Here is a 72,089-nt window from a genome sequence, read left to right on the forward strand (position 1 = left end):
AACTTATACCACTAGGAAGATTGGCAGTTTAACTAACTGCATCTAGATACGCCTTTTTGAGTCATTGTTTGAAAAAGGTCAATTTGTGGATGCTAGAATGATAGCACAGTTGATGTTCCTCATTATCAAAGTTTGATTTGTAAAGGGTGAATGCTGTGCAAAATATCTAGGTGCGATTTTTCACAGCTGAAACTTTTCTACAAGTGTTAGGAAGATCCATTAACAAACTCAAATGCATCTAGATACACCTTTTTGAATGTTTGTTTCAAGAAGGTCACTTAATAGATGCAAAAGAAACAAGGCAAAGTTGATATTACTCCTCAGTAGAGTGGAACATGAGATGTGTACTCTATGCTTTGGTACAATATAGATTTTGTGGACCCTTTACTATAATAGTATAATGAGTTGTTGCTGTGTCTTTAGAACTCGACTCCAGTAAGTACTCCGAGCATAGAAAACCTGTTGAGAACAGACAAATCCAACCTTTGAATGTATCTAAATCAGACATCCATGCTCCACTCCACATAACATAGAATTAAATTTTCTTAAAAGCATTTCACCATGTGAAAATGAAATGTTAGGTTTCTCCTCTGTTTTAGCAGAAGTTTCAGCCTTAAGCTTAGTTGAATTCAGTGAATTTTTGTTGGAAAAAATTTATTCCAAACACATTACGTGTTTCTCCTTCCTGTTTGTGCATCCTACATCCATCTATTAATTCTTTAATGTTTCTCAATTTGCAGCGGTCCAAGGGCTGTTTCTGTTATAAATTCTTGTTCAGAAAAATTGGGAGGAGCTAGTGTTGTTTCAACAGCTGTGGTCCCAGATGATGTAAGCAAAATCAAGAATGTTCTGGGTAGATGGAGCGATGTCGAGAAAATGGATCTCATCCTCACCCTTGGTAATTTCTTGCTTTTCAGCTTGCCTGTTTCTTTTGGGGATAGAACCTCTTCAATACAGTTTTCCTGAATTCCTTAATTTTATTTTCTCAAATTTAGGTGGCACTGGCTTCACCCCACGAGATGTAACCCCGGAAGCCACCAAAGAGTTGATTGAGAGAGAAACACCTGGTCTTCTTTATGTCATGATGCAAGAGAGTTTAAAGGTACTTAATGTTTATAACAATCTATACTCTTCTGCCTTACTTTCCTATGACTTCTACGTCTTTGATTGTTGCAGGGTTTAACAGTCTAATTACATTTAAATATATTCAATGATGAACGAATATATTATTTCAAGTTGGTTCAATTATTCCATGTGTCTTTCTGAATAGCATGAATGTGCTTTTTGGTACTTTATAAGTGAGACTTATAAGGGGAAGTCGGTGCCTTTAGACCCAAAGGCTGTTGGTTTCTGTAATTCTAATGACAGAAAGACACATGGTTAGTGAACTTTATGATTACATAATCACCTCTGTTGATGACATTGTGTCGAGGTTTGGTTTAGTTTAAACTCTACATTTCCCTTCTCTAAAACAGGTGACACCATTTGCTATGCTATCACGTGCAGCAGCAGGAATAAGAGGGTCAACATTGGTAAGGCCACAATGTGATTTTGCAATTCTTAATCTTCCATATTGGTAGGTGTGGAATTGTGATTGCTGATCTCTTATCATGATTTTAATTAAATAAGAATGTGTTTTGTTGATGAATAATAAACATTGGATGGATAAATGACCAACTTTAAGCATAACAATGATTTTAAATTTACTTGAAGCATGTCATCGCTATACAAAGCAGATGTTTGGACATTCCATGAAAAGAAGAGAAATGAATTATGTCTTCTCCCATCCTTTATGAAGGCAGAAAAATTAAGCTTTACAGAGGAGCCACCAAATATTAGTGATGAAAATTGAAATGCCCTAGTTTCATTTCTGAAGACACTGTTGATTCTTATTGATGTTAGATTGATGTTTAAGTATATATGAAACAACAGGTTCTCATGATAGTTAATTTTCATTGTCTTAGCAATCTGGATCATATGGATCATTTGGTCCCATTCCCTAATTATGTCTTCTTTGCTTTTGCTATATACATATTCAGATTATCAACATGCCTGGGAATCCTAATGCAGTTGCGGAGTGCATGGAGGCTTTGTTGCCTGCCCTCAAGCATGGATTGAAGCAGATAAAGGGAGACAAGAGAGAAAAACATCCTCGTCATGCCCCTCATGCACAAGCTCTGTCCAGGGATGTGTGGGAACTCAGTTATAAGTTGGCCTCTGGTAGTGGCAAAGACCCCGGTTGTAATTGTTGACATTAATCTGGAAGAATAAAAATCATGTAATCTCGTGTATTTTTGTTCTGCATCCTATACTATGTAATGACTGCATGTGTTTACAAGTTGATACACCATTTTGTAAAAAATCATACTATTTGTACCGGTGTTGTGCATTGGTTTGGTATGACCAACTACCAACCGAATTTTTTTTGTTTGATAAATTGATTTTCACAAGCCGAAATCGAAAATATTCAAAAGAAGTTGGGGAAAAAAATTGGTAAATCGATCGATTTTTGAACATTATTAACGAAAGAAATCAAAATTGATTATTATTAAAAAAAAATTGAAACATATATTGAAAATTTTGAAACAATTACTAAAATTTAGTAATATATATTTTTATGTAATATAAGTTATATAACTACATTCATATGTTTAGTAGCTTATATAATACTATTTTTTCATACATATACTAAAATTATTATAGTTATAGGGTATAGGCCTTAAACCTAATACCTTATACCCTAAACTCTAAATTCTATTAAATACTCTATGCACTATACCCATAACTATATTAATTTTAGTATATGTATACCCTAAAATACTATTAAATACTTATACACTATACCTATATACTTTATACCCTATATACTAAAATTATTATACTCTATATACTCTATACACTATATTCTATATGCTAAAAATTATTATAGTTATAAGGTATAAGGTATATGATATTGGCCCTAAACCCTAAACTCTATTAAATACTCTATACATTATACCTATAACTATAATAATTTTAGTTATACAAATTCTTATACTCTATACACTATACCCTATATATTAAAATTATTATAGTTATAGGGTATAGTATATAGGCCCTAAACCCTATACCTTATACCCTAAATCCTAAATTTTATTAAATACTCTATACACTATACCTATAACTATAATAATTTTTGTATTATTTTAGGGTATAGTCAATATTTTTTGTTATAATAACTGATTGATGATCTAAAAGTAAATGGTTGTATTTTTATAACATTAAGTTCAATTGTAGAAAATATGCCCTAAAGCCAACTAGGAGATTTGTGAATTAACGACTAAGGGCTATTTCAATTAATGGGCAAAACATTATTCTTTTGGTTAATACATTTGTCGTTATGATTACATTAGAATACTATGTCTCTGGATCTTTGCGAAAGGATACATGATGAGCTAAGGGAAAGCTTTTAAGACTCATTTTATTTTACAACAAATAAAACACTGACATGTGGAATGATACATTATTTGATATCCAAATTTGAAATATAAATTTAGGATTCCTAGCATTATTAATCGTGCAAATATAATTCTTCACAAATATGATTAAGAAAGATACAAAATGAAATAAATAGAACATAAAAATGGTACAAATATGACTTTATTATTTTTTTTCTAAGCTTTTTAATTTTTTTAAAAAATAATTTTGATAAGTGCAAATGTGCAATCACAAGATAAATTGAGAATTAAAAAAAAAAAAAGTTCAAATGATGAATTTTTAAACTTTTAGATACATTCAATCAAAAATAAAATCTTAGATACATTTATGGTGGAGGTTATTTTAACCACACTCTATTGCTGAGTTGAGCACCCTAACATAGTTTGAACAAATTTTTCTTATTTTGCCCTTTCTTACAAAAAATTATGAAACCACTCAAACTCATTTGGCAGCATGCCATCGAAATATTCCATTCAGTAACTTACGACCAAATATAATGATAATGTTCGGCAAAATACTACTAAATGCCTTTTTCATTTTTATTCGATGGTTATTTATCTAAAACTCCAAACTCCATCAATGTTCAGCAGTTATGTATCGAATAATCACAAAACACTTCAACCGATAAGTGTCGAATGACCCGACGAATAAATTAGAATTTTTTATTCTAAGGATAAAATTGAAATTTAAAAATAAAGTGGTCAATTCAGCAATTTAGGATGGTCCGAATAGCCTGTATCTACATTTATTTACACTCATTTATTTGGGTCCGAATCTTATTTGAGCCTAGCTGTTAGAAAAAGAAGCCCAATAATTGTGCAAAGCATAATATGGGCTGCAATTCGGAGCCCTTTGCCCATCAGCCTAGTTCACGAACATTACATCAAAGCCCTAGGGACAATATCGGTAACAAAAAAAGGTTTAAAATTAGGGTTTCACTGTTTCAGTGTATATAGTCTCGTTTCCATATATCCAACCCCAACGCCTTCAACTCCTTAGAGAACTCGCTGCCTCAAGACCAAACAAGCAAAATGGTACGTTTTCTCCCTTAATTTATTGTATATTCCTTTGAATCAAAATAGACCCTATTTTCCTAGTAAGACTTGTATCAGCTTGATATGCTGTTATGTAAGATTTCTGTTTCTCAAAATTCAAGAAGAAAATTGAATGGTGATCTTAGATAGGTTGTTCAACCTATTATTACTGGGTTTTTTTTTTTTTTTTTCTCTGTATCAGTAATATTTTGTTTATTTATTTGCGTGACTGTGTGAGCTTAGAGCTTTTATATTAGTTTGATTCTAACTAAGGGAAGTACTCTGTGTTGCATTCATCTTTCTAAGCCATCTAAGTTGATTTTGAGCTAAAAAGTTTCTTCCTCATTAGGTTTGTATGTTTAGTTAATTATTTTTTAAAACTTTGGTTACCCAAAAGAGTGGTGTATATTGATCAGTTTTGAGGGTATGTGTAATTTTTAAATTTTAATCTATTTTGGGAGACGGTAGATAGAATAGATGATAGCCGATGGAGGGGAGAGAGAAGAGGAAATGCAAATTTCAAAATTGAAATTAAAAACTAGAAACAAAAATTAATTTCAAATAGTTTGTAGTCCTAATTTCATCTCAATCCCCTCTCTTTCATGAAAAAACAGAAAAATGAAAACATTATTAAATGGGCTTCAAGTTTTAGGTTTTCTTTTGTGTATTGGGGCTGAACTAGATGATAATATTTTTGGAGTAAATAAAGGGAATTATTATTATGAGACTGAAGCAAGTGGTTTATGCAGTCATGAGTCTGGAGAATGAACTGTTTATAATGACAAATGAGTGATTCGTTTCATGTTCTAGACCTTATATTTTCCTAATGCAGACGTTTATTTTAACCAATTGTGCATATTGCTTTCATATTTTTTTAATCTTTGATCTCTGGTTCTAAAATAAGATACTATTTGTATTTGAACCGGAGGGTAATTCACAAGGTGTCTGTTGGCTTGGATATGTCATTTGAAATATGTGTTTTATATGAAGCATGACTGACAGTAATATGTGTATTACTTCTTGTTGGTGTTTTACTCAGTGTTCTTATATCTTTCTGCTAATATAGTTTTATCAATTCTTTTAAGAAATTTATTGACACACTAATTTTGTTTTAAGTGATGGATAATAGATGTTAAATCACATCCAAGCATTCTTGAGATTTAAATTTGGAATGTTCATAATGTCTATACTTTGTCTCTCTACCTAACAGCCGAAGCAAATCCATGAGATTAAGGATTTTCTTTTAACTGCAAGAAGGAAGGATGCACGTTCTGTCAAAATCAAGAGGAGCAAAGATGCAGTCAAGTTTAAGGTCAGATGCTCAAAGTACCTTTACACACTTTGCGTGTTCGATAAGGAGAAGGCTGACAAGTTGAAGCAATCCCTCCCTCCAGGTATAGCTTTTCTTGTTAAACTGTGTGTCATTGAATTTTGAAGATGGTTTAGGCTACTGTCATTTGTGAATTTAGATGGATGAAACCGTGTACCTGGTCTCATATATCCCATGTCTTTCGGCTAGTATGACCATGGTTGTCTGTAGTGTAGCTTGGAACAAGGTGGATACAACCTCTTGAATGAGTTTTTGTTGAGATGACTTTTGAGTCAGAGAACCTGCTTCTTATTCTTATTATTTAAAGAGCATAGTTATAACTAATTTGTTTTGATTTTTTATTTGTAGGTTTGAGCGTGCAGGACCTGTGAAGGATTTGGGTAACTCTGCAAAATGCAATGAAATCTTTTTGAATTTTGAAAAGTTCATTTCTTGATAGGACTATGCTGGTGTTGGATGTTATGCCATTATATTTGGCGTTTTATGTGTAGACTGAAGTTATTTTCTAGTGTTTATGGATCCAGCTGTTTGGAGTTTATGCTCCCAGTTTGGTGATTAAATAGATTTTGTGCTACTAGTTTGGAAGGAAATGAAAAATGAAAAAGAAGCCTACAAAGCTTATCTCTATATGAGTCTCCTGGTCACCAATCACCATGAACCAATTCCAGTTGCCATTCAAACATGGTTCAAATTCCACACGCACGTCTGCTGGTGCGTGAGGATTTTTTTTTTTAATTTTGCGTAAATTGAATTAATTTTTAATTTGGTGAGTGTTTTAAGTTTACATACATTTGGTGAGTGTTTTAAGTTTGCACCTCACCACCACCACCGCCACGCCCTCCCCTCTGATCACCATCGTCACCTCCCTCTTTTTTCTTGTATCTCATTCTCTCTCTCTCTCTCTCTCTCTCTCTCTCTCTCTCTCTCTCTCTCAATGCAGATCTAGATCAAACACCAAACCAAGCCTCCCACCACTCAGTCACCGCTGTTGTCTTACTCAGCACCCACCAGTCCTCCCCTCTTCCCTCTGTCTCTCTCCCTCACCATCTCCACCACAACCACCTCCAAAGCTGCCACTGCAACTTTTCAAAGGTAACCCACAAGGCTGGTTCCCTCAGCACATTGAAGATGGTGGAGCAAGTCTTGCAGCGGAGAGGCAAGTAGGGGAGTGTGGGGATGTCGGGGTGTGCCCGGATCGGGGCGATGCAGGCGGCAAGTGGGATCACGCACTTGCTGGCTTCTTCACACCCTACCCCGACATTCAACAACCTGGCCTCAAAACCCCCTCCAAAAACATGAACCCACTAACCAAAAACGGAGAGGAAGAAAGAAGAGAGGAGAAGGGAAAGAGACAGAGAGGGGAGGGGTGGCGTATAGTGCAGATTCGCCGGTGTTGGAGAGGGAACATTGGTGTCGAAGAGAGGGGATGAGCTGGGTGTGGAAGGTAAAGGTGAAGGTTGGGTTTCAATTTTTTTATTTAATTTTTAAAATTTGTAGTTTTAAATATATTATGAAAACATCTTTTAATTTAACAGAAAAATTGATGAAATGAGACAGAAGTGGCACATTGCTACAAGATGCAAAGTCTAGATGGCAATTAGGAAATATTTTTTTTTTTGTTTGGGTGGTAATTGCAAACACCCCTCATAGGTGGTAAATGTGTAAATTTCTCTTTCAAATAATGTTTTAATTTTAAAGATTTGAAAATGTTTTGCCAAAATGGTGAATAGTGCATTAATAATACCAACAAATGTAAGACCAGTAGAGAACCTTCAGTTTTAATGTATGTCAAACCAACTCAGATCTGCAGCCATTGCTTATGTGATTCAGTGATTGTATCTGCGACCCAAACAGAGCAGAGAACAGAAAAGACAAAGAAAGGCAGACAAGATAAGCACTCCTACCCACATCGCACTAGAGTTTTTCTTGCGCAGCCTCAGTCTCTGGATTGGATCTGATGCAGAGTGCGGATAGGGAAACCAAAAGGGTGCTGCTATTCTTTCGAGTTTAAACAAAGAAAAATTCTTATTTTTAAAAATTGGAATCACGTCGTGTTCGGCAGTAACCAACCGAACGCCATGTTACATGTTCGGCAACTCACTACTGAACATGAAGGAGGATGTTCGGTCTGTGGTTGCCGATCATGCCCAAAATAAAAAAAATAAAAAAATTGTGTTTGGTATATCAGTATATGCCAACCGAACCTTCTTGCATATGTTCGGTAAAAAGTTGCCGAACCTCCATTAGGATGTTCAGCACACCAATGCCGAATGATTTGGAAGAAAATAAGTTCAAGAGCAACCCCAATGAGTTCAAATCATCAATTAAACATCTAGGATTCAATATATTGCAATCCAAACACAAATTATTTAACAAATAACTTAAAAGCAACTCCATAAATTCATGATTCAATGTTAGGTTCGGTTGTGATTGATGGTGTTAGATTCGGTGGTGATGATGTTGGGTGGTGATGGCGTATGATTTGAGTGTGGTTTATTGGGTATATAGAGTAGGAATAGGTGGCTAATTGAGTTGGGTTTGAGTAAGGGTATTTTGGAAAAGTTGTAAGGTGTAGTGAATAATTTTTGTGTTTTTAATTTTGAAGTTGGGTATAGAAAGTATGGTGGAGATAGAAATAAATAAGTTGGGTTCAAATATCAGCACCCAAACCAAAACCAATTGATGGTGTTAGATTCGGTGGTGATGATGTTGGGTGGTGATGGCGTATGATTTGAGTGTGGTTTATTGGGTATATAGAGTAGGAATAGGTGGCTAATTGAGTTGGGTTTGAGTAAGGGTATTTTGGAAAAGTTGTAAGGTGTAGTGAATAATTTTTGTGTTTTTAATTTTGAAGTTGGGTATAGAAAGTATGGTGGAGATAGAAATAAATAAGTTGGGTTCAAATATCAGCACCCAAACCAAAACCAAGAGGGGGGATTTAGGATGAAGTGCAAAGCACACATATCTATGAGGTTGTATTCAATTGAGATTTTAATGGATTTTGAGTTATAGACTCTAGTAGATTTCATAGATTATTATTGACTTTCATAAAATCCATCAAAATCTAAGGGGGAAAGGCTAGAATTCTCATGATTTTTGTTATTTGAACAAAATCCACCAAAATCTACCACTTAATGAAATCCTTTAAAATCAATGAGTTTTTTAATACACCTAGATTTCTATGAAATTTTTAAATTTTGAATTGAATACAATTGGATTTCTATGGAACCTTTAATATTCTAAATTGGATACACCTAGATTTCTACGAACTTTCAAAATTTTTAAAATCCATTAGAATCCCAATTGAATATACCCAGATACCCATTCTTCAAAAGCTACTATAATTAGGAATTTTGATCAAATATGGAGGGTTGTACTTTTTTAGGAAAGTTTTAGCAAAAGGCCTTAACTTTTACCCATTGTCTCAATTGAGGATGAAACATTAACAATGTTCCAATTAAAGACTTCTAGTTTACTTAAGTAGCAATCAAAGACTTTTCGTCAATTTAGTTATAACCACCGTTTAAAATTGGTCACATGAACCGCACGTGACTAATTTGTGGGGAAAATTTTTTTAGCAAAAGGCCTCGACTTTTACCCCTTGTCTCAGTTGAGAATGTGACATTCAAAGTGTTCCAGTGAAGTACTCCTAGTTTTCTTAAGTACCAATCAAGGACTTTTGTCAATTTAGTCATAACCGCTGTTTAAAATTGGTCACGTGACCCACACATGACCAATTTGTGGGGGCAAAAATGGCTTTTTAATCACTGTTAAAAAACAGTAATCCAAAATGAAAAGAATTGAAAAAAATAATTAAAAAAAAATTAGGAGGGACTAGGGAGGATGCAAAACCCTCCCCACCATCAACCCTCCTCACTCATACCACCTCCCTTCTTCGGCCACCATCAACCCCTTTCCCTCCCTCCTCCTGCCGTCACCTCCCTCTCCCCTGCCAAATCTCTCTATTTCTCTCTCAAACTCTTTTTTTTTTCTCTCTCTCTCTCTCACACTTTCTTTCGCTCTCTACTACGTGGCGTGAACACTATCAATGGCGGATGTCGGTGTTGTCGTGGCCGAGGACATTGCGAATGGAAGGGACGACGTTGAGGTTGACGAGGTCCGGGTAAAGCTCGAAAGCATTAGTGAGGACCTTGTTCTTTTGGAGGTCTTTGTGGAGTTCGATTTTGGAGTCGGCGAAGTCGTAAGAGAGAGAGAGAGAGAGAGAGAGAGAGAGAGAGAGAGAGAGAGAGAGAGAGAAGTCACAGAGGGAAGAGGGTCATTGCACAGGGGGAGGAGGTGAGTATAGAGAATGTTCAAATTTTATTTGGGTGTTAGTATTTTTTATTTCTAATACTATAGAATTTATATTATTCTTCATTTTAATTTCTGAATTCTTTTATTGTACTTTTTAGAGGGTTTCTCTTCCACTCATCATTGGTTTGTTAGCTATTAATTTTAAGGGTTAATTACAATTATATACCTCAACTATACATCACTTATCAACTGGGTACCTCTGGTTCAAAAACTTTCATTCGGGTACCTCAACTTCAATATTTCGTCAACTTAGTACCTCTTTTAGTCTGACCGTTAACTGCCTACATGGCGTTGACGTGGCACATAGAGACCCACCACTAAACGTTCACTTGTCTTTTAAAAAATGTCACATGGACAAAAAATAATAAAAAAATCAATAAAAATAATATAAAATAGAAAAGAATTGAAAAAAAAAGGGAAAAAAAAAAAGAAACCAGCCCCTTCCCCTGCCCGGCCTCACCTCCCTACCCAGCCCTTTCCCTTCCCCTTCCTCCCCTACCCATCCCCGCCACTCCCCCCACCCACCCAGCCTCGTCACACCTTCCACCCACCCAGCCCCGTCGCTCATCCCACCCACCCACCCACCCAGCTCCGTCTCTCCTCCCACCCACCTAGCTCCGTCTCTCCTCCCACCCACCCAGCCCTGTCGCTCCTCCCACCCACCCACCCAGATCCGTCTCTCCTCCCACCCACCCAGTCCAGTCCAGTCCTTCCTCCTCATCCACCCATCCCTGCCACTCTCCCTCGCAACCCAGCCCCTCCCTTGCTTCTCGATTGCTATCTTCTCCAAAAAGCGTAGCAAGGCCAAAATATGAGATCTTAGGATCCCATTGGTGATCAAACTAGTTGGCAAAGTAGTACAAGCATTCCTCAAATAAACATAATTGCCCAACCCAACAACTAGCACATTATGCGAAGACCAATCTACAAGATTCAGAGGTGCAGATTGATGGAATTTTTTTTTTTTGGTCAAAGGATATTTCATTGCAGGGGAAAGTCTATGAGATAACAATAGGTACAGCCTATTCCAACGCACAGAGAGAGGACAAGCAAACAACGCAAGAAAACGTACAAACAGTAAAACTAAAACCCAACCACTCCATTTCCGAATTTACTCTGTGTTCTGTTTTTTATGAATTTTTTTTCTTGTTAATTTTTGCTATGGTTGAGCTTTTTTGTGGAGCTATCATTCTTCAATTTCCAGGTGAGAAAAATGAAAAAAAGTTCATTAGTTCTTAGCTATCGATGGAAAATCGGAAATGGATCTCTTTCTTTGTTTGTCTCTGTTAAAGAATGGTTCTTTGTATTTGGATTTGCTGCTGCACTAACATTTTCAGATAATCAGTTTTCAATTGCTTATCTTTTCCTTTTATGTTCTCTGGATTTTTCTATGTTGGTCTGAACCCTGAGATCTGACTTGGGAAATTTTCATTTCCTCCCACCCACCCAGCCATGTCCCTCCTCCCTCCCTCATTCTCTGATTTACATTCATAACCAAGAAATGTGTTGATGCAAATTCTCGTAAGGCAGATGCAACAACGTAGAAATGATGACTTGGCTGATCCGAAGTCCTGCTGGATGCTGGTGTGGATGTTGATTAGGATTTTCCTGCAAGACAAAACAAGATCAAAGGAGATGGACCGGTGTGGTACCAGCCAAACACACTCCGATGATGAAGTCAGTGACTGTGTTTGATGGTGGGTGAGGAAGAACAAAGGATGAACTTGGGAGAATGGGAATAACAAGGCAAATGTTCTGGGTTATTCTCAGCAAGTTGGGTAGGCTCTTTTGTGGATGGGAATTTTTGTGTAAGTGTTTTGTGCATAGATTGCTAGATGCTCATCTTGTGCATATGTGGTGCTTTATATAGGCAAAGGAAGACTTAATGAATAAGTTACCTGCATGTGAATGAATGGTTGCCAGAGATCCACGCACCTGGCCAGACCTAGTTGCATGTTCAGCTGCTTACTTCCTCAGCATTTAATGTTGCATTGAATGCTTCATTAAATGCAAGGTTGGAAGGTTCAGGCAAACTGTCCCAGTAGTCATGAATGCAGGCCTGACATTCCCTCTGTCAGAGGATTTGTGTCAGGTGCATTTAAGTGTGGCGGTTCGTCCCAGCGTGATCTTCCCTGGAATGACGGCGGAGAGCCGAGCCGAACCGAACTTCTATCCTTATGCGTGTGCATGAAGTCTGTGTGATCGGATCGGACATGGGATTCCAGACCGAGCCGGTCCAGTAGTCTGGGATCTTTCTGAGCCCTAACTGGCCGACGTCAGAACTCGAAAGGTGACCATCCCTGCGCCGAGCCGAGCCGAACTGAGATGATCGTGGGAAGATGGACACTCGATCTTCGAAGATCATCGGTTCGGCTCGGACCGAACATGGAGGGCCCGATGTGGAGACCTGGTCTGAGCTGGTAGAGGAAGTGCTGAGCAGTGATGATGTGGAGGTCAAAGTTTGACCACTGAGAGTCAACTCCGAGGTGGATGCTGACCAGCCACGTGTCGAGCCGTGATTGGCTGTTCGGATCTATGTGGATTTTCCCACAAACAGGAGTCCCCCAACTTCCGATCCGAGCGGGCAGTGGTGGATTGGAAGTTGAAATGTAAGGATCTTCCCAAAGATAGCACTTTGTTTGATCCGAGCCGAACCCTACAAGTCCATGTTCCCGAAGATCCGAACACATGACGACTTGTGATTGGCCAAAATATCTCAGGGACAGGTGAAGGGACGTTTGATTTCTGCATGGGGGAACGTAAGGGTCACCTCGTTATGGGCATTTTTGAATGCTTGACAGGTGTCAAGATCTGGCATGTGAAGCGCCAGAAATGAAGGGCTGAGATCTGATTTGCATGGGGTATAAAAGGCCCCTTTCTCTCTCTTCCTGTTCACTTTCCAATTTTTCCAGAAATCTCCACTCTCTCTCTCTGCGAATCCTCTCCTCCGCCGCGAATCCTCTTCTATCTCCGTCGTCAGTGCAGCAGTCCGGCCGCAGTTCCGACCGAGCGTGGCCGTAGGCGAGGTTGGTCTGAGTGTGTGAGGGGTGGAGACTTTGGCCGGAGGAAAACCAGTAAGTGATTCTCCTCATTTTCTGAGTTTTGCATTTTCGGGTTTTGGGTGTGTGTTCTTGAGAGTTCTTGAAAAGCATACGTTTTGATCCATAAAGTGAGAGAGAGAAAGTAGAAAAACTGTTAGTGATGTCTGAGACTGACTCGAGTGGCCGGATCGGCTCGGGAGAAGCCTTTGAGGGGGATAGTGACGCCGAGCAAAGCCGAAGCCCACCGGCAGGCGAGGCAAGTTGGGATGGCTTGTCCGAAGAATTGGACGAGGCCGGCTCGGCATTGAATCGCAACCCAGGTGGAGAGCGCCGAGCCCGAGGGGACCAGGAAAACCCCGAAATATTGAGTTCTGACCGGGAGCAAGGGACGGCCGAAGGAGGTGACGAAGAGCCTCTTGACGTCGAGCCGATCGCCACCATCCCGAGCAGACTCACCTCAGGTTCGGACGAAAGAGACAGGGGTCACGAGGCGTCGACCTCGGCTCAGGGAATGACGGGGAGTCCGATCGACCCGGATTTCTACGAGGATTTGGCGTGGAAAGCCGATCAGATCCCTAATGAGATGACAGAGTATCATCTCAGGGACTTGAGGGATAGGTACTCAGTTCCCGAGTCCGTGCAGACGAGATTGCCGATGGAAGGGGAGAAGCCGAGCCGACCCCCCAGGGGATGGGTGACCATGTACCCAGAGATGTTCGAGAATGGGGTTCGGCTCCCCCTACACCCATTCCTGCAGGACTGGCTCGCGACGATCGGCGCGGCGCCACACCAACTGAATCCGAACGTATACAGGATAATCCTGTCCATGCATATCTTGTGGCACAAAGTGCACAAGTGTGTGCCACACAAGGATGTCCTGTTCTGCAATTACGCGCTGAGGTCGAAGCAGAGTGAGCTCGGATTCTACAACCTCCAGGCGTACTCGGGGCCACTCTTCGGTGGGAATCCCTCCTCCCAGAAGACATGGAAGAGAAGATACTTTTTTGTCTCTGGGGATTGGGAGTTCGCCGATCCGAACAGCACCACCTCGGCTCGGGTCCCCAGAGCCTTTAGGATTCCAGGTGGGCGTTGGACATCCGGGGCCGATCCGAGGGCAATTTGTATATGTTTTTTTTGATAATTGTATTTTTTCTTAACTCTTTTTGGTTTCGTCTTTGCAGTCAGCTGGGGCAAATACAAGCTGAGGGGCGAGCTCAAGGATCAGATCGCCGAGATCAGGGATTCACCAGCAGAATACTTGTCAACTAAGTTTCTGCTCGGGGAATCTCAGATCAGACAAAGCGGGATCTCCTGGTTTGTGCCCAGGTGGAATCCGCGAGCCGAGAGGGGGATGGCGCCCACCGAGCTGGAGGCTCGTCTTAGGAGGAAGGCCGCTCGGAGCGTCCAAAGGAGGGCCGCGGGGCGGGCTCCTGCCGAGCCGGTCCAGGTTCCTGCCGCAGCGGCAGCTCAGCCTGGACCTTCTGCGCCGAGACCGGCTCGGCCAGCAGAGAAGAGGAAGGCTCCCCAAAGCGAGGCCCGGGTGGAAAAAAGAGCTCGGGCCGAGCCCAGTGGTTCTGGTGCCGAGGCGTCCAGCTCGGCGCCCTTGAAGGCGGTGGAGGTGGACCCCTGCATCGAGCCGTTCGTCTCGGGCCTTAAGCGCGTGATGACGGCGAGGGCGCGGGAGGGGCTCTGGGCTGGTCAGGACGAGCCGAGCTTCAGCTACCAAGCTCTGACCACATCCCGCCAGGCTATGTTGGTAAGTCTTTCTAACTTCGGATTTCGTCTATCCGCTCGGTTCAGATTAGTGATAAATGTGTTTCTTTTGCAGCTCGCCATGAGGCAGTTCGAAGCTGCCCATGCCGCCGTCGAGGCCGAGGCGACACTGGGGAGATTTCGGGAGCGGACCCAAGAGCTCAAGGAGAAGCTGGCCGAGGCCGAGCGCGTTGTGAAGGCCGAGCGCGACCGGTCGGCGGGTCTTCGGTCCAAGCTGGCTGAGAGGGAGGTAGAGGTCGCTCGGCTCAGGAAGGAGCTTGCGTCCTCGGAGCAGAAGGTGGCCGACCTAGGGCAACTTGCCGATCAGCTCCAGCGAGATGTTGAGGAGGCCGAACGAAGGACGGCCGAGTCTCGGCGTCGAGCTGGGATTCCAAGCGTCCAGGCACTGGCTGATGCCCATTTTGATGGGTATCAGGAGCTCTTGGAGGCGATCAAATCGAAGAGGCCGGACTGGGATGTCTCAATCCTTGGCGAGTCCGATGACGAGGGGGAGGATACCCAGGGGAATCACCAGGACGAGCTTCCTCCTCCCGATCGCCAAGTCCCCGCTGAAGCTGAGTCGACTCCAGAGGATCCTCCGCTGCCTGACTGTGAGCCGATCCCGATCCCCCCAGTTCCCGAATCCGATCCTAATGCTGAGACGCAGATCGGCGGGGTTGAGGTGGTGCAGCTCGGCGAGGAGACGCCCGAGGAGTCCACTGAGCCAATCCTGGAGGGACCTGCCGAGCGATCGGGATGATAGCTGCATTTTATTTTTATGTTAAGTTTTTACTTTTTTCCCCGAGCCGATGTGTGGCTCGGGTTTGATTTGATTTTTGAACAATATGTTGTTTTGGATTTATCTCGTTTAATTTTATCAGTATTTTCTTTTTATGATACAAGTTGCTGTCAGTTCGGCTCGGAAATTAAGCTAAAAGACAAAACTAATAACACATGGACAAGAAAATGATAAAAGTGAAAAACATAATAAAAACCAAAGCATTTTGAGATCGGCTCGGCATGCCGATCGCAATGAAAATGAATGGTAATGATAAATTAGAACTTGTCTTCGGATCAGCTTGATAAGCATAACCAAGATAAGTAAAAATTCAAAAACCCTAGTTGATCCCGGATGGGCTCGGCATACCCATTGAGATATTTAGGAATGCAGTTTTTTGAGAAAAATATTCAAACCTACTTTCAGATCGGCTCGGCATGCACGATGAAAGTTTTGGTTGGAGTGTATATTTTTCTTTTAGAAATATCCTGTTGAACGTTAGGACTGTAGGAAGTCACTTCGGCTCGGACAGGGATTTTTATAGACCTGATAAGTCTGTAATATGCCGAGCATCGGGCCGGAAATGGCGCGCCCGCTCGATACATGAGTTTATAGACCTGATGAGTCTGTAATATGCCGAGCATCGGACCGGAAATGGCACGCCAGCTCGACACATGAGTTTATAGACCTGATGAGTCTGTAATATGCCGAGCGTCGGGCCGAAAATGGCGCGCCAGCTCGACACATGAGTTTATAGACCTGATGAGTCTGTAATATGCCGAGCGTCGGGCCGGAAATGGCGCGCCAGCTCGACACATGAGTTTATTATTTTTTCGAAGGAAACACTTAGATCTTTCCTCTTTGTTGGAAGTGTATAGGAGTAGAGTCCCCAGTGTTTGTTTCGAAAAATAAGAAGAAATGAGTCAAAATGTGTTTATCTCTTCATTGATCGGAATGGGTGTTAGGTCGGACAGTCCCCGATCCTAACTACATTTTACTGGTAATAAGTCTTCAAGTGTTCAGCGTTCCAGCTATGCTTGAGAGGCTTCCCAGCCAGAGTGGCCAAGTTGTAAGTGCCAGGCTTGACTATGCCTGTGATTCTGTATGGTCCGGTCCAGTTCGGATCGAATGAGCTTTCCTTGATGGCAAGGGGATTCTTTTTCATGACGAGACTGCCCAATCCGAAGCTTCTGGGTTTGACCCTTTGATTGTAGTATTTGGCTACCCTTTGTTGGTAAGCGGCTCGGTAGAGATTGGCGTCGGTTCGCCTCTCCTCGATTATGTCCAGGCCGAGCCGAAGTCCGGTGTCATTGGTCTCGGGATTGTATGTGCCGGTCCGGAATGAAGGAGTCCCCATTTCGACCGGGACGACGGCGTCAGTTCCGAACGCCAATGCATAGGGTGTTTCCTTCGTGGAGTTGCGATAGGAAGTTCGGTAGGACCAAAGCACTTCTGGTAAGAGTTCAGGCCAATTTCCTTTAGCATTATCCAGTTTAGTCTTGAGGGTCTTCTTGATGATCTTGTTGATGGCCTCGACCTGTCCGTTCGACTGCGGATGGTAAGGCGCGGTGAAGCGCAAGTTGATGTTCAGACGTGAACAAAAACTCCTGAACTTCTTGCAGTCGAACTGTTTGCCATTGTCCGCAATGATGGTGTGCGGCATACCGAACCGGCATATGATGTTCTTCCAGACGAAGGTCTCCATCCGTTCGGCTGTGGTTGTGGCTAGGGGCTCGGCCTCGGCCCACTTGGTGAAGTAGTCGACTGCTACTACCGCCATGGTGACCTGCCCTTTCGCCTTCGGCATAGGGCCGATTAGATCGAGTCCCCACTGCGCGAACGGCCAGGGACTGGATATGGAGGTCAGCAACTGGGGAGGTTGATGAGGGACTGCGGCGAACTGCTGGCATTTGACACAAGCGCGGGACAGATGATCTGCGTCCTTGTTCAGCGTTGGCCAGAAGTAACCCTGTCTGATCGTCTTGTAGGCTAGGGCTCTTCCTCCAGAGTGGTTGCCGCATATCACCTCGTGGATTTCTCTCAGCACATCCTGGCCTTCTTGGGGAGTGACACACCGCAAGTAAGGCAGGGAGAAGCTCCTCTTGTAGAGCTGACCATCGATCATGCTGAACCGAGCCGACCTCGTTTTGATGAGACGTGCTTTGTCCCTCTCTGGGGGAAGGATCCCGGAGACCAGGTAGGTGATGATCGGCGTCATCCAGTTCGGCTCGGCCTCGGTTTGCATAACTGCAGCCTCGGTTTCGGTGGTGCTAGGTCTGTCCAGGATTTCGACTGGAACATGCCTGGCGGATCCGGTGTCTGTGGCCGAAGCCAAGCGTGCTAAGGCGTCGGCCCTGCAGTTCTCTGCCCTCGGGATTTGGGATATTTTGTATTCGCGGAAGTTCCCGAGCAGCAAACGGGTCTTCTCGAGATAGGCAGTCATGCTGGGCTCCCGAGTCTCATACTCTCCCAATATTTGATTGACGATTAGTTGGGAGTCGCTGAAGATGTTTAGTTTGGTCGCGCCGAGCTCCTTTGCCAATCTGAGCCCGGCGATGAGTGCCTCATACTCTGCTTCATTGTTAGATGCTTGAAATCTGAAGCGAAGAGCATACTCCATCACAACTTGTTCTGGGGAGATCAGAACAAGCCCGGCTCCGCTTCCCATGGCGTTGGAAGATCCGTCCACATAGAGGGTCCAGGTGAGGAGATCAACCTGGCCGTGTTCGCCGATTGTGTTCGGATCGGACGCCGCTGGCATAGCGTCGGTGCGCGGTGGATCCTCCGTCGAGGTGGTCGACTCACAGATGAAGTCCGACATGGCCTGACCTTTGATGGCCGTCCTGGGACGGTAGATGATGTCAAACTCGCCGAGCTCGATTGACCACTTGATGAGTCGACCCGAAGTCTCGGGTTTTGCCAGGATTTGTCTGAGCGGCTGATCCGTCAAGACAGCGATTGAATGAGCCTGGAAGTAGGGTCTCAACTTCCGAGCCGAGCTGACCAGGGCGAGAGCCATCTTCTCGAACCTTGGATATCTGGTCTCGGCATCGGCGAGGGCTCGGCTCGTATAGAAGACGGGGTGTTGTACACCACCGACCTCTCTCACTAGAACTGAGCTGAGAGCCGAGTCAGAGACAGAGAGGTAGAGAAAAAGTTCTTCAACTTCCTCCGGTTTGGATAATATGGGAGGTTCCCCCATGTGCCTTTTCAGATCTTGAAAGGCCTGCTCGCATCGGGGGGTCCATTCTATGCCCTTCCCTGCTCCCCTTAAGGCTTTAAAGAAGGGGAGGCACCGGTCAGTGGACTTCGAGATGAACCGGTTCAGGGCGGCGACTCTTCCAGTCAGACTCTGGATTTCTTTGCGTGTCCTTGGGGACTTCATGTTGATCAAGGCTCGGATTTTCTCTGGATTGGCCTCGATTCCCCGTTGGCTGACCAGGTAGCCAAGGAACTTTCCCGACCGAACCCCAAAGACACATTTGGCTGGGTTCAGCCGCATCTGATACTCCTTCAGGACTCCGAACATGTCTGAGAGGTCCCTGACGTGATCGTCCGCCCTGATGCTTTTGACCAGCATGTCATCCACGTAAACCTCTACGGATTTGCCGATGGAAGATCTGAACATGTGGTTGACCAGCCTTTGGTAGGTGGCTCCGGCGTTTTTGAGTCCGAAGGGCATGACCTTGTAGCAGTATATGCCGCGGTCCGTTATGAAAGATGTGCCCTCCTGGTCGGACTTGTGCATGAGGATCTGGTTATACCCAGAATAGGCGTCCATGAAGCTGAGGAGCTGATGTCCAGCTGTTGCATCGACGAGCTGATCTATTCTGGGCAAGGGAAAGCTGTCCTTGGGACATGCCCTGTTCAGGTCGGTGAAGTCCACGCACATCCTCCACTTCCCGTTGTTCTTTTTCACCATGACCACGTTGGCAAGCCAGTCGGGATAATTGACCTCCCGGATGAACCCGTTGTTTTGCAACTTGGTTACCTCTTCAGCCATGACGGCGTATCGAACCGGATCGTATGACCTCCTCCTCTGACGGACCGGTTTGCATCCCGGGTCGGTGTTCAGCCTGTGGGTGATCACGTCAGACGATATGCCTGGCATGTCATCGTAAGACCAGGCGAACACTTCCGCATTGGCACGGAGGAAGTCAATTATGGCGGATCGCTGCTCGGGACCGATCTGAGTCCCCACTCGGACGAGCCGATCCGGTGTCTCGGCCGAGATCGGTACTTCCTCCCAGGCCTCGGCGGGAAGGGGCCGAGTGTCTGGGTTCGGCTCGGAAGTGAAATCGAATGTTTCCGCCCTCGGCCACCTGCCCGAATCGGCGATGGAGTCGAGTTCCTGTGAGTTCGGCAGTTGACCCTTCTGCTTGATCGAAGCGGCGTAGCAAGACCGAGCCGAGCACTGGTCTCCCTGAATGACGATGCAGTCGTCGCCCACCGGACATTTGATGAGGAGGTTGGCGTAATGGACGATGCAGTCAAGGTCGACCAGAGCCGGTCTGCCCAGTATGATGTTGTAGGCTGACGGCCGCTTGACGACAATGAAGTACGTCATGCAGGTCTTCTTGATCGGCCCCTTCCCGAGCGAAAGGGGAAGGTAGATGTGTCCGAGGGGCTGAACCACTTCTCCCCCGAACCCGACCAAGGCAGGTGTATCGGTCTCCAACTTATCCTCGCCGATGCCCATCTGCGCGAACGCAGAGTGGTAGAGGATGTTGACTGAGCTCCCTCCATCGACGAAGGAGCGCGCGATGGTTGTCCCGGCCACCTCAGCCACTATGACGACCGGATCATAGTGGGGGAAGATGATCTCGTTTGCCTCGTTCGGCTCAAAGGTGACCGGTGCCCAGTCCTTCCGCTGTCTTTTGGAAGTGCTGGGCTGACCTGCCTGGATCGACAGGGACTCGTGAGCTTGAGCCGCCTGTCGGACATACTCCTTCTGGGATCGGTTCGAGCTCCCCACGAAGGTTGGTCCCCCCCCGATCGATCCGATGGCAGCATCTTGTACGTCGATGGTATTGGTGGGCTTCTTCGGCGCGGCCCTGGGTACCCTAGGCCCACCGGCCAGGAATTGATTGATCTTACCCGCCCGGGCAAGAGTTTCAATCCCGTCGCGGAGAGCGTAGCAATCGCCCGTGACGTGGCCGTGATTGGAGTGGTATTTGCAGAAGACGCCCTCCCTGATTTTGTCTGGGGGTGGTCCCTTGATCTCCCTTGCAACTGGGAGTTGGTCTTTGACCTTGGAGTAGATTGCCTCCAGACCGGCATTGAGGGGAGTGTACTCCGTGTACTGGACAAATTTGGGCCCCTTGCCTAGAAGTTGGCGTGGCTCCTCGGTCCTGGTCTTCTTGGATTGGACCTGGGGTTTGGGAGTTGCAACCTCTCCCTCCTTCCTCTTGGCCGAGGTCGGCCTGGGATTCAGGGCCTCCACCTGAGCATCCCACTCCTCAGCCCGCGCCCACTTAGTGGCTTCGGCAGAGAGCTCATCGTAAGTGGAGGGAGGATTCCTCATTAGGTGGGAGCGGAGTCCCCCGGCGTGCAGACCTTGCATGAGGGCGTTCTTAGCTGACCTATCGTCGCAATCGTCGCACTTCGTATACTCGATGTTGAAGCGGATCAGATAGGCCTTGAGGCTCTCCCCTTCCTGCTGCTTAACGAGCGACATATCGTTCAAGTTGTAGAGTCGTTCGGATACAACCCGATATCTCGCCAGGAAGGCCCTTCGGAGGTCGGAGAAGGAGTCGATGGAGTTCGGTTGGAGAGTTCGGAACCATCCCCGAGCCGAGCCCTTCAAGGTCGAAGGGAAGATTCTGCACTTCGTGGCTTCAGATGCCTGGCGGGCCTCCATGGCGTATCTGAAGCTGTCAAGATGGTCGTAGGGATCCTTGGTCCCATCGTACTGATCCATCTTGGGGGGTTTGGTGTCGCGGGAGACCTCAGCATCCAGGATTCTGCTGGTGTACGGGAGGGGGAGTTCCTCTCCGTGATCGGCCCTACCGGTGTACCCCCTGGAGACCTCGACGTGGCCGAGCCGATCGTGGACACTCCGGATTTGGTCCTGGACCAGAGTCCGGACAAGATTTTCCACGTCGGGCGGGGTCGGTTCGGCCGCATTTTCCCCCGAGCATTCGGCCTGGTTACCGAGTCTCTCACTCACCGGCTGGCGAGTGATCCTCTCGCTCACCGGTCGCCGATCCAACATGATCATAGTCGATCCCAGCCGGTCGCTCATCGATCGTCTCCCTGAGTGAGCCCCTGATGGGGAAGGATCCTGGCTGGTGATGGGGCCGAGCCTATCCCCAATCGGGACCCTGGTTTCGGCCGAGCCGGCTGGACTGTTGGCCCCTAATCTGGATTGGGCCGGGGGTCGTCGGTTTGTATTCGGGTCGGCACGGTCTCCGCCCGAATTCCTGGGGACACGTTTCCCGAAAGCCGCCTGTTTTTGCTGAAGAAGACGGTGGGCGTTCAGGCACTCGGCCTGTTCGGCCGGGGGCATGTCCTCGAAGCCCGGGAAGACGTGATCCGAGTCCTGCCGATCGGTCTGATCGTTCGGCTCGGCAGGAGTGCTTTGCCGAGAAGGAGACGGTGAAAGGACCTCCTGCTCGGTTCGGGTCCGGCGCGATCGGAAGCCCGATCCCCCACTATTCTCAAGCTGAACGCGGTGGCGTGCGAGTTCCCCGGCCAGCTCGGCCTGTTTTGCAAGCAGCTCATTATTCTGCTTCAGGAGTGCATTTTCAGCGGCTAGATGTCGCTGGCTCTCCTTAAGGAGCTTGTGAGCAGCTCGGATTTTTGAGGGACCTTTGGACTTAGATGTCCTGGGGAGTTGTGCTCCCCTCCTCTTCTCAGGTGTCTCAGGTTGATGTTGTTCATCATTCTGAGACGCCCTGAAGAAGAGCTGGTGTCCCGATAGACTGTAGCCATGATGACTTGCGTGAAGGAAGAGCTTAGCACCTGCGATGATGAACACAACGGCTGAAGTCAGATTCCCACAGACGGCGCCAATCTGTTGATGCAAATTCTCGTAAGGCAGATGCAACAACGTAGAAATGATGACTTGGCTGATCCGAAGTCCTGCTGGATGCTGGTGTGGATGTTGATTAGGATTTTCCTGCAAGAGAAAACAAGATCAAAGGAGATGGACCGGTGTGGTACCAGCCAAACACACTCCGATGATGAAGTCAGTGACTGTGTTTGATGGTGGGTGAGGAAGAACAAAGGATGAACTTGGGAGAATGGGAAGAACAAGGCAAATGTTCTGGGTTATTCTCAGTAAGTTGGGTAGGCTCTTTTGTGGATGGGAATTTTTGTGTAAGTGTTTTGTGCATAGATTGCTAGATGCTCATCTTGTGCATATGTGGTGCTTTATATAGGCAAAGGAAGACTTAATGAATAAGTTACCTGCATGTGAATGAATGGTTGCCAGAGATCCACGCACCTGGCCAGACCTAGTTGCATGTTCAGCTGCTTACTTCCTCAGCATTTAATGTTGCATTGAATGCTTCATTAAATGCAAGGTTGGAAGGTTCAGGCAAACTGTCCCAGTAGTCATGAATGCAGGCCTGACATTCCCTCTGTCAGAGGATTTGTGTCAGGTGCATTTAAGTGTGGCGGTTCGTCCCAGCGTGATCTTCCCTGGAATGACGGCGGAGAGCCGAGCCGAACCGAACTTCTATCCTTATGCGTGTGCATGAAGTCTGTGTGATCGGATCGGACATGGGATTCCAGACCGAGCCGGTCCAGTAGTCTGGGATCTTTCTGAGCCCTAACTGGCCGACGTCAGAACTCGAAAGGTGACCATCCCTGCGCCGAGCCGAGCCGAACTGAGATGATCGTGGGAAGATGGACACTCGATCTTCGAAGATCATCGGTTCGGCTCGGACCGAACATGGAGGGCCCGATGTGGAGACCTGGTCTGAGCTGGTAGAGGAAGTGCTGAGCAGTGATGATGTGGAGGTCAAAGTTTGACCACTGAGAGTCAACTCCGAGGTGGATGCTGACCAGCCACGTGTCGAGCCGTGATTGGCTGTTCGGATCTATGTGGATTTTCCCACAAACAAAATGGTTTGGAAAACAAAAGAATTGGTTTGTTGCTTTATTTGAGTTTTGGGATTTGATTTTTGGATTATGATTTGTGATTTTGGTCTGTTTATGTTGGTTTTTGTTTTGAATTCGATTAATTGCTTACTGGGTTTTGGTTGTTGTGGCTGGAGAGCGGGAGGAGAGAAAGAGAGACGAGAGATAGGAGGTTGGTGAGGGGTGGATGGGGTGGTGGTGGGGAAGGAAGCCGAGCTCGCAGAGCAGCTAGAGTGAGAGGAAAAGAGAGTGAGAGAGAAAGAGATAGAGAGATGCGGCCGGGAGAAGGTTGCTGACGCAAGGAAGGGGGTTGCCGGCCAGTGGCCGGAGAGGGGGAGGGAGGTGGATGGGTGGGTGGGTTGGGTCGGCGATGCGATGGAGGGGGAGGGATGAAAGTTTCTGTTTGCCTTTTTTTTTTCAAAATTCAATAATTTTTTTTTCTATTTTATATATTTTTATTGATTTTTTATTATTTTTTGTCCATGTGACCTTTTTTAAAAGACAAGTGAACGTTTAGTGGTGAGTCTCCATGTGCCACGTCAGCGCCACGTAGGCAGTTAACGGTCTTCCTAATGGTCAGACTAACGGAGGTACTAAGTTGACGAAATATTGAAGTTGAGGTATTCGAATGAAAGTTTTTGAACCAGAGGTACCCAGTTGATAAGTGATGTATAGTTGAAGTATATAATTGTAATTAACCCTAATTTTAATTTGCACAAGAATACTTTTTTCTTTTCATATTGATCTACCTTTTTTTTATTTTTTATTAACATTGAATTTATTGGGTTTTATTGTTTACTTTATCATTTTCAATGACTATCATATTTGTTTCTAACTTTCTATGATGCTTAGATGGAACTTAGATCTTGGAAATTTATGGTCGACAAATAGTCGACCATCTTGTAGACCATTAAAATATCTCATTTGTCAACCAACGTTATGGTTGACTTGATATTATGGGTCAACAAGTTGGTCGATGTTTTCTAGCTGCGGCCACTTTAGTCGACGTTTTCTAGCTGTTGCCACTTTAGATGGTGCTGCAATAAGTTCATCAAGTTCAAATTGGGGGAATTTTTTATTTGGCTGAGGGGTATTTTAGTCCGAAAATGGGCCAAAGAGTCATGAATGTAATGTGTTGAAAAGCAGGCCGGGTTATAAAAGCAACTTGGCTCCCAAAAAGAGTTACCAGTTTAAATTTCCCTAAGTGAAAACAATCCTCTAAATCTGAAGGGAAATTTTGTAAAATAGCTCACTTGAATGTTTGATTAACTTTTTTGACCCTCAGCTCCCAAAATAAACTTTTTTGACATTTTTTACATGTGAAATGTCAATTATACCGCTGTTATAAATACCTGCTAAATTGTGCACTTCAGCTCATTTGTTCCTCCATTCATTCTCAACCTTTCTGTCTCTCTTCCCTTCTCTGTCACTACTCCCAAACCTAAAAGATCCTTACCGAACCCATCATTATCATTTGTTCTCTCTCTCTCTCTCTCTCTCTCTCTCTCTCTCTCTCTTTTCAAGCTTTTCTAATGTATGATGTTAATCTTTTTAGGCTTATTCACACCATTGCCCCCTGTAAGATACACTTTTTTTCACTTTGCCCCCTGAAACTTAAATCCTCTCAGTTTGTCACCTTAACTTCACAAAGTTGTTGCAAAAGACCCTATGCCGTTAACTCTGTCAATTTTTCCGTTAAAATAGCTGACATGGCACCTATATGGCATGAGTGAGACCCTTTTTTAGTTATGTAAGATCCATGTAGACAAGCAAAATTATAAAAAATTGACATGGATCTTATTATTTTTAGTTTAAAAATTATTTTTTTTGTCCACATGGATTTTACATAACTAAAAAAGGGTCTCACTCATGCCATATAGGTGTCACGTCAGCTATTTTAACGAAAAAATTGACAGAGTTAACGGCATAGGGTCTTTTGCAATAACTTTGTGAAGTTCAGGTGGCAAACTGAGAGGATTTAAGTTTCAGGAGGTAAAGTGAAAAAATGTGTATCTTACAGGGGGCAATGATGTAAATAAGCCATCTTTTTATGTTTATCATCACCCAAGTCTTCATTCTCTTTGGTTATGGTGCTTCTGAGAGATGGGACGTTGCCATGTCCCTCTCAGTCTAAGGTTCCAGCGAAGTGATCGAAGACTTGGGATTTGTGGTTCATTTTGAGTTTCAGGTCTGATGCGGCCATGATCCACGAGGGTGGGAGAGAGAACGACAATGGCATTCACCTTATGCATCGAGCTCAAACCCACCAAAGTCATTGTTGCTTCCCACCCTCACTCTTAGCCTCACCACGCGGATTTGCCATGGCCATCGCTCAAGTTGGTGAGGTTCATGCGCTCCAAGCAGTGGTGGGGGTTGCAGTCGAGTATGGAGTTTGGGTTCATATATATATATATATATCTAATCCGACCCAGATTAGATATAGCACTACAAAAAATGTGAACAAAGGCCACCTTCATTGGTTGCACAGAAAGGGGTGACATTTGGGAACTTTAGTTCCTATTGTCCAATTGCCACCCATTTTTGTTAAACTCGAGGTTAGTCCCTATTGCCGAATTGCCACTTCTTTCTGTGCAACCAATGAAGGTGACCTTTGTTCACATTTCTTGTAGTGTAGGTTCATAGATCCGGGGTTTGGTTCATGCATCATCAACTTGTGTTTATTTTGGTATGGGTTGGCATACATCAAGGCAAATGAGAGGATGAAAAGGGAGCTATGTCTGACAGATTGCTTTCGGAAAGACAAAATAAACCAAGTTAAATTTTATTTTCTTTCATAGACTAAGGCTAACGGTACAACAAGTTTCAATTCAAAACACCAAGTTTTTGTTAGTAAAACTTGAATTTTATTGTGTTTTTCCATTTTTCAATTCCTTTTTGTCAGATCTCATCTTTTTTATGTTCTTCATTTGTACGAGCAAATTTTTCTTATGTTGTTTCCTTTATTTTTTCTTGTTTTGGACATGGGTTTTTGTTTTTTAGACTAGAATTAATGAAGCTCAAATCAAGTTGTAGATTTGAAATTTCAATCTCAGTTTTTTGTTGCATATCTAAAATTTCAATGGTCGACAAATGATCGACATTGATATTATCTGTCAACAAATGGTCGACATTCTGGTCTATTGGACTACTTTAGTTGCAACCAATTTAGTATGTTCATCTTCTCTCACTTGTTTACATTTTTGTTAAAGTTAACTTTTTGGACAACAAATGGTCGACATGTCGACCACCTGTCAACTTAAAAGAGTGCTTTGGTCCCAAAAGTGTCAATAGAATCAAAAAATTTCATTTTGGGACATGAAAAATAATAATAAAATTAGCTAAAAAAAAACTCATGCTTAGGAATATACATAAATAGGACTCTCATTGTAAGATACAGAAGCAGCACAACAAGATTAATTGTTGAGTCTCATTGGGGTGGACATTTAAAGCAACTATATTGATGCAACGTCTTTGCTTCATCACTAGTCATGCCCACACACTCAGGATGGTATCGATAAGTCAAAAAGTAAAATAACTTTACGAGCATTTCATATGATGTAAAAAAAGTCGAAGGAATTGAACACTAACAACTTGAAAAAAAAGAACTTGACGACAAACTAAACTTAAAGTTGAGAAAAACAACCCCAAAAATTGTAAGTGCTACAACAATTTTAAAAATGTAGTTGAGAAAAATGTTCATCAAGAAATATTTAAAATTAGTACATTTTCTGATAGAATTTGACTATCTAACCCAAAAGCAATTGACAATGAGTGGAGAGGCCCAAGACCTTATAAGCACATATGCTAACTTCTAATTTTTCGATGTAGGACATTACTTCACATTATTAGGTGACGTGGGAGCACGTGTGGTTATTGAGTCTTACACACAAATAACCAAGCTTTGATATTATGATAGAATTTGAGAATCTAACCCAAAACCAACTGATAATGAGTGGAGAGACCCAAGACTTTATAAGCACATATGCTAAGTTCTAATTTTCCGATGTGAGACATTGCTCCACATCACTCTCAACATTTTCATGTAGTTTCTTATCACTTGAATATAACCATTAGAGACTTTAGAGTTAAATCCCCATGTTCGTTATTAATGCCACATTTTCTCGCTAACTATTAGCTAGTTTATGTTTTCAATCTGGATAATAATAACAATTATAAGATACCCCAACACTGATAGATAAATGCACATTACATATGCGAGATTTGCCAAAGGAGGGCGTATTGAATGAAAATTATATTGTCGGCGTTGAGTTTTCTTTTCAGCTTAGTTGGCATCATCTTTGGCTTGAGAGTGACTCCACTTCTGTGTTGCAATGTTTGAGTTCTACAACATTTGTTCCTCCTTGGCAGCTTCGTACTCTGTGGTTCACCTGCTTGTCTCATATTTGGGGGATGCATTTTTATTGCTCGCATATTTATCAGGAGGGAAATGTTGTGGCTGATTCTCTAGCTAATTTGGGCTTAGTTTCTTGCACTTTATCTTGGTTTGAGCTTTCTCCTTCTGTTATTTTGGCTGCTTTGCAGTCAGACTCTTTAGGCTTTCCTGGTTATCGCTTTTCTTAAGATCCTGGCTTGCTTTGTCTTTGCTTGGGTCTTCTTGTTTTATTTTTATTTGTGTCGGATTTTTTGTGGAGGTTGGCTTCTTGTACCCTCCGCTTGTATTTTTTTTTCTCCGTCTTCTAATAAATTTCTCCTCGTACCGTCGAGGTTTATAAATAAAAAAATTAAAATTATATTGAAAATTTTTCATCACGACCCTATATCCGACGTCCCCTTTAAAAATAACTTGTTTCTATTTTGTTTTAAGAAATTGATTTAAGGTGTTGAATTCGAAAGAAATTGAAGTTGGAAGAACTCTGTTTCATGAACCCATCTTTCTGGAAAGAGCTTGAGTTAAAGCTTGAAATTGATTTAACTTGTAACTTGTTTCTAGAAAGAGCTTGATAGTTTCATAAATCAATTTTTCTGACCTTGTATCATTCAATATAGAGGTCATGTGTTGCTCCTGTTGTTTTCATCCAACATTTATATAATAGGCACATACTGGATGGAGTCTTTCCAACAACATACAAGTTAAATGGTGCAGAGAAGCACGATGAATTAGGTAATAAAGAATATATATATATATATATGTATGTATATGTACTCCGAGAATAAATCATTTAGTATAGTTTTCTTTTAAAATTTTGCATAGAAGCTGACCGTTAAGTAAATTTACTGCAATATATGATAAGTATTCTTCAGACATCTGCAGAAGTTGGTTGCAGCTTAAAATATACCTTTTTATTAGAACACCCATTCGGCCAAGGCCCCATCAATAAGGAAAGTGAAGGTTTGGATTTCTACAATCGTATTATATATTCGATCTATTTTGACCATTGATGAATTTGATAGGTTAAAGGTTGGGTCAAAATTGAGAAAAAAATGGAAAGTATGGACAAAATGGACCATTTTGCCCCTCAATTTAACGTTTTTATTTTGACCCAATATTAAACATATTTCTAGTTTGCCTAAGAAATTGATTTGAAGTGTTGAATTTGAAGGAAATTGAAGTTGGAAGAAATTTCAAAAATCTAAAAATTTTCTTATAAAAAGGGACAGTTTCGTATAGTCTACTTTATAATCATTTATCTAGAGATTTTTACTTCGGTTTTAATGATTTTTATATGTTTATAAACAAGAGATTCATACCTTCAAAACTAGGATAAGATTGATGAATTTGATGAAGATTTGATAAGTAAAAAGTTGGGTAAAATTGAGAAAAAAATGGAAAACAAGGGACAAAATGGACCATTTTGCTGCTCTATTTAACATTTGCTCAATTGTGACCCAACATTAAACATGTTTCTAGTAGCCTAAGAAATTGATTTGAGGTGTTGAATTCGAAGGAAATTGAAGTTGGAAGAAATTTCAAAAATTTGGAAATTTTCTTATAAAAGGGGGCAGTTTCATGTAGCATACTTTGTAATCATTTATCTCAAGATTTATTATTTCGGTTTTAATGATTTTTATATACTTGTAAACAAGATATTCATACCTTCAAAACTAGCATAAGATTGATGAATTTTATGGAGATTTGATTGGTTAAAAGTTGGGTCAAAATTGAGAAAAAAATGGAAAGCATGAGACAAAATGGACCATTTTGCCCCTCCATTTAACGTCTTCTCAATTTTGACCCAACATTAAACATGTTTCTAGTAGCCTAAGAAATTGACTTGAGGTGTTGAATTCGAAAGAAATTGAAGTTGGAAGAAATTTCAAAAATCTGAAAATTTTCTTATAAAAGGGGGCAATTTTGTGTATTCTACTTTGTAATCATTGATCTCCAGATTTATTACTTCGGTTGTAATGATTTTTATATGCTTGTAAACAAGAGATTCATACTTTTAAAACTAGTATAAGATTGATGAATTTGATAGGTTAAAAGTTGGGTCAAAATTGAGAAAAAAATAGAAAGTATAGGACAAAATGGACCATTTTGTAGCTCTATTTAACGTCTTCTCAATTCCGACTTGACATTAAACATGTTTCTAGTAGCTTAAGAAATTGATTTGAGGTGTTGAATTTGAAGAAATTGAAGTTGGAAGAAATTTTAAAAATCTGAATATTTTCTTATAAAAGGGGGCAGTTTCGTGTAGCCTAGCTTATAATCATTTATCTCGAAATTTATTACTTCGGTTTTAATGATTTTTATATGCTTGTAAATAAAATATTCATACTTCAAAACTAGCATAAGATTGATGAATTTGATCGAGATTTGATAGGTTAAAAGTTGGGTCAAAATTGAGGAAAAAATGGAAAGCATGAGACAAAATGGACCATTTTGCCCCTCCATTTAACGTCTTCTCAATTTTGACCCAGCATTAAACATGTTTCTAGTAGCCTAAGAAATTGATTTGAGGTGTTGAATTTGAAGGAAACTGAAGTTAGAAGAAATTTCAAAAGTCTGAAAATTTTCTTATAAAATGGGGCAGTTTCGTGTGGCCTACTTTGTACTCATTTAACTTGAGATTTATAACTTCAGTTTTAATGATTTTTTATATGCTTGTAAATAGAAATAATGGCTCTGGTGCTGTGAGAGAAGAAGAAGAAAGAATGAAAGAGGGGACAAAGAAAAGTTGGTTATGGTGTTGTGAGAGAAGAAGAAAGTTGATTTCAGAAATCGTCTCCTTTTTCTTTTTCTCTCTAGCTATTATTGCTCAGTAAATGCGGGTCGATTGAGTGTAGTAAATGCTATACAACTTGATATTGCTGGTTACAAAAAGACAAAGCCTGCCCACACTAGAATGTTTTAATATTATTCTCTCTTTTTTTAACATTCAATATCATTTAACTAGGGTTGGGTCAGTTTGATCGAAAAACTGGGAACCGGCTCAAAATCGGTTTAAAAATTAATACCAGAAATAACCGAACCGAGAAGAAACCGGAACTGAGGCAACAATAACTGGACCGAACTGAGATCTGGTCTCCGTTCTTATAATTTGCAACTGTCGGTAAACTGAATCGAACATATAAAAATTAATCTTTCAATTTTTATATTTATACACATTTAATATTTTAGATAATAAAATTAATATTAACCTAGCTATATTTTAGATAATAAAATATAGTTTATATATCAATTGAACCATATATTATATAATAAAATATAGGGAAACTTAGAGTCCATTTCATTTTATGAGTCTTTCTTAGACTAAGACCGGTATTGATTTAGGGTTTTTAATTAAGTCCTTTTATTTTTTTTCTTTGACGGCTTTATGTTAGGTTTTAAAACGGAGCCCAAAATCTCGAAGTTAAAACCTAACATGCAGTCTCTATAAAGCCCACTCTAGACCCTAAAAGGGGAAATACTCTTCAAATAGTGGGAAATACCCTTCAAATCGGGAAATGACTTTTTTTGAATTCAAAGGATTTTCTTATAAATTAAAAGGACTTTATTATGAATTAAAATAATTTTCTTATAAATTTTAAAAACACCCCCGATCTCCATCTAAAAACTGTTGTTCTAAACAACCTAAGTTTAATTATCTCTAAAATATATTTCATAATTATTTCAATTGAACAATATATTTATTATATAAAAAAGTTGAATGATATATTTCAATTAAACCCCAAACCTCAAAACACCCCCTTTAACCCCAAACCAAACCCCAAAAATATGAAATTAATGGTAAAAACAAATGGTGCTTTAAAAGGGTAGTGCTAGAGTGCCTCAAAAAATCGTGCCTCAATAACATGGAAATTCCATATCATTATTTATTTAACTATGACATTTGTTTTACAAAGACCATTTTAACCTGTTTTATAAATCTTAAAATATTTTAAATTATAAAAAAATAAATAAAATACATTGTGTTCCTCGTTTAAAGTTCAGATCGGCCATCATAACCACCAATCCACCATCACTATGCTTCGCTCGCCAAAAAGAGGTTGTGCGTTCAAAATTGGGTTGTTAATCCCCCAACCTCTCTTGTCTTTCTTTTGGATCATAATGGGCTGCCTTGTCCTCCGTCCTCTCTTGTGGAGGGTAGAGCTGTGTAATGTTTTAGTTATTTTGGCATTTTATTTGCTGGCTTTCGAGTCTTAGATTGCTTGATATTGTTTCTTGTGGGCTCTGCCCCTTTTTAAAGAAATTTTATTTGATAAAAAAAATGAAAGAGGAGATGAAAGATGAATTAAGAATATGAGATTAGAAAGGTCGTGGAGAAAAAAATTGAAAGAGAAAAATGAGTAAGATGAATTAGGATCCTTGGATTGTGAAGGGATCAATAAGATGGTCTTTTAATAAAAATGATTTTAATTTGATATAGTCAAGGGTTTAAATTTCGATTTTTAGGGGTTTCGAAATTTTAACACACATTTGACCAAATTTCGGAATATTTCGAACACCCTAACAGGCAAATGTTTTTGAATTTGAGAGAAATTTCGACGAAATTTCGCTCACTTACCCAGCTAACCAACTTTCCTCACCTGCATAGTTGAACGCCTCTCTCGATCTCAAACTCGATCTGCAGCGCCGCTCTCTCTCCTCTCTCCTCCGTCTTCTCCTTGGCTTGTTTTGGGCTGAACTCATCTCTCGATCTCTCTCTTCTCACCGGCGTTCTCTGTTTCTGTTCTCTGACTTCTTTGTCTTCTCACCAACTCTGGCCACCTTGAAGCATCCGGCCACCTCGAAGCCTCCGGCCACCTCAAAGCCACTCCGACCTCTTTCTCTCTTAACCCCAGAAATCAGTTTGTAATTGTAACTTTGTAAGCCATTACTATCTCTATTTATAGTTAAAATTTTTAGCATCAAGATAAATTATTATCACCTATTATCTAAGATCAATATGTGACTGAAACACACTTAATTGTTTTATATATATAAGTCTGATTAATGGTTAATAATTTACAGAATTTGGTCTAATCATTTTTATTGGATTTTTGTATACTAAGTTTGTAACCCAGAGAAATAGCACTGCGCGTAGCCAGTGGAGAGGGTGTGCGTGATTTTTTGTCTTTAGCTCTCTGTGCTGGTTTTGGGCTTCGATCTACTCTTTTGGTGGTCACTGGTCAGGCTGTTTTGGGCTTTGGATTTGAACAAGATAATTTCACATTTTTAGTAAAAGAGGGTTTGTTTCACTGATTCCGGCCACTCCGACCTCCGATTACCAAAATTTTTGGTTAGTTTTTCTCCCCTCAACATGGGCTTTAATTCCTCTAATATTTAGTTTTCCAATTTTGAGTATTTCTGAAATTAAAATTTTAAGGTTAATTGAATAATTTTGGAATTGATTGTATGATTTTGGGTTGATGTTGAGATTTTGCATATTTAATTGTATAATTTGTATATTTTTGGAATTAATTGTATGATTTTGATATGTATAATTTGTATGATTTTGGGTTAATTTTGAATCTTTAATCGTATAATTTTGGAATTGATTGTATAATTTTGGGTTGATTTTAATTTTTATAATTTGTGTAATTTGTATGATATATAAATATTGATATGGAAGATGAAATTGGTGATATAATATGGAATTGGAATTGGTATGATTTGTTAATAATTAATATGAAATTTGTATGATTTGTTAATAGTATCTAATATGTATCATGTATGGAATTGCCGAATTGGTAATTTAGAATTAGTGAAATTAACATGGAGTTGGTAATAAATTAATAATTAATATGAAATTAGTAATATGGAAATGAAATTGGTGATATTATATGAAATTACAAATTAGTAATATGAAATTGCCAATTGGTAATATCAATATGATATGAAATTACTAATTACTAATAAGTTAATAACTAATATGAAATTAATTTCTTGGTAATATACTGATATGATATTAATATGAAATTTAACTCTCTTGTTAATTGTTATTGTTATTGTGTTACTGTGTATGTCTTTTTGTTATTAGGAATTTAGGATTTAATGGTCAGTGGAGGGAAATCACGTGATCCAGCTTGGGATCATGCCGATCCACTACCGGGTAGCAAGCATGGTTCAATATGCAATTATTGTGACCTTGTAATGAAAGGTGCTGGAGTGACACGACTGAAATACCACCTTAGTGGTTTGGATCTTAGAAACAATGTGCAACGATGCAATAGTGTCCCACCAGAAGTGAAACAATTCATCATTGCACGGATGCAACACAAACAACACCAAAAGAGCAAAACAATACAACGGATGGAAGAGCTCAGGGAAGAGCTCAGAGGACAAGGTCAGATTGAGTTAAGTGATGATGATGAGGATCATAATGATGATATGGAGCCTCAAGAGCGAAGAAAATTTCGAGCTGCACTTCGAGCCTCTAGAGCAGCAGAATGGCAGAGGGAACACTTACATATATAAAGTCCCAAATAGAGGACAAGGTTCTAGGTCTAGTAGTGGTGCACAGATGCAAAGAGGATCTAGCATAAGGGAATCACGACCAACACCCTCCGTAGCACCAAGCTTGTACAAGACAGCTCAAGCACGCCAAAAAAGTGTTAAAAATCTCTTTTCTGGAGAGTCAATCAAAGATGGAATGCAAAGCTTTATCAACAAGTTCTTCATATATGAAAATGTTTCTCCTTCAAAAGCAGCATCTCATCATTTCAAAAATTTTGTGATAGGATGTCAATAGGCAAGAGTAGGAGTGGAACCTTCAACACCCTATTAGATACGCACCGGATTTTTGGATCAGGAGTTTCAAGAAATGCAAGAGCATGTTAATAAATTGAAGACCGATTGGGCAACTTATGGTTGCACAATCATGTGCGATGGTTGGACAGGTCAAACCAAACTGTCTATTATAAAATTCATGGCCTACTCAAAAGGGAAGTCGGTATTCCTAAGTCCGTTGATTCTTCAGATTGCATAAAGGATCATAAATATATTTATGGGCTACTGAAGGATGTAAACGGAGGTTAGAGAGGAGAATGTTGTTCAACTTGTGACCGATAATGTTCCGTAGTTGTTAAAGTAGGTAAGAAGTTAATGAACAAATACAATGTGTACTGGACGTCGTGTGCAACACATTGCATTGATCTAATGTTTGAAGAGATGAGGAAGAAAGAGCAGATTGCTAATGTGATTAAAAAAGTCAGAATGATCACGAATTATATTTACAACCATAACTGGTTGTTGGCAAAGATGCGAGAGATCACGAACGGAGATATTGTTCGTCTTGGTGCCACCCGATTTGCTACAAACTATATTGCATTGGATAGTTTGTTTGGTAAGATGATGGGGCTGAAACATTTGTTCATCAGTGATGATTGGGGTCGTAGCAATTTTCGGCGTTCAGATGCAGGCATCATGGTTGCAAATATAGTTCTTGATCACTCTTTTTGGCAACAGGTGCATAAGGTGTGCGGTCTATTTGAACCTTTCTACGTAGTTTTACGTATTGTCGACACATAAGTGTATCCTACAATGAGATCAATTTATGAGTTGATGCGTGTCGTGAAGGAAGAGTTAGAAAAAAAAACAAGATGCACAGTGAGTAAATTATACCATGTACCAGAGTTGTACCAAACAAGCATTACATGGTGGGAGAAACGAAAAAGATGAATTTCTTTTAAACACTTAAAAGTACGTAGTCAAACCAATTTTGATGCCTTGAAATTGTCATAAACTAGTATATATTCGTTTTCACATATATTTCATCTAAAAAGCATAATCGGTAGAACAATAAATTGGTTTGCAGGTTAAAATGAAGGACACAATTGAACAAAAAGAGAAAAAGGTTAAGAACAACGAACTTGGATTGAAGAATAACAAAGAAGAATATGTAATACAAACTGTGTGGAATCGTATATTTGAATTGAAGAAGGAAAACATAGAAATTGGAATGGTCGATCGAATAATTGTACCATGAGCAAAGACGTCAAACGCTTGGAACATGAAATCAATGGCCTTGAGAAAACACGTGGGCTTCAACTCCTACAGTAATCTGGTTTGCTATAATTGAATTGTAGAAGGAAAACATAGAAATTAGAATGGTCGAATGATTGTACCATGAGCAAAGACGTAAGACGCTTGAATAGGAAATCAACGGCCTTGAGAAAACACGTGGGCTTCAACTCCTACAGTAATCTAGTTTGTAAATTCAAACTCCAATACTTATTTGGTTTCTTAATTCAAAATTAAGTAAAGATAACAATCAAATATCTGATTGGTTTCTGAAAAATATCATTTAAAAAAAAATGTTGACGTGTATATATCATTTAAATCAGAAATTTTGAAATGTATTAAATTTTATGATGGAGTAATGCTACTTGTACACACTTAAATGACCACATTAGCTGACCACCTTATATGGCAGCTGATGTGGTGATACCATGTAATTAATTATTAGTATATCAGCTCATGTCATTAATTACATAACATCACAACATCAATTGTCACATAAGGTGAGATCTAATGTGGTCAGATAAAAGTGTACAAATAGAATTATTCTTTCTGATGTGGTAATGAGAAAAATGACCTTAATCTATATTAAAAGGATTTTCTTATAAATTTTAAAATACCCACGACCTCTGCATAAAAATTGTTGTCTAAAAAGGCCTAAGCCTAATTTTCTTTATTACATATTACTTATTAGTTACCAAAACACTTTGTAATTAAAAGTATCAAATTTGGTGGCCCAATGCATTGTTTGTTGTGCATATGACATGGTGAGTATGAGAGCAAATTTGCTCACCACCTTAATTTGGTGGTGAGCCTCACCACCCTTCTCTACATATGTCATATGTTGTGTAACTTAACCCTTGATAATATATGCATTCAGATGATTAAGGTGATAGAGAGAGAAAATTATTAATAAATAAATAATTATTGTCTTTTTCCCAAAAATATTACATTGATTTAAGAAATAAAAAAAGAAAAAAAAACTCATAAGTCCCATGGGTTTTACAGGTTTAGGATAGTCAAATTTATAGGGGAGGTGATGTTCGATTGTTGGTAGAGTTTTTCATATTTTTGGCTAAGGCTAATTGAAAGAAGGAATGAACAGAAGATGTTTGGGAGTTCCATAGGATCACTCCGGGTTTCAGAGTGAAATCTGGGGACGGTTCTGTCATTTCACGTTCACGCACCAAATTCTAAGTTAGGGGACGATAACAATTAAGAAAAGACGGTATGACCTTTCCTTTAGTCACATGTCGCTAGTCACTAGTCCTAGGTGGACTAAACTCTACTCTTTAGAAGCTAGTTAAGGGTTTACAAGTTTCAAGTTTCATCCTAAAGTCAAACCACTTGACTAATTGCTTTAAGTCAAAGAAAATCCACAAATTAATTTAGATTAATCTAATTTAATCTCTACACTAGAAATTTGCTAATCCTAACATGCTAATAACCTTTAATTAAACAATTAGATCTCCAAAATAAAGATAGGCATGTTAATTTAATTAATAAATAAGCATGCAAACCTAAAATTAAAGCCTAAAATTAATTAAATAAAGCAGAAATATTAAAATACTTACCCGGTTGTAGACCTCTAAAGCTAGATTCCACTCTTAGGGACTTTTCCTCCTTGGCTTACCTCCAAAAGAAAAACTTTTGAACTATGAGAATTTTCTTCCCTTTTGGTTTGTCTCTTTTTAGAGAGACTTCCAAAAAACCAAAGAGTAAGTAACTCTAACTTCACTTGGTGGTGCAAGTGAAAATGAAGGATAAAAGTCTCTATTTATAGGCACTAGAGGACTGGAAGAATTGTAAGTTTTCAATCCAGGACAGATTGCACTAAAAAGTCACATACAAGAGGGTATAAACCGAATGGGGTCGAAAAAACCCAATGGGTTGGCTAGTTTGTGAGACAAACCCGTTTAGCAAAAACGCTGGTCGTTTTGACCCAACTTGGCTGACCGGTTCCCCTACACCAAATCAACGACTCAGATTGAGTAGGGTTAATGATCTTGGACGGCTGAGATTAGAACAAGAGAAGCGGATTCAGTGTGGCATGCCTCATCGCGCGCTCGTGAGCTTGCTTGCTCAGTGCCTTATCAGCGCGTTCAAACCAATGACGTCGCACCATGTGTCGCGTTGTCAGTCTAGTCAGCAACCAATTTAACTTCTTTTCTTTTTCCTATATTCTAATTTCTCCAAACTTCGTAAATTGATTAAATATAGCTCGGAACTACAAATAATTTTCTGAAAAGTCCTACAGACTCGCAGTAATTAATACTAATTTCATGTAGCCTTAAAATAATAATTGTATTGCAGAAAAATTAAGTAATTAAAATTCAAGTCCAATAATTTTAATTCTCAAAAACAAATTTCAACTTGATAATCTCTAAATTTGTGTACAAGGATACTAGAGTTCAACTTTAAGTCTCTAATGGTACAAGTTAGTTACACAAAAGACAAAGAAAACTTCATTTCCTTTAAAAAACCTTAAGCTTCTAAGTACAAAAGAATTTGAAAAACACATGTCAACACAAGATAAGATTGAAAAATCATATGTGTTACATTCGACATACGACAACTTAATCACAAGTTAAGTTCAACACAAATTTGTGATGACCCTTCCTCTTGGGTCACATGTCCTTAAGAGACTCTAGTCCTAAGTGGACCAAACTTTATTCATTAAGGGTTTATAAGTTTCAAGTTTTATCCTAAAGTCAAACCATTTGACTAATTGTTTTAATTCAAACCAATTCTACAATTTAATTAAGGTTATAATAAATCAAACCTAAGTATTATCCAAGTATCTTAATTAATTAGCATTTCTCCCAAATAAATTACTAATTAATTAAACTTAAATAATAGCTTAAATCCAACTCAATATCCACAATAAAAACTTGCTAAACCTAGCATGCTATTGACGTTTAATTAAGCAATTTGAAATTCCAAGTACGTAACAATACTATACCTAGAGGGGAGTGAATAGGTTAAACCCAATTTTTGTCACAATAAAAAAAATGTACCTCAAAGCAAACACAAATATACAATCCAAAGTTCTCAATATTTGTTTTTCGGGTTCTACTAAACCATTTATGTTCAAAAGCAAATAAACTCACAAGTTTATGGTCAAGTTAAAATGCAATTCTGTCACTTTCATCAATTTTAGTCATGTGTTAAACATATAAGCTACTTTTAAAAGGTAAAAATGATAACTCATTTTTTTTTTCTCTAATGTAATATAACGTGACTAAAATTAACAAAATAATATAGATAAAATTGATGGAATAGACTAAAATGATATACAATTGAAAGTTCGTGAACTATATAATTCAAAAAATAAGTTGGCGGACCAAAATAATACTTGAGGTAAAAGTTGAAAGACCAGTGCTATAATTATATCTTAGTTTTCCGGCTTTACCCTTTTGCAAACCTTTATAATGTTTAAGGCTTTGAGCATAGAGTGAGTTGAATTGTAGAGAGCATAGCAGCATGGCCTTCTTATCTTCTTGGTCACCCACACTCCTTACAACCACCCAATCCTCCTCACCTTCAACTCCCAAACTACTCCCTTCTCATTCTCCACTCAGCTCCTTTAGATTCGCAACCAAGCCCACGACCACCCACACTATTCACACACTCTCGAGCAGTTCAACCAATGAGAAATGGAGAGCCAAAGTTTCATTCTTTCCTGCATTTTTGAACAAAGGCAAGGACGCTAAAACTCTGAAGGAGGAGCTTCTTGATGCCATTTCATCGCTTGATCGAGGCGCTGATGCCACTCCAGAGGACCAGCAAATAGTTGATCAGGTTGGTTTGACGTTTGCATTCCTCTTTTACCTTTAGCTTTGATTTGTTTTCTGGGTCTTTCTATTTCTTTTTGTCTTAAATGCAATTTGAAGCTAAATAATTTAATTAGCCGTTGTTACAATTTGGCATCTGGTTTCTTGGTGTTTTTATTTTCCTTCTTGGAACTGAAGAGGAGCTTAGGTCTAATTGGATGGGAGGAGAATGGAATGTGAAAGAAAAGTAGAATAATTGATAAAGATCATGGAGATAGATATGTCCTAAACCCCATGCCTATTGGATAGAACAGAGTGACTGAAGCTTGGAGATAGAGCATTCTAAATTAGTCTGGAACTTGGGGATTGAAAATTAAATAAGATGGGGTTTCTAAGGGAAAAAAATGTTGCAGAAAAAGCACCTCTCCTGCAAAATAGTGAAAATAAAAAACAAAGAAAAAAAAAGTGCATTCGATATTATACTCCAATTTACTGCAGTGGTTAAAGATTTTGCTGTAAGATCCTATGTTCATTTTAGCAATTTTTGGAAAATTTTAATTGCAGATGAAGAATACATTGAACTCTAACCAGAAAAAAGTTGAGCACAACAAAAAAGAAGATTGGTTTATATTTGCAAATTCATAACCTTGGAAGTTTCTAGGATAATGACCATTTAGGTTGTTCTGTGCCAATTTAATGTGTCATAGTTCATGCATTGTGTACATTTTAAATGTAATCAAATGGAATTATCTATGTAGGAAACAGGTGGCAATTAATAATTAGATTTTGAGGGTGTGATATATGTATTTAATAATGGACCACCTTTAAGATGGCCACAAGCTTGTATTGGTGTGTCCTTGGGTGTGGTTATGTCTAATATGCCAATTTTTTTAATCTCAGTAGAGGATTGTGTGACACTAATTTCTGATGTCTATGTGCATCTTTTTATTTATTTTCTTTTCATGGAATTTATTCTAAATAGATTGCACGCAAACTTGAAGCAGTTAATCCAATAAAGGAACCGCTCAAATCTGATTTACTGAATGGAAAATGGGAGCTTATATATACTACTTCAAAATCTATTCTGCAAACTGAGGTAAAGTAGAATTTATATTATTTTTTCTAATTGAAGTAGTCACTTCTATTGATAAATTTTTCTTTCCAACATTAGAAGTCTGTCAAAAGACTCAAAACATATGACATTGTTTTAAAGTTCTTGCTTGTGTTGGTTTTTGTGTACTCCTCATAATCTGAATAATTTTATTCAAGTTAACAACTTTCATACACTTCTTAAGGGGCTTTCTTGAATTACATCCCTTGCTATCACATTGAGAAATATTGTCTTATATTACTATAACATCATCTCTTAAAAGCCACATTTGATTTGTGCTCATGTGCTTCGTAAATTTGACTTACAGTTACCAACTAGCTTGTGGTCTAGTGGTATTTCTCTCCACAATATTGGAGAGGTTCCAGTTTGATTCCCCCTCCCCCATATAACAAAAATAATAATAATAATAAATAAATGAATAAATAAAAATACATTTGACTTTCAGGGTGTTCACACTGTGTTGTTGTAATTGACCAACTGTTTCTTCTACATTTCAGCCTCCAATTTCCAATCAACAACAGGTAGATGAATAGGACATATGTTGGCATGCTTGACAAGCATTGTATTTATCAATTTCATTCGACTTCTAAAAGACTTCCTGGCTATTAATTTTTCCTAAGGATATTAATAGTTAGAAATAAATAATTCGCATGAGATAAGACTTAAAAGTGATGAAACCTTGCGCAATCTCTAAATCCCAAAAATCTTTTTCCCCTTAAACATCATCTGCAATTTTCGTATTGGTAATGTATAAAGGCTCAAGAGTCATTTGTTCATCCCTATTAAGTACTTATTCTTTCCTTTTGTTTACTTTTTCTTGTGTTTGCTTATTGAGCCTTGGGAACCTCTATATCAAGCACTCCTGACATTGCTTACTGTAAAAAGTGCATTGAGGTGGCTGGAGACTTAATATTTCTTATGAATCTTTCCTTTAGATTATAACCTACCTCATTAATTTATTCTTTGCTTATATTTTAATATTGCCAAACATACTGAGTATAAGAAAATATTTCCCACTCAATGATTTAAAACTCGCCTTTAGCATCATTCTCATTACAACTTGACCAGGATTCCTTAAACAGTTTTGAGAAAAATTCCTCAATAAGCGAGTTTTGTTTCTCCCACGTTGCTTGCTCCTTGCACAAAATTGAAGTTTTAAGCGCTTGCTTCTTTCAAATATGTTCTAAATATTATTTTAAGATTAAAATTCCTTTTCATAGATAAGAAATTTCCAAATTAAACAGATCGAGTTCATTTTGGTTAGCACTGCAATGTGTGATGTGAGTTTTCTTTCCTTTCACTTCTATCTCTTGCTGAACTCAGTACTTTCTTGTATTACTGGAAACACTTTGCTTGCTCTTTTCTCATGGTATCTTTATTTTCTCTTTATTTTTTTTATAAGGTGTGAAAAGAAATTTAAACTTGACATTATATATTTAGCTCCTATAAATTGCACTCAGTTGATATGTAGTATCATGACAGAGACCCAAATTTTTAAGATCAAAGGTAAATTACCAAGCAATCAATGTGGACACACTTAGGGCCCAGAATATGGAGTCGTGGCCAACTTTCAATCAGGTAATGTTCAATTCATTCCCTCATTGGTTTGTGTAACTTTCGATTATACATCTTTTGTGGACCATAATTGTTGTTAAGAGGCATCAAAATTGTGTTTAATCTCATTATGTTGCTTTAACTAAAAAAGTTGTTAATATTATGAATCTGTTTTGCCACTCCAAAACCAGTATAGTACTATAACCAAAGTCTTTCGAAGAGAATTTGTGATAAAATATATTAAATTTAAAAGAAACATAATTTGATAGAAGCACTAGTGCAACTATGTTATCTATTCTTGCAAACACTAAAGTCCATATAGATTTTCAAATCATTAATTTAATTCTTTTCACTTTAAGAAACAGTGAGTATGCTGTATGAACTGCCCTATAATTGCTCTGACTTTTTCATTTTAATTTGTGTCAATACTCTGTAGGTCACAGCCGATTTAACACCTTTGAATGCAAGAAAAGTGGCTGTTAAATTCGATTATTTCAAAATTGCGGGTCTGGTAAGTATTCCTGATGTTATTGATCATTATGTTGAATGCCAAAATTCTGATGTTCCTGATTGTGTGCATACAATAAAATATTATTTTGGTTCCTTGGAAAGGCCAGGTGGGTCCTTGAGCTATAGATAGAACTCAGTCAATCCTTGGAAAAGCAGGATTTGAACCCAAGGGTTTTAGTGTCATCAAAGGTCTTACTAGCTAAGCTACCTATAGAAATTCAATGTTCTTTCATCTCTTTAGTTTTTCTTATTTGTTGTCTTCTGGAATTCTGCATACATTTTCTTTTTAAAAATTATAGGGGGGGAGGTGGTACACGTTTTGTGGGTTAGAGTGTGCTATTAGGCATCTTTTTGGGCATCAACTTCTTCGGTATATCAGGATCTACCATTCATTAGAATTGAGGCAAAATGAAAAATACGAAATTAGGGGGCGTGGCCTCCCAAACTTTTGCTAAAAAATAAAAATGAAATTAGACTTTACTAAGAAACCAAAGGGACTAAGGCAAAATGCCTGCAAGGCTAAAAATTAAAACAAAAGCTCTTTTTTAAGTTTTGACAATTATGTCCACAGCTTGAAGGACAAAAGTTCAGGCTTGCAAAAACATATTCATATGCTAGAAAGTCTACTGCCTCATCTTCTCAAGCTATTGCTTATCTCATTTTAGCTAATTTTCTATTCTTTACTTTAATTTGTAATTAAATAGTTTTATTCTAAGGTGTGAATCTTTGAAAGTGTACAGAATTTGCCTCAATTCTTTTGAAAGTGTACCGAATGTCATCGAGTTTACCTTTTATTTATTTATTTATTTATTTGTTCAAAAGTTTGCAGGGGCCATGGCCCCCTTTGTCTCTTATATGTTCCTCCTGCTTGGTGAAGTCTTTGCACTGAATGGTATAAGTTCTGCTCCATAAAATCTAAGATCGTAACACATAGCATTTAACACCTCTGAGCTTTATATCTATATGACTTGGAAGCTTCAAGACCACTCCACAAGGTCAATCTTCCTTGCTCTCAATTTCTCATACTCACCAACAGGAAGCAATCCTTTGTCAAAAATCCCACGTAATAAACTCATCCTAGAGCTATCCCAGATCAGCTTACTACAGCAGAAGGTTTAAGAGGATAAGAAGAAAGACATGGTTATTGGGTTTGAGTTGTGTCATGTGTGCTGGGCCTGCAGGCTATGTGTCCTTGGTTGGTATTTGAGAAAATTTCCCTATATATCTATTAGCTTATGAGGATGAAAAAGTAGACCTCGATGCAACTCACATATTAAGATGTGGGCTCTGTGCTGGAGCGCTAATTGAGGCCTTTCTCTCTTTGAAGGTTTTAAGTCTCTTATCTCAACTAAAGATGGAAAAATGGACTTAGCTACCATAACTGAGATCAAAGATCAGCTAGTCATGCATTATCCAAACTTGTTATGAAGCATTATCAAGATATTGACATCCTGCACTTTCAGAATGATGCATTGTTAAATTAGTTGCCTTGATAAATTATATGTTCCTGAATTTCTATTTCTGTAATTCAGTTTACATAAATTATTTATATCATCATGAATGCATGATATACAGATACCTATTAAGGCACCTGGTAGAGCTCGTGGTGAACTGGAAATTACATATTTGGATGAAGAATTTCGGTGAGTTAATAATGTATTGTAATTTCTTAAATGAAGAATTGAGATTTACTACATGGGATGCTCTGTTAAGCCTGCTGAAAGAAATTATACTTTTATTTTAAGTATATAAGAAATATGTATGCAATATTTAAAGAAGCATTTTCCCCTGCCCCCACCTTCCAACTGTCTTGGATGGTCGAAAAGGTTGATAAATTTTGGAGGTTGGATTAAAGCCACTTGTGATCTTGGAGCAGTATTATGAAATATGTTATTGAGATTTTTTATCAAGGAAGTTGATTCTGCATATTTACATGAGAGGTAGAAAGCATAAAAAAAAAAAAAAACATAATTTCTTTAAGAAAATAATTTCATCAAATTATGGTTAGTCTCTTTTGGAAAAGTGAATATATAACCTGGCCCCAGGGTTTTACTTTAACTACTTAAACCACAAGATTACTGCAAGTCAACTTTTTTACTATGTTTTCTTTCTCCTTTCCTTGGTTTTACTATGTCCAAATGCAAATATGAACATCAGATGCTTCAATATTATTAGGCTTTTTTACCCAAATACCACTTGAACTACAGGGGGTGTGCTCTCATACCACCCAAACTTTTTTTCTTGCCAATTTACCACCTGAAATTATCAATATGTGCTAATTTACCACCTAACATCTATTTTTCTGTTAAATCATCAAAAAATTTCCTAAACTTCCCATTTTGTCCTTGAATACAATAAAAAAATAATATTATTTTAAAAACTTTTTTTAAAATATAATTATAAAAAAACTTAAAAACTAAAAAATAGAAAATGGAAATACCCTTTTTTTTAGGGGGTTTACTTAGATTTTTTTTTTAATATTTAAAATGCTTTTATCATATAAATTGACAAAAATACCCTTGAAATAAACAGAAAATTTAACTAAAGTGACGGTAGGTGGTAGATTGGCCAATATGTGAAAGTTCAGGTGGTAAATTAACAAAAAAAAAAAAGTTTGGGTGGTATTTGAGCACACCCTCTCTAGTTCAGGTGGTATTTGAGTAAAAAAGCCATATTATTAAGATAGCTACCATGTCTTGTAGGGTTCCAAATTTATGTACATTTGACAACAACTGTTTCGGTTATTGAACTGCAACTTGTGAACATCATATTTCTTTTATATTGGCAGTGTCTCAAGAGGTGACAAAGGAAACTTGTTCATCTTGAAAATGGTTGATCCATCTTATCGAGTTCCTGTCTGATGTATACAATCATAATGCAGAATATGTAACTATCTGGCCATCGGGTTTTTTCTTCTGTTTTTTTTAGTTCATGAATCATGAATTCTGCTTGTATTTATTCTCGTATAGGTGCTAATTGCTATAGAGAAGGTTGTACATGCTACAAAAGTTTTCCTTCTGCAAGCTAAAGGCATTGTTAAGACCTTACCTTACCTTTATGGTTCATTTTGTTGTAATATTGCTTTTCCCAACCGATCAGAGTCGAAATTGTATCATGGGGAGAGTATTTTTCATTTTCAAGAGTATTATATATTGGCAGTGCAGTATCACTCGCCATGTTGTCAACATTGCAAAGAGCTTATGATTTCAATTCATCCATGAAGTCTCTTAGGTGGTGTTTGGTTGTAGGAAAGTGGAAAAGATAATGAAATGGGTTCTTTTATTTGTTTGAAAATTAGTACGAGCCTTAGCTAAGCTTGAGGTCGGGGCTTGAAGATTGAGCATGGGCCCATGTTTTAGGCTTGAGGCACGAGGCCCATGAAAAAAAAAACAAAAAAAGGGATAAAAGAAATGGGCAAGACAGTCCCTCCCGGTTAGTGTATTGGTGTCCATTGATTTTAATTTGGTAGAGGATATTCCGATCGCCCTCTATTACTGAATTGATCACCTTGATATATTTTGGACAAATTTTTTTTATTTGACTTGTTTTTGTAAAAAATTATGGAATCACTCAGATTTATTCGGCAGCATGTCATCAAAATATGCTAAGAAGTTTAGCAGTTTACGGTCGAATATAATGACAATATTTGATAGAATACTGCCAAATGCTTTTTTCATTTCTATTCGGTGATTACTTATCAAAAATTCCGCCAATGTTCAATAGTTAGGTACCAAATAACCACAAACATTTTGACAAACAAATGTGGAATGACCTGATAAATAAAATTTAAATTTTTTATTTTAAGGGTAAAATTTAAATTTAAAAAGAGCAATACTTGAGTACTCATAAGTGAGTACAAGATTATTCTCACAACCAATCACATGAGCCCATAATTGGGTCCACTATGAGAGAGAAGGTGGTGGATCCATTATAAGCTCATGTAATTGGTTGTAAGAATAAGATTGGTACTCATTTCTGAATACCCAAGTATTTTTCATTTAAAAATAAAATAGTTAACTCAATAATTTAGAATATTTGGAATAGCACGTGCGTTTTAATTTTCTAACACACAGCAAATAGGCTTCTTGTTAGAGACATTTTTCTGACCACAAAATTTCAGTTTATCCAAAAAACTGAAAAAAGCCAACAACCAAGTAACCAACTTACCAAAAAAGAAAAAGAATGTGCTGAAATGCATTAGCAGTGTACTATCAATGGCTCTGTCTCCTAGTTCTCCTACTCTACTGAAGACTCGCCAATTCTCCTTCAGAAGCCTCTCTCTCTGTGATTCTCATCCCTCACTCAATATTTTCACAACAAAATCAAACACTATCAGCTCCTACATAATACAAAGCCACAACAAGTTGTTGGACAATAGTATTAATGTTGATTCTTGGAAATGGAGGACCAGGGTTTCCTTCTTTTCAGGCCTTTTGACAAAAGGTAAAGACATCAAGGGCCTCAAGGAAGAGCTCTACAAGGCAATAGCTCCTCTCGATAGGGGTGCCGAAGCTTCTCTGGAGGACCAAGAGCGTGTAGAAGAGGTACAATAACAAAAACTACTTGGAAATTTGAATGGTGGACATATTTGTTGATTTTTCAGTGACTGCCTATCATAGTAGACATATTTGTTGAGAATATGAAATGTTATGCTTTTGCCATACAATATATAATGTCACGAATCTCTCCACCCATTGATTCGGATTTGATGTATTTATTTTGATCAGATTGCACGCAAGCTTGAGGCACTTAATGAAATAAAGGAGCCTCTTAAGTCTAATCTGTTAAATGGAAAATGGGAACTTCTATATACAACATCTCAGTCAGTTCTTCAAACACAGGTACTATGGGATTTCCATTTCTGCTTTCTTAATTCAATATTAATAATTTGTGAACTCTGAAAAGTACTTACAGCATTTCAGTTCTACATGTTGCTTTTCTGTTTTCTTTCTGGAGATGCTTATGATACATACTAAGACATGCTATCTGTGAGTCCTTTTGTATTCCTGGGGTGCATTATTTCTTTGTTCTAGCATTTCCTTCTCTTCTAATTTGGTTTCTTTGTTTGTTTGTTTTTTTTTTTTTTTTCTATTTTTCATTCTCCTCATGCGTCAATATATTTTATTAGTCTGTGTGTTAAATCTTAAAAATACACATGTTCTTAACTTATGAATGAACCATCTATGATATCCCTTTGGCAGAGGCCAAAATTCTTAAGACCAAATGGAAAGATCTACCAGGCAATTAATGCCGATACGCTAAAGGCACAAAATATGGAAACTTGGCCATTCTTTAATCAGGTGCTTCTTCCTACTCTTAACATCTGCTTCATGATGTTTGCTTATGTGGATGTTGCCTTTCCATTTGTTTCTTAACTTTATCTGGGTAGTCGTATGACTGCTTACTCGGTACATTTTAAGGAGTAGAATGTGGCCAGTTGGCTGACTTTTACTTAAGTACATTAGTATTCATTGTGTTCTACTCGCAACTTAAATGAAAAATTATTGTATAGAAATTATGTTGGTGAAGTTAAACTTCTTAAACAAGTATACCTAATGTTTATATGCGGCATTCAAAAATCAATGTATGGCTGAAAATTTAGACATGGGTTTCTACAATCCAAGAAAAATGCAAGCTTTCCGATGTAACAATCTTAAAAGAAATGATTTATGGCACATAACATGATGTTGGTTGTTCCGGATATTCATACATGTCCGAGTATGGGATGCAACACTTTTTGTTGGGACATGAATTTCTTACTACATAAGTTGAAGAATATCCCTTTATGTGTTTTGGTCTACCGAGCACATCTGCCGAGCTCTTTAGCAGCATCAAGGAACACCAACTTGCCACTTTAGATGGTAGAGAACATTTTTGGAATTGATTGCTTAAAATTAAGTAAATAATTGATTTTGCACCTCCATTGCAAATATGGAATGGGTAGTCTTCGAAAGTTCTTTCCTTTCAGTTATACAAGGGAGTTTAAGGCAGATTACGTATTCAACTGACACCATGTTTAAGGGACTTTTATTGTAAGCATAACACACCTTGTTCTGGCCTACCGAGGACATCTACCATAGCCACTGAGGAATCTTGGTGCCATTAGGATTTGGTTTCCTGATTTCAGTTGGCCTTCAGAAAGGTATATTTCAACTGAAATCTAGCTTTCCCTTTCTTGTACGTTAAGCTTTTGGTTGAGATTTACTGGGCTTGAATTGCCTTAGTCTGGTTCGGCTTCTTCCGCCTTGGGATGAAAACCTTTCTCTGCTTTGAAGACCTCCTCATCTTAACTACTATCATAAATGAATTCCAAAATTGTAAAAATGATCAAATAATATGCATTTTAAATTGACTTCCTACCATGTTCCCTTAAAAAGAACACTATGTTATTGTAAGAAACTCGTCGCGCCCCCCCCCCCCCCCCCTTCCCAGTACTGTATTTTCTTGTAAATTTTGTAGTGTGACAATGGAAACTCTTTGATGAATCAGAATTCAATTGCTTTTCTCATATCTTAGTAGACAGGATCACCATTGTTGAACATTGGTTATGATTCTTATGAACATATGATAAATTCCTTTCTCCGACTTGGCAGTTAGTGATATAACTCTTATGTACTTTTGTAGTTTCACAATGTTTTGAGGCTCATGATCAAGTTTATTTTGTTTACACATGCAGGTTACAGCTAATTTAGTACCTTTGAACTCCAGAAGAGTGGCAGTTAAATTTGATTTCTTCAGGATTGCTAGTCTGGTAGGTTGTATCATGCTTTCACTGATGTAAATTTCTTTTTGGTTTTCTAGTCTAATACATATACTCATATGACTGGCTCTCTTTTGGCTTGGTGGTTTGGGATTTTAAAATTTCACACCAAGTCAAAGGTTCGAGAGCTGGTGCCGATCCTGACAAGGACATTTACTCATATGAATAAAGATCTTCAACCGCATAAATTAGATGGTGAGGTTGCTGCATTATCATCCTTAATCATGATTATGTGCATCCAATAGTTGTTCTTTATATTATGGAAATATAGTTTTTTTTTAAAGAGAATTTTATTGCTGTTAAACAATAAACTTACAAAATAGTGGAAAAGATGTCTACACTTCAGAAATACAACGAATTAGTGATGATTGACATAGCTATGTATCACTAAACAAGCCAAACCAAGTCCCAACCTAACCAAATGACTGAAAAAGACAAGTCTCTAAACTCTGTTGAAACAGATGCCCAAAGTGAAAGACAAAAATTTGACTTCGCCCCATAACTCCTGAACCTCAATTCCTTTATATCTTGAGAAACCTTTTTGTTTCTTTCCAACCAGATCAGCCAAAACACAGCAATAACCATGCACCCCCACATAACTTTGACCTTCTCATTTCCTTGGACTTACCCAACTTGTTTTCATCTCCTTAAACAATTGCAGCCAAAGACGCAAAGCCACAAAGACAATGTGAAAAAAGATGATCAGCAATGTCCCACTCTTTCTTGCACGTACATTATACACCATTGCGGATATAGGCAACCATTAGTCTCCTTTTCTGAACCATGTAGCAAGTGTTACCTTAGTATCTGCCACTAGCCAAGTAAAAATCTTAACCTTGGGAGAAAAATTTACTTTCCAAATAAACCATAGGAGGGAAAACGAAGACCCCTCTGAGTTGTCAGTCAGAAACAACAATAAGAGTAACTATAAAAACTCCCCTGATCGAGAACTCTTAGCTCCGTTCCTTGATTCAACCCTAGAAGAAAGTATGTGACCAAATTTTGTTAATAACAGCAGCAATGAAGATAGTTCCTCCACTTCAACCTCAGTCAGATTCCTTCTAAACCCAAAGTCCCAATTCAATGGAAAGTTGGAGGGATCAGAAAGGCAAGCAATTAATAACCTTGTTTATGAAATTTTGACAGATTATAGGGTCCGGGTAACATGACATGTTTATAAAACACTTAACGCAGCACGCGTAACCCATTTATGAAACGGTTTGGGTTGAATTGTTAGTTAGGTTAACCTATAAACCCATTTAACCTATTCAGAAGTCAGAACCAGACTCTTTTCTTTCCATAACATGATCTAAGAAGTTCTACTCCATTTATGGAAATGTACTTGGACAATGTACTGAGCAAGATACAATTTAGGGGCATGTGGTAGTACATTAATGACTGTCATGTTAATGTGCTCTTCTACATACATCCTCGGTGCTTACAACTCAAGTATCTTAGGGACATGAAGATGACCTGCGAAGACAGCAGTATACCTAAGATTAATGACAGAGAGGCATCACATGTTGCAGAAAAAACAGATTCTATATGTCTTCTCTCACCAAGATTATGTTATGCTTTGCAGATACCTATAAAAAATCCTGGAAGTGGCCGTGGCCAATTGGAAATCACTTACTTGGATGAGGAGTTACGGTGAGTAAATTGTTCGAAATGAAAACTAACCATTTAATATTTTAATAAGAGTTTCAATCTAGCTACATGGTGGCTTGGGGCCATGGCCACCTCTAAGCTTACATGTGTTTGCGCCATTGTTTTTCATCTAGAAAAGGAATTTTTTTATTAATATCTTATCCAAATATTGTATTTTTCTGAATATTACTAAAATAAATAGAATACTTATTGAATGCGACTGAAATGCATACACTAAAAAAAAAAAAGATATAGGTAAAAATTCTTAACATGACCTCTCAAATTTCTTTAAAACATTCTCTGCCATACACTACGAAAAGAAGCAAGCATTTCTGTGATGCATGGTTTGCCTGCACTACCTATTTTTAACGTGCATAGTAACCATTGAGTTTGTGCTTTTAATGGTATCCTTTCCCTCATTGTTGTGCATGTATTGAATTTAATTATTTTTCTTTTTTACAGAATATCAAGAGGTGATAAAGGCAACTTATTCATATTGAAAATGATCGATTCATCTTATAGAGTCCCTCTATGATGTAGCTGTAGGAAAAAAAAAATGATAATGGAGCCCAAGAAATGAGTTTTTGAATATACATGGAAATCTCATTTAGTTTCCCATTAGGCCATTATACTGTTCTTTTTTTTTTTGGTCCTCCAGAAATTATATATTATCCGACAAGTTTTTTCGTGGGTGGGGCAAAAGCATGAGTGATCCCATCTCACTTTAGCGAGAGGGCCGGGATCGCATTGCGCCTGCCCCATTGAAGAACTTTTACTCATTGATGGCTTCATCTATATTAATAGTTTCAACTATCTCTATACAACTATAATATTTTCAAGAGTCTTTATTATTCAAATTAGCTTTAAATTTAATTGTTAATGTTGTAATAATGTACTCTAATAAAGAGCAATCATTAGTTGATAACAATGAATTAAGGTACACAAACATTACTCCCATAACAATTAATAATTAGTAGATAACAATTAGTATAATGATTAGTCACTTTTCTGGTCACAAACAATATCGCCTTTTGCAAACAGATTGATGTTTGGGTAATAAAAATTAATTTATGCCTAATATACACAATCAAGCCCCAAGCCATATCAACCCTAATTTTTTTAGTATAGGTTCAACTAATTTGATAATAAGTCTCGATCACTATTAGAAGCTGCATACCAAGTTGACTGTTATTGGATACAAGTTTCATAACTAAGGTTACGATTGACCAATCTCCTAAGCTTTTATAAAGAAAAATGACAGAAAAATGAACTATACGAATTGAATTGAAGGAATAGAACAAGTAGAGCATGAAGGTGTGAGTTCAAGAGTTCCATTCAAAAGCAATAATCCTGGTAAGGAGTCTACTAGAATGCATTTATAACACATAAGGCAGTTGGCACGGTCACATAGGTCGCATGTGTTTGATAGGACTAATTTCACTCCTACTCCCTTAAACCATGGTGAGGAGCTTTTAGAATGCATTTAACACACATAAGATAGTTGGCACGTTCACATGGATCACAAATGTCTGGTGAGACTAATTTGAGATCCGCTCACCACCTATTTATGTCTAATTCATAAATAAGAACGATTACCTATTTCTCATGAAATATGAATATTGATGCTTTAAATGTACAAGTACGTGATGATACAACAGATGGTCAAGAGAGGCAACACAACAAAACACTGCAACGGGTCCAACAGAGACGAAGGATTAGAAGAAACTATAATTGTGCCTGAGATTATCATGAGAATATGGGTGTCCAACTTTCCAACTACTCACACCAACCACATGTTCAAAGTGTTTTGCGCTATTATTCCACCTAGACGTTCCATATGTATTGCTTGAAGAGAAAAATTGTCATGTCTCCATTTCAATCTCCACCGGAAATGGTTGATTTTTTTTCTCAACAAACAACTGAGGGCAGACTCTTCAAGCAAAATATACGAGCCTACAATCATGTTTTCGCATTTCACTTCAATGGGAGTACATGTTGATGATACAACAAATATTGGAGGACGTGGAATTTATACATTTCGTGCTCAAGGTGCTATATATCATAAAAATTGCAGTTTTTTACCAATTGAAAGGAGTAGACCACAATTTCTGCAGACTTATATATACGATATAACGCATGAGATTGAAAATCGACTATCTGAAAGTGGGGTTTTAGATAGGAGTGTGGTTGAAATGATACAACGAATCTTGAATGTGCACAATCCATTTGTTCATACATTTCGCAGCCTTGAACAAAGAAGAGATTTGCAAAGTTGTAGGCTCATCATAAAAGACCAACCTCCTGATCAGCGTCAATATAGGTTGACATCTGCATCTCAGGTTGCTATTATTATAGTATGAGGAGACAATGTTGCTAATCAACATGGTCTACAAATTGTCGTTGACTCAATTAGCAACGAACTTATACCCGTCCAAGACTCGGCTGGTTCTATGACCCTTTTACAATATCCATTATTACTACCTTACGAAACATATAGATGAGATGGTAATATTTGTGATAATCAAGGACAAAAACTACTATCATGTGCTGACTACTATGCATATATGTTACAGTTTAGTGAATCAACCATATTAGGGGGGTTGTACTCAATCCAGACTTCTAATGACTTTTAGATACTTTTGTTAAATTCAAAAGTTAGGGGGTATTCAATGAAGACTTTTATAGACTTTTTAAAAGTTTATAAAAATCAGGAGGTACTCAATGAAGATTTTTTAAAAGTCTATGAAAGTCATACGATACTCAAAATGTCATTAACTTTCATAGATTTCTCAAGTTCATAGATTTTGAAAGACTTTTGGTATTGAGGTATGGATACCAAACCTCCTTATTTCTTTCTCATTCCCCTCGCTGACTTTGAAAGACTTTTGGCATTGAAGTATAATTAATACCAAACCTTCTTATCCCAGTTTTTGTGGATCCTCTACTTGGGTTATTCCCTACTTGAATCTACTTGAATTTAATATAAGCATGCCATCTCATTTAAAAACCCATCTAAGGGCCAATAAATTGACACTATCATGTGCATTCATTAAAAAAAAAAAAAAAGCCTTAAAAATTAGGAAGCATCGTTCGAGGGTGCCTGCACCCAAATCAATTCATGGTTTGTTTAGTCAATGTCTTTGTGTTTTGGTGCTCCATGGTTTCACAATGGAATTTGTTTCTTTATTTGTTTATTCTTCTTTAGTGATTTTTAATAAAATGGGTTTTTCACACTTCTCCAAATCAACTTCTTCTTCATCTAATAAAACCCCAAAACCTGGAAATACAGAAGTGGATCTCTACCTCTCTCTCTCTCTCTCTCTCTCTCTCTCTCTCTCTATTAGGAGTCTTAGTCTCAGCAAATTTCAAAACAAGGTTGCATATGAACAAATTATTTCTCCTCTTTCTTAATGATAAAATCTCAAACCCTATCTTTTTGTGAAGATCCAAGCATAACAAATTTGTTTAACAGGAGAGGGTATAAATCTAAGCATAAAACACTACAACAAAGTTGCTTTTTAGCGACAACACTTTTAGCGAGGAATTATTTTTCCTCACTGTAAAGCACTTTTTGCGAGGAATAGTTCAGTTTGTCGTTCTAAGTATAATGAGCTTGGTCTCCAAACTTGTCTTAAAATTAGCGAGGAATAAGTTGATTTGGCGACGATATATATCCTCGCTAAATGACTCATTGCGCGAGGAAATATATATTACCTCGCTAAAGGATTGGAGGGAATTTTTCTCACACCCACCAATATTTTAGTGAGAAATTTATTTTAATTCGTCGCTAAATATATTTTTTAGCGAGGACTTATTTTTCCTCACTATAAAGCATTTTTTGTGAGGAATTATTTTTCCTCACTATAAAGCATTTTTTGCAAAGAATATTTCAGTTTGTCGCTCTAAGTATGATGAGTTTGATCTCCAAACTTGTCTTAAAATTAGCGAGGAATAAGTTGATTCGGCGACGATATATATCCTCGCTAAATGACTTATTGCGCGAGGAAATATATATTACTTCGCTAAAGGATGGGAGGGAATTTTTCCCACACTCGTCAATATTTTAGCGAGAAATTTATTTTAATTCGTCGCTAATTATATTTTTCAGCAAGGAATTATTTTTCCTCACTATAAAGCATTTTTTGCAAGAAATATTTTAGTTTGTCGCTCTAAGTATTAGTTTGTTCTCCAAACTTGTCTAAACATTAACGAGGAAAGGGTGGATTCGGCGACGACATATGTTTTCGCTAAATGACTCATTGCGCGAGGAAATAGATATTTCCTCGCTAAAATGATTGGAGGTAATTTTTCTCACACCTGCCAATATTTTAGCGAGAGAATTATTTTAATTTGTCGCTAATTAAATGTTTCAACAAGAAATTATTGTTTGTCGCCTAAGATATGTTTGAGCGACGAAGTAATTTCGTCTCCCAAAGTCCTAGTGCCTTTTTTATGTGCAAATATATTTATGTATAAGCATATAATGCAAAAAATTTTCCAACGATCAGCTGTACCGTTCATTTTTTAGTTCCCCATTTAAAGATTATTCCTACAAACAATTAGTTCAATCGAACAAGTAGATGAATTCCGATTTGGCCTAATTTTTGCATGGATGATCTTTGAGTATAAATATAGAAAATGAATGGCTCCGATCGTTGAAATGACGTTGTGGTCTTCACAATTATTGAAACGATAAGGTTTCAACGAAAAAGTTAATAAAATTATACTCTTCAAGTGTATTTTAATGTTGAAGCTCACATCTTGATTGTGTTTTTAACGATCCAAACCGTTCATTTTCTAGTTCTCCACCCAAATATTATCCCTAAAAAGATTTAGCTCAATCACAGATGTTGAAATGAGGTAATGACGATCGAATTTATGAACAATCGTTGTTTTTCTAATGATAATTGAACAGGTAGATGAATTCTGATTTGGCCAATTGTTTGCAAGGATGATCTTTGAATATGAACATAGAAATTGAACGGCTCTGATCGTTGTAATAACGTTGTGGTTAATTTCCACAATTATTGAAACGACAAGGTTTCAACAAAAAAAGTTAATAGAATTATGCTCTTCAAGTGTATTTATATGTAGAAGCTCACATCTCGATCGTGTTTTCAATAATTCGAACCATTCATTTTCTAGTTCCCCACTCAAATATTACCCTCGTAAAAACTTAGCTTAATCGAAAATGTAGAAGTGAGGTAACAGTGGTCGAATTTATGAATAATCATGGTTTTTCTAATGATAATCGAACAGGTAGATGAATTAATTTGACCGATTAATTTTAAAACTGTGTACTGCTAGCTAGTGGAGTTGTAAAACTCAGTCAACTTACAACTTAGTGAGTTTTGAAGAAGCTAAAGGAACTAAGTAATTGGTGTTTGGCTATCAACTTAACTGATGGGAAGAAGGGACCATATTTAAGATAAGAGACATCACCTTACTCAATTAAATGGACTTACACTTAACTTTGGCAGGGAAGAGAAACAAACTCAAACTCTTGTGTTGTTGCTGCACTCAATGCTATAGAAAGGTATATATTTAACTTGCTGTGAAATTAAATTTCTAAATGGAAAAATGCTTAAATTTATTGTTTATCTAGCTTAGTATTACTTGTGTTGTTTGTGAAATGGCAATGACTCTGTTGACAACTACTAAACTGCATCTTCATAAAAAAACACTCTATGCCCAACTGCTATTTTAATTATGTTTCATATTTTACCCAATTGTCCACCCTTTCTTAGTCTCTAATTTTAATTTATTGGTTGTTGTCTGTTTGTCTTGGATTTGTCATCACTGGACCATTTGGGGAAGAGCGTGTTGAAGGATTCCAGGTGCAGCTAATGCCATCGTTTAAGTGTACCCTCATAGGATAGTTTATGTTTTAGTTAACTTCAAATTTATGTGGATGCATAAAAATGAAATTTTAGATTTAACCAAAGTGATATGCTCTAGTGGTGAACATATTACTCAAAGTCTACTCAATGTCCTTAATGGAAGAAAAATGCCGTGTATAACATATTACTCAAAGTCTATACTTTAGTGCATGTCTGCAATATAAGTGAACAACTCTTTTAATTTATATCATGAAAGATCTTCTACAATGTTCTATAGTGTCTTGGAAATTGGACTAGCTAATTAAGTATAACTCTATGTGTGATGTCTTTTGCTTGTATGTAGTGTCCTAAACTATAGATTGTTGAGACTCAGCAACAACAACTTGACTCTCACAGTCTCACCCAAAGTGAAGTAATCAAAGTCTTGGAGGAGAAGATCAAAAAGTGTAAGGAGAGGAGCGACAAGTTTGAGCAGTACTTAATTTCTTTTGTTTTTGTACTTAATTATGACTTTTAGGAGACTTAGTGAATGTTAATTTAATGGCATTGTGAAACCAGTTTGAACTAGAATTGATATATGTTATATCTTGTTTTAATTTTTGTCTTATTTGGTTATCAATAAATATAAAAAAAAAACTACAAAATGATCTATAAAATATCAAACTTTTGGTGTTAAAAAATATTTTCCTCGTTGTAGAGGACCTATAGCGAGAAAAGTATTTCTCGGCAAAGAAAACATATTGCGAGCAAAATATGAGACTTCCTCACTCTAAAGAACCTATTGGGAGGATATAATTTCTCATTATAAATCACTTACAGCGAAGAAAATCACATTGCGTCGTTGAAAGGAAATAAATTTTTATATTTTAAAAATTACTATATTAATTATATTATTAAACTTTAGCGAGGATTTTAGCTTTAGCGAGGAAAAAAATGTCGCCAATAAAATTATTTGCAGACGTTTTTAATGGTTTTTACGTCAAATTAACTCCTTTTTTGCGAGGAATTATATTCTCGCAAAAAGGATTCAGCGAGGAAATTATTTTAGCGTCGTTGAAATAGTACAGTGAGGAATCCAGATTTTCGTCGCCGTAGACTTTTCTCGACGGCGATTCGGCGACAAGTCGATGACGAATGAAAAATCCTCGCCAAAAGTCTTTATTGTTGTAGTGAAACGAACAGTTCTGCAACCATTTTTTTTTTTTCATTTTCATTCATTGTATTAGTTCTTAGTAGTTGGATCTGCACATTAATGATGTGGCAAGCTCACGTTAAAACATAGCAGCAGATCCTAGCAGAGAGAAACATAGCAGAAGATTCGTGTCCAAAAGGGTGTCTTTCAATTTCTATCATAGAGTACTGAGCATTTCTTGGTCTTGTTTCTTGGTTTTTTTTTTTTCTCATGTGGTTCTGTCTATCTAATCTTTCAGTCCAACATGCATGGAGATAATGAAGTAGAGGAAGAAGAAAGAAATTATTAGAAGTCGTTGAAAGTCTATCAATGTCTATGAAAGTTTTTTAATAAAACTTCATGAAAGTCTGAAGATCCGTGTCCAAAAGGGTGTCTTTCAATTTCTATCATAGAGTACTGAGCATTTCTTGGTCTTGTTTCTTGATTTTTTTTTCTCATGTGGTTCTATCTATCTAATCTCTCAGTCTAACATGCATGGAGATAATGAAGTAGAGGAAGAGGAAATGGAAGAAGAAAGAAATTATTAGAAGTCGTTAAAAGTCTATCAATGTCTATGAAAGTTTTTTAATAAAACTTCATGAAAGTCTATGAAAGTCTATCAGAATTCTAAATGTCTATAAAAGTCTGTCACTTAAAAAAAGTCGTTAAAAGTCATTAAAAGTCTAAATTGAGTACACCCCCTAAATTAATTCGTACGAATATCATCAATTTAAATATTACATTGACTATTATCATGTCTGATTTTGCAGATCCGCCAAGGTGATTTTTCACCTTTACTTCGAGGGAGCGGCTCCTCGAACAATATGTTGTAGATAATTACGTCAAAATTGAAATATAGAAACTCATATGGGTCCCCCACAATCAATAAAAACTTTGTGCTGACGTTTATCGAGGACTTTTTAATTCTTTAAATACAGGAGAAACTAATGCAAGTATGAATCTCATATCACCATTGTTGAGATATATATCATTAGTTGTGTATATAAAATACTTGATGGAATTCACATTGGACTAGGTAACATCAGTTGTAGAACCATTCTCTCATCATCATTTGTTGGAAGCCCGCATGACATGTACAAGTGGTATCAAAACGCAATGACCTTGGTTAAAAAATATGGCAAGCCAGATCTTTTCATTACATACTATGACATGTAATCCAAGCTGGGAAGAAATTAATTAAGAGCAAATTACTACCCGGCCAAACGCCCCAAGATCATCCTGATCACTTATTAACTAGAATATTTTCATGCAAAACTTGAGCAGCTAAAGGAAGACATCACTGACAAAGATGTATTAGGCAAAGTTGTTGTTTATGTGTTCATAATTGAATTTCAAAAACGAGGTCTCCTACACATGCATATGTTGGTCATCTTAGATGAAAATGATAAGCTTCGCAACCTAGATGATTATGACCATATTGTTAGGGCTGAAATACCAGACGAAGATGAAAAGACTCTACTATACAATGCGGTACGTATTAAAACATATGATTTATGGTTCATGTGGAATACAAAAATCTTCGATCTCTATGCATGAAAAATTGTAGATGTAAAAGAAGTTAGGTACCCAAAATCATCTGCACCTGTGACTATTTAGGGGAATGATTCTGTATTTGATTTATCGAAGGAGAGGAAATCACGTGCACGTCCTGCTGGATCGACTTGGAAACGTAATGGTTGACAACAGTTGAGTTGTTCCATATAATCCATGGTTAGTTTTGAGGTGTGATAGTCACATCAATGTTGAAATATGTTGCAGCATAAAGAGCGTCAAATACTTATACAAGTACGTGTACAAAGGTCCAGATAGAGTCTTCCTTGAATTGCTGTTAGATCCTATTCGTGATGAAATTAGACAATTTGTAGATGCAAGATGAGTTTGTACATCAGAAGCATTGTGACATATATTCAAATTCATCATGTATAAAATACACTCGTCGGTGTTGCGATTACAAATCCATCTTCGCGATATGCATAAAGTTCGATTGAGGTTGATGACTTTGTAAGGAATATCTTGTCAGATGAGAGAACAAGGATGACAATGCTTATTGAATTTTTCTTAGCGAACCATATGGATGAGGATACAAGACGATATTTGTATCGAGAGTTCCTCGAATATTATTGATGGAATGGCCAACAAAAAGTCAGGGTTGAAAGGAGGAACAATATCAAGGTTATTTGGAGAATATATATACAGTCTCACCTTCTGAAGGGAAAAAGAAATTTATCTTAATTCATATTCTTCTCAATCATGTTAGAGGATCAACATCATTTGAGGATTTAAGAATAGTTGATGGTGTATTGCATCCTACATTTAAGCAAGTAGCTGAAAAAAGGAGGTTTGTTAGAAAAAGATGAATTATTCGATAGTGTTTGCTTGATGCCTCAATCATAAAGATGTCATTGGCTTTAAGAAGATTGCTTGTCACAATTTTGGTATATTCTGAACCAATGAACGTTCAAAGAATGTGGGATAAATTTTATTCATTCATGACCAAAGATTATCCTTCCTCGAGTAATATTTTGGTTGTCAAAAAGTTTACGGGATTTAAACGGATAATTGGTACAATTTAACAAGAACATTAAAAGAGTTTGATTTACCTCATATGACAGTTGAGATGCATTGAAAACGAACTTTTGATAACCGTTCCACATGAAGACCTTAATGCAATGTAACGCTTAAATTAAGACCAAATGTTTTTTGTTGAAAGGGGTGATGGTTCAATATTTTTTGTGGATGACCCAAGTGGAACTGGAAAAACTAACTTATATTGTACACTGCTAACAAACTTGAGAAGAATGAGATATGTTGTATTAGCAACAGTAACATATAGAATAACAACGATGATATTACCTGGAGTGAGGATATATAGCCTATTCTAGATTCAATATTTCACTCAATCATGATGCGTCATGATGTAGTATATTAAATGGGGTGGGCAATACAGAGAGTAGGCTAAGTAAGCTACAGGTCAGTACATTATGAATGCTCATTCATATGTACATTCAGTTTTAAAGTTAGATACATTATGAACATACATCCATTAATGCATTATGAATTTACATTCATAATTTACATTTATTAGATGTATTTAATAGAATAAGCCTTTAAGTAAGACCCTTTGTAACCTTGAAAGATTATTCAGCTTCTCAATTAATTTGATAATCATTTTCAAAACTATCTTTCCAGTTTATCTTACTAAAGAAAACTCTCTACGTTCCTTAGATTTTTCTTTGATGAATTTAATTAGGGTTTCTTTTACTACTTTCGCTATATTACATCATCAATGTGTTCAATTAACAAACAAACTAATTCAGCCAGATTAATACAAAAGACAAAGGAGATTATTTGGAATGAAGCCACAGTGGCATATCGTCATGCCTTTGAAGCAATGGATCGAACTTTTAGAGATATCACCGATGTCAATTTACCGTTTGAGGAGAAGATAATGATATTTGGGAGATTTCCATCAAGTTCTTCATATCGTGATTGTGGGGGTGGGGGGAGGAGGAATACAGACAACGAATATATAAATTGGCTATGGGTTATCTGTATTAGGTTGGTTATTGTTGGCACAATTAAAACTTTGTGTTTAAATTTGTAAGCAGATGCCTTTTTCATTGTGTTGTTGGTCTAATGGCTGCCTTACTCCTAAAATTGCAATATATTTCATTTCATCTATTCTTGCCAATATGCTTATGTGATACAGTGGAAATCTAACCCAATGACAACTGAAAAAGAGAAAAACATAGACAAAATAAATAAATTGGGTTGTGTAAAAATAACTTAAAATGAAACATGCAGAAATACCTATATTAATTGTAATCAAATGAAGCAAAAACTCCCACAAATTACACCAGCAGTCTCGATCTCTCCTATGAGTAAAATGAATCTAGTAGCATCCCTCCCAATGCAACAAATCAACCATGTCAAAATCACGTTGAAGAACAAAAAATACATTCAACCGCAAAGGTCATGATCTACACAAAGGCCTCCCAGAGATACAACTCAATCGCTAACCTAAGACAAAACCAACCAATTTTCTCTTATATGCAGCACGCAACAGGCAAGCTAGCCGACAACAACTCAATAACTTAATCTCAAAACATCACAATCACCACTGGTTTGGAGGAATAACAGTTCAACAATATGTCAACAACATGTATATTGAATAGCACTCAAAATATGCTAATGTCAGACAATGTATTAACTTGTAATACAGTAACTAAGAATGACCACTATACGGGAGAAACAACTTACTTACTCATTTTCTTGTTGAGGCACGCCCAACACACGTTCTGCTTCGAACTTCAAATTCATTCGTGCATCATAGAAGTCATAATCTTTAAGGATGTGTGAATTCAAAATTGAAAGTAGACCGCAAGGCATCATGGATCTTCCTATCTTCGTGAAGGTTAAATCTGAATCGTATACTAAGACTTTGTGAGCCACCAGGTCAATAACAATGGCACACTAGTTTTTGCTTTAGGCATTAAATGGATAGTACACTTTATCAACCCATGGCACACTATAAGGGGGTTGGTGCCCGCCACAAATTTGAGCATGCTTGCCAAAATTTTTACGTTATCCTTGGTCTCCCTAGTCCTAGCTTAGTGCTTGCACTAAGCAAGGCGGTTGAAGAAGGCCACAAGTGGAAGCAACCGATGCTTTGGTCATTTAGTTGACTCCTTGCTGCCAGTCCATGCTTGCTATCATGCTGGCAAAAGTAGGGGTTTCGGCCGGTTTTACTTACGTAACCACTCCCTTGGTTGGGGGCTGTGCTGCCCTGCCTTTCGATCGATACACAGTTGAGAAGGCCGATCACGAACGCTACGGGTGTGGGAGTGATCCTGGTCAGGTTTTGAAGCTTGTGATGCACGCTGTAACAAGTTGCTGCCACAACAGGGTAAGACATGAAATGTCAAATTACGAAACATGGAATCATTGAACATGGCAATTACACACAATCAAAACAACACTAGCGAATCATTCCCACACGATATCTAATGGATTGCCAGACCATTTCGTCCAGCAAGTAACCGTATGCCCGTGTTTGAAGAAGTCGGTGCTAGTTAGTAAGGGAAATATTGTTTTGAAAAATATATAAGGGAAAATGTGTTTCCATTAAATTTGGCAAGATAAGTATAAAAATGGGAGTAAGGCTGTCATTTTTATGTCCTCATGCAAACATTGAATTTGTCCATTCTACCTAAGTACTACCCACTTATAACAATGACAATAAGGCTACATGTGGGTTCTTGACAAGGAATGTTTTTCATTTGCTAATTTAGAAGCGACAGTCATGACAAATATCATAGCATAGAAACTGCCAAAAACAAGTAAGAAATATTTATTTAAATTTAAGGGATTAATGCCAATTTGGTCCTCATACTATTATACTTGTATCTGTTTGGTCCCCAGACTTTTTCAATTTTGTCAATTGAGGTTGTTCAGTCAATTTATACATTTTCCGTCCAAAGCTCCATTTTCATAGCCATGTGCCAATCACGTGCCCTCATTTTTTAGGGCAAAATGGTCACTCTAAACTATACCATAACTCCACGCGCGTTTCAGCCAAGACATGTTCATTTGATTTCAATTTAGAGTTGAAGTATGAAATTTTTGAGAAATTGAGGGCAGAGAATACAAATCTTCCACTGCACCATCAATATTGAAGGAGATTTGCTAACCAAGATGAACAAAAGAATCAACTTACTAGTTGGTGACCTGCGGCATAACAAACAGTGTTGCAAATGGAGATTTGTGACCCCATTGCGGACTTCTTGCACCAATGCAAATCCTAGAAGGAGATTCTATGCTTGCTACTCAGGGGTAACTTAAATTTTGCAATTTTTGGTTTTGTTTCTGGTATTTAATACTGAGTTTTTTTTTTAGGGAAATATGGGGTGTGATTACTGGGAGTGATATAAACCCCAATGTGTGATTGTTCAAGATCCATATTACCTAGGCTGCTTAGAAGTAATAACAGCATGGAGGACCAACTGACTTGGCATAAAGCAAAGGAGAAAAAGCTTTGGTGTTTTGTTTGTTTTTGTCTTGGATGTTCATATTGGTCGATGTCGTTGTTGTCTTGGCTTGAGAAACATGGTCAGGCTCGCTTATAAACAAGTAAAGTATAATGAAGCGTTGTGGATTTATGATTTATGGGGTTTGTGGTATGTTTATTGTATCATACTTGGGTTTTGTATGCAATCCATGGCTGTTTGGAAAATTTAGAAAAATGGATTTCGTATGGTTTCTTTATTATATATGGGTTTCTCACTTTCCATGGTTAATAAAAATCCAAGGTTAATTATGATGTAAGAAAGTGAATCAAAATCACAATTCCTAAGAAAGTTTATTTTTTGTACTGAGATTGAAAAAACTCTCATTTTGTACATTCCTACATTAACATGTTAAGCACATAATTGAACCAATTTGTGCATTCCTACTATTTAAATCCAACCATTAATTCACATGTAAATTAAGAACATAATTTGACCTTTCATAATTGAACATAAGTAAACCTGTGGACAAGTTTCGTAATTCATTTCAAAAGTACATAATTGAACATAATAGGACATAATTCATGCATGCATTTCATGACCCCTTATTAGGTGTGACATATAATACTCTACTTCTTCCCCTTTGTACCGAAGTTGGTTAGAAAAGTCAAATAAGTCTACCAATGTCACATAGTCAACATTCATATCATCAACCCATTTGACTTTACCCCCATTGTTTAACCTGTTACTAATAAATTCACTACCATAATGCAATTCAAAAGAGAACTTATCTGGATCAGCTACAACATTTAACCAAAAGAAGTAGTTAACAACAAGTATACAGAGACCATATACTGCATAAAAGTGAACAACAAATATACAAAGACCAACAACAAGTATATAAAAGTAAAATCTACTAAAGTACATGCACCCAATTAACTATTATAATTTATTAATTTAAAACTTTGTGTAAGTTAAAAAAAGGAAAATTTTTAAATTACAACAATCACTGTATCACTTCACTTCAATTCATAACATAAATAAAAATAAATTATAATAAAAGAAAACCAACTTTACTGCATCATCTAGAGCATATTGAAACAAAGTTATAATAGTTGAGATTTGTCACATGGGAAGAGGTGTAATCCAAATATTTAAAGCAAAATAAGTCGAAAGACTCTTTATGGCTTCCTTGTTCACTAGTAACAATGTGATGGACAAATTTGTCTACAAATTCCAACCAAAGTCCAAAGAATATTTACTGATATATATATATATATATATATATATGAAAGCAAGTTCGGATTTATTTTTAATTTCTTGTACTCTTGTGAATATTAAAGACTAGCCATTAATTGGACATAAAAAATGGTGGTTGGAGGGTATTGGGAGAGTGAGAGAGTTGCACCTATAACAAACCAAAATTCAATTAACTCCAACAACACCTGGTACATACCATATTTACTAACATTCACTAACTCACAACATACAAACATAATAGCAAAGAAAACAACCAACCTAATGCATCGGGACCATACTAACCTAATGCTCTACTCAATAAAAAATGAGTACAAGTTGAAAGAAGATGTTGAATGCATATAAAAGCAACAAAATCAGGACCACAGATACACAAAAAATTCTTTTTTCATTGATTGGCACCCATTCCAAACTAAATTTACCATTACACAATAACAAAAATAGAAAATGGGAACTTATAGTACAGTGGAGCTTCACCTCTATCCCTAAATTTGATGGGCAACTTCAGAAGCTTTCCACGTAGAAGATTCTCGAAGTTTTAGAACCGACAGACCCTTTCTCAAGCAGTGGAAGATTCGTATTCTCTGCCCTCAATTTCTCACAAATTTCATGCTGCAACTCTAGATTGAAAATTTGAAATCAAATTAACATGTTTAGGCTGAAATGCGTGTGGAGTTATGGTATAGTTTAGAGTGACCATTATGCCATAAAAAAAAAAAAAAAAGATAAGACACGTGATTGGCACATGGTTCTATGCAAACAGAGTGTTGGAATGAGAGTGTGTAAATTGACTGAACAACCTCAATTGGCAAAATTAAAAAAGTCGAGGGACTAAATTTTCTAAATTAAACGTCAGGAGACCAAATTAGCATTAACCCCTAAATTTAATAAATGAATCATTCAGTTTTCAACAACGGTTGTACAACTGTCACACCTATAATTGAAATAAACGAGCAACGTACAATTAATAATCGTTTAGCATTGGCAGAATCTTGCCACAATAATTTTATTTGATCATTCAACGTAGATTCGATTTCCATTGCATTTAAAACTCAATAACCATTTTAGCCTATTGCCGAAGATCATAATATGTAGGCATAACTCGTAATAAAAACCGTACAATTGTAAGTGGACTACACACCATCAATAAGATGTGTTTAAAATATTTGCAATTTCAAAGGATGGTTTATTGTAAGGGTGCAACTCGGGCGGGTTAGAAGGTCAACCCAAGCTCAATCCATGCTTTATTTTTCGGCTTCGGTTTCAGGTTTAGGCAGGTTGGAAATAAGTGAACCCAACACAACCCAACAATAACTCGGATTGGGCTTAACCCGCGAAATCAAGACATGGGTTGGGATCTACCCGCGAAAAAAAACCATAAAGGTAAATTAAAATTTAATACCTCAACTATACATCGTTTTTCAAGTCGATACCTAATGTTTAAAAAGTTGCACTTTTATACCTCTACTTTAATTTCGTGTCAATTTAATACCTCTATTACTTTGACTGTCAAGATGTCCGTTATATGCTTACATGGCGCTTATGTGGCCCAAATAGACCCTACTACCAAGCGTCCACCTGACTTCTTAATAAAGGCCATGTAGATTAATGAGCCAAGTGGACAAAAATTAATGAAAGCCACTAATTTCTTTTTCAAAAAACCATTAAACCCTTTATAAACAAAAGCAAAAAAACAACTAAATGAAATAAAAGCAAACAAACAAAAAGACAAATGGAAACCTAACACCCTCTTTCGTCTTCTTCCCCCACTCTATTTCTTCTTCTTCTTCTTCTGCATATCTTCCACATATGAACCACTGAAACCTAGCAGTCCCATATGAACAATTGAAACCTATATGAACAATTTATTCTTCTGCATTTCCTCTTCTTCTTCACCACCCACACTGCCACCACCCCTGCATCTCCCATTTGAACAAATGCAACTCAATCCATAATTTGCACATAATCAACCATGAGAAAAATTAAAATTAAAGTCAACCAAATGAACAATAAAATTAATTAAAATAATTATAAAACAAAAACCCAGCAGCCCACCCAACCACGAGCATCCTCATCCTCCTTCAACCAAGTTCACCAAATTAAAGATCTAAAATCACAACTCACATATCTATAAAAAGGAATTTGAATCTCGGTAATCTGACCTTGCAGCCCTTTTAGCATATCAGAGATAGAGAGGAAGAAAGAAAGAGAGAGAGAGAGAGAGAGAGAGAGAGAGAGAGAGAGAGAGAGAGAGAGAGAGAGAGAGAGACAGACAGACAGACAGACAGACAGAAAAAAAAAAAAAAAAAAAAAAAAGGTCGTCGGACCGGCAACAAGAAGCCGTCGAATCTAGGACGACTTGCCGATGAAGGTGACTGGCGAGGCGGTCCCAAATCTTGCAGAAGGTGAAGGGGTCGGAGGGGAATGAAGTTAGGGGGGCTTGGGTTGGGGGAATCTGGAGGGGTGAGGACGTAAGAAGGTTGTCGGACCGGCGAGAAGAAGTGGCTAAAACCAGGATGGCTTGCCAGTGAGGGTGACAAAGGAAGAGGGAGGAATTTTTTCAGGTTGGGGCTGGGTGATGCACTGCTTCTGCCTGCTGGGTTTTTTTTGTCCTTTCTAATTATTTATTTTTCTTTTGTTTTTAAAAGATTAATGGTTGCTAATTGCTATATAAAAAAGGTGTAAATGAGTTTTTTATTATTTTTTTGTCCACGTGGAACTTTTTAAGAAGTCTAGTTAACATTTAACGGTTTTTTTGACGGAAAATGTTACAGAGGTATGCAATTGTCACGAAATTGAAGTTGAGGTTTATATATGCAACTTTTTAAAGATGAGGTATCAACTTGAAATACGAAGTATAGTTGAGGTATTAAAATGTAATTTACTCAAAAAATAATCTTGATCAAAGTAAAACACAACAACCTGTCAATTAATAAACACCCTAGTTCAACATTTCAAAATTTAAAATATCAATGTTTAAATTACCAACAATCCCTCCAAGTCTTCAACATGAAATGAGAAAGAATCAATGTTAAAGTATTATCCTTACAAATAAAATACAATCATGCCTTCAAGGTTTCAACAAAAATATATTAAAACCACATAAACACATAAACGATTAAACTCCAGATCTGAGGAAGCCCCAAATTGATCTATAGCAAGCCAACAAGCACCAAAATTTGATATGTTCATGAATTCACACACTTTTATATCCCTTTTACTTGGTTTTTATAAGAGCATTTGAATAAAAGTTTTGAATTTCATTTAGTTTTGTGTTTTTGGTTTCCAAGCAACAAAATATGAAATTGCACCAATTCTTCTCCTAAATAGATTTTGACATGAATCCAATTGGAAATGGAAGCTAACACCTTGAAGTTATTTCAGGCTAAATTTCGTGAAATTTGAAGACTTCTAAGGTGTTCATTTTTAATTTCAAAGTTAGCCCAAAACAGCACCCGAGGAGAACTGCGTCAGCTGCATTGTATGGGGCATAACTTTTTGAACTGAGCTTGGATTGACGCATATGATATATGGTTGGAAAGAAGACATCTAAATTTTTTCATTGATGTAAAGCATTCAAATCGTACTCCAAAAACAGCTCAGAAATTCTGTCAGAAAAAGGACAAATGGTCAAAAGGCATCTTTCCATTTTGAGTAAAGCTAGTTTATGTCTTCTTTCCTACTCTTGGTCCACCCATTCTGAACAAAGGCTCTTCCCAACAATGTGAAGACTCCAAATGAAGCAAAGGGAACATCTACATATCTCCACAACTATGAAGGATCAACCCTAGGAAGATAAAATATAATATTCACATTTTTTGAACTCACCTAACCTTATCACTTCATTTCCTTTGATCTTAGCCCTTCATCTCATCTCAAAAACACTTTCGCATAAAAAAGAACCCAACCATAATACTCTCAATTTCGAAATCCCTCTCTCCAACCTCTCCCATTCTCTCCAACTTCACTCATCTCTCAAAATCAACTAGTTTGTTTGTTAGCTTTAACAACTCTAAAATCAACTAAGCTTGTGTTGAAGTCCCAATTCAATCTCTTGGGTACCACAAACCCATTACTTCCAATTCCATACTAAAACTTGACAACCTTGCACTTGAGGTAAAACATCATAAACAAATAACAAACTTCAACTCTTCAAGATCTAGGAATCCCCAAACTAGATCTTCAACAAGCCAACAAGTTCGAAACAAATTTTTAAAATAAACTGACATAAAGATAAGAGAATTACTCAAGAAGAAGAGTTGTAAATTACTATGAAGTTGTTTGAGCAATAAATCTTAGTACTAAAACTAAATTATAAAAGGGTATATATATATGTTCAAGTCACATACAAGTTTAGACTTATGTAGTGCATGAAACTTTAACACCAAACGACTCAAAAGTATCAGCCAGATCTGCAAAATGCAAATAGGTTAGGTTTTATTCCATTAAAAGGTTTAGAAAATAATAAGTAGTAAGTTTAAGATAGAATACCTATTTCTACCTCCTCAAGAATCTCTAGCTTCTCTTCAACCTCAATTGGGGTAGGTGAAATCCTCAACCAATCTTGGGCACAAATAAAAGCTTCCACAATTTTTGGAGCCAAAGAGCTACGAAACTGGTCAAGTACTCGACCCCTTGTACTAAATGCAGATTCAGAAGCGACTGTAGATATAGGAATTTCCAAAATGTGCCTTGAATATGAGAAATAATGCAATATGAAGTTGATTTTTCTTTCCACCAACTCAAAATGTCAAAGTAAGATATTTTACTTTCAACACATTCTTCTAAGTAACGATCTAATTCAGGCTTTATTATCATTTCCTCTAATAATAAAAAGCCGTCCCAACCCCTGCTATCTTCCTCAATGATGTCATCTACATTAGTTGGAGTGTCAATTGATAAATAGAATTCGTGAAGTTTTAGCAATGTACTTTGGACCTTTCCAATTATTTCATCAACCTTGTCACTTTCAGAACTTTTGGAATAACACCACTTAACAAACTTTAACCTATAACGAGAATCTAAAACTACAGCAATGATCAATATCACATTCACTTTATCGATGTCACAATACTTATTAAATTTGGACTGCATCTTCAAGGTCATATATATCACAAAAGAATGCATCATCACTCTTAGTCTATTTCAAAAGAAGAGTTTAAATCCTATTCACCTCAAGGAAATATGGATCATTTCATAATAGCACAGTAATTCCAGTTTATGCCCTTCACCATTTTTGTATGCTTCACAATAATTCATTTCATAAGTACATAATTAAAATCAAGGAGTAAAATTTCGGTTTCAAGGAAATTTTCGTAGAAATTTCGATTAAAATTTCGATTTCAGCAAAATTAGATAAAAACAACGGAAATTTTGAATGAAATTGACCATATGTTTATTTAACATATTATCTACTACATGGATAAAAAACATTGAAGAAACCAAATTATATAGTAGGTTTCATGCGATATAAGGTGAATATAATGCGCGTTGGAGGCAAATACTGTTAAAAAGATAGGTCACCAATTAATAATTATATAAATAACACCTCAAATTTATTTATATTACAATATTAAATCATAAATTAAATAAGTATTTAATACCACATAGAGTTTCTAGCAGGTTCAAAATTTCACTGTCTTCAGTATCATCATGTCCATATGTTTATTTAACATATTATTTACTACATTAATAAAAAGACATTGAAGAAACCAAATTATATAGTAGGTTTCATGTGATATAAGATGAACATAATATAGGCTGGAGGCAAATACTGTTAAATAAAATTAGTATAATGAATAAATGAAATTAGTATATTTTTTATACTCTATAATCTATACATTAAATCTTAATACTAAACCCTATATACCCTAATACTATTTATATTCTATAATATACACACTAAACTCTATATACTTTATAATTTATTCTCTATATTGTTTAGAATATGGTATAAAATATTAGGATTTAGGCCCTTTAGGGTATTTTTTTAATTATGTTTTATATAGAAATGTATTAGAGTTTACTAGTTTAAGATTTAAAAACAACTAAACGAAATCTCAAAACGGCCAAACGAAACCCCAAACCCTATTTTTTCTTTTCAATTGGCCAAATGCCACAAACCCCAATCAACCCTAAACCTTTTATTTTTCTTTCCTTTTCTTTTTTTTCTTTTTTTAACCACGTGACTCTCCAGTCTTCTCTTTTTCTTTTCTTTTTTCTTTTTCTC

The 72,089-nt window shown here is 37.7% G+C and overlaps 4 protein-coding genes and 1 pseudogene across 7 annotated transcripts in view; all 5 read left to right on the forward strand.

Moving 5' to 3' along the window:
* The window catches only part of B73 (molybdopterin biosynthesis CNX1 protein / molybdenum cofactor biosynthesis enzyme CNX1 (CNX1)), a 7,858-nt gene extending 5,463 nt beyond the window's left edge, over positions 1 to 2,395 (forward strand). For both annotated transcript variants that reach the window (XM_086250381.1, XM_086250380.1), the window contains exons 11-14: positions 741 to 898; positions 996 to 1,102; positions 1,476 to 1,532; positions 2,040 to 2,395. In XM_086250381.1, the coding sequence (XP_086106507.1) occupies positions 741 to 898; positions 996 to 1,102; positions 1,476 to 1,532; positions 2,040 to 2,252 (535 nt within the window). In that variant the 3' untranslated portion in view covers positions 2,253 to 2,395. The remainder of the gene's footprint in view (positions 1 to 740; positions 899 to 995; positions 1,103 to 1,475; positions 1,533 to 2,039) is intronic.
* A 2,005-nt stretch (positions 2,396 to 4,400) lies between these two features.
* LOC147280065 (large ribosomal subunit protein eL38z/eL38y) lies at positions 4,401 to 6,468 on the forward strand. Its single transcript, XM_086250919.1, has 3 exons — positions 4,401 to 4,511; positions 5,722 to 5,905; positions 6,190 to 6,468. The coding sequence occupies exons 1-3, from the start codon at positions 4,509 to 4,511 to the stop codon at positions 6,210 to 6,212; spliced, it is 210 nt and encodes a 69-aa protein (XP_086107045.1). The 5' UTR covers positions 4,401 to 4,508; the 3' UTR covers positions 6,213 to 6,468.
* A 33,209-nt stretch (positions 6,469 to 39,677) lies between these two features.
* On the forward strand, positions 39,678 to 46,346 carry LOC147280066 (putative plastid-lipid-associated protein 4, chloroplastic). Of its 2 annotated transcripts, XM_086251348.1 has the most exons (6): positions 39,678 to 40,012; positions 40,967 to 41,080; positions 42,578 to 42,673; positions 43,086 to 43,160; positions 44,735 to 44,802; positions 45,948 to 46,346. In XM_086251348.1, exons 1-6 carry the CDS (start codon positions 39,695 to 39,697, stop codon positions 46,018 to 46,020), a joined length of 744 nt encoding a protein of 247 aa, XP_086107474.1. In that variant the 5' UTR covers positions 39,678 to 39,694; the 3' UTR covers positions 46,021 to 46,346. The 2 variants fall into 2 exon arrangements, with proteins under 2 accessions (XP_086107474.1, XP_086107476.1); XM_086251350.1 differs by lacking the exon at positions 40,967 to 41,080.
* Positions 46,347 to 47,323: 977 nt separating this feature from the next.
* Positions 47,324 to 52,439, forward strand: LOC147280067 (putative plastid-lipid-associated protein 4, chloroplastic). Of its 2 annotated transcripts, XM_086250691.1 has the most exons (6): positions 47,329 to 47,703; positions 47,887 to 48,000; positions 48,361 to 48,459; positions 49,836 to 49,910; positions 51,502 to 51,569; positions 52,029 to 52,439. In XM_086250691.1, exons 1-6 carry the CDS (start codon positions 47,374 to 47,376, stop codon positions 52,099 to 52,101), a joined length of 759 nt encoding a protein of 252 aa, XP_086106817.1. In that variant the 5' UTR covers positions 47,329 to 47,373; the 3' UTR covers positions 52,102 to 52,439. The 2 variants fall into 2 exon arrangements, with proteins under 2 accessions (XP_086106818.1, XP_086106817.1); XM_086250692.1 differs by lacking the exon at positions 48,361 to 48,459 and having other exon boundaries at positions 47,324 to 47,703.
* A 739-nt stretch (positions 52,440 to 53,178) lies between these two features.
* Positions 53,179 to 54,067, forward strand: LOC147280068 (uncharacterized; annotated as a pseudogene).
* Positions 54,068 to 72,089: the final 18,022 nt, after the last annotated feature.

This window comes from Dryas octopetala, chromosome 7 (assembly GCF_963921425.1).
Source record: "Dryas octopetala chromosome 7, drDryOcto1.1, whole genome shotgun sequence".
Classification (NCBI taxonomy): Eukaryota; Viridiplantae; Streptophyta; class Magnoliopsida; order Rosales; family Rosaceae; genus Dryas; species Dryas octopetala.

Coding starts and splice junctions, on each gene's coding strand:
- LOC147280065 (XM_086250919.1), top strand. Junction 5,906..6,189: donor GAAGCAATCCCTCCCTCCAG/GTATAGCTTTTC, acceptor TTTTATTTGTAG/GTTTGAGCGTGCAGGACCTG.
- LOC147280066 (XM_086251348.1), top strand. CDS start 39,695: ATGGCCTTCTTATCTTCTTGGTCACCCACACTCCTTACAACCACCCAA. Junction 43,161..44,734: donor ATTTCAAAATTGCGGGTCTG/GTAAGTATTCCT, acceptor CATGATATACAG/ATACCTATTAAGGCACCTGG. Junction 44,803..45,947: donor TATTTGGATGAAGAATTTCG/GTGAGTTAATAA, acceptor TTATATTGGCAG/TGTCTCAAGAGGTGACAAAG.
- LOC147280067 (XM_086250691.1), top strand. CDS start 47,374: ATGGCTCTGTCTCCTAGTTCTCCTACTCTACTGAAGACTCGCCAATTC. Junction 48,001..48,360: donor AGTCAGTTCTTCAAACACAG/GTACTATGGGAT, acceptor TCCCTTTGGCAG/AGGCCAAAATTCTTAAGACC. Junction 51,570..52,028: donor TACTTGGATGAGGAGTTACG/GTGAGTAAATTG, acceptor TCTTTTTTACAG/AATATCAAGAGGTGATAAAG.